This window comes from Phocoena phocoena, chromosome 18 (assembly GCF_963924675.1).
Source record: "Phocoena phocoena chromosome 18, mPhoPho1.1, whole genome shotgun sequence".
NCBI classification, from domain to species: domain Eukaryota; kingdom Metazoa; phylum Chordata; class Mammalia; order Artiodactyla; family Phocoenidae; genus Phocoena; species Phocoena phocoena.
The window spans coordinates 1592686-1664774 of record NC_089236.1 but is presented as its reverse complement, the minus strand read 5'-3'; the positions used below and the strand labels follow the sequence as shown (position 1 = coordinate 1664774).

Genomic DNA, 72089 nt, shown 5'->3' with positions numbered 1-72089 from the left:
ACAGAAGTGGGGCGGGGGATGGAGAAGGGGACTCAGCTCTGTGCCTACAGATGGTAAATAAGAGATCAGCCAAAGAGGAAACCGAGGTGGGGGAAGGAGGGGCCAGCCGGGGTCCCTCCCTCCTTCCAGGACACGGCTGTGTCAGGCCTCACAGCTCCACGCCTGGTTCCCCATTTATAAAGTAGAGGTGCTAACGTCTGCCCAAGGACTGTTAGGACCAAGGGGCGTGGTTCCCGGAGCATCCCAACAACCAGGCACAGAGCAAGCCCTGCTCAGCCACTGCCGTCTCGTCCTTGGACGTTCTCGATATCTTCACAGGAGAAGCAGGAGAGAGGTAACGTGGACTCATCAGAGTCCTGCTTCCTCTCCTCTGAAAATCCCAAGCATGTGTTCCCACGACTGGACTGGATTTCCAGAAGGTCCTAACCGAGAGCTCCCTGACTATCTCAGTCATGGGAATCTTCTGGGAAACCCCTTCCGGCACAGAGTCAGACTCACTGAAGAAGAGTGCCCTGGCAAGCCCAGGTCGAGCCTGTATCAGACGCTCCGGAAGCCCTCTGCCACCCAGGCTGGGGAGCCCCGCCCACCTGTGGACCCCCAGGTGCGTGCCCCCCCACTCAGGTGTTTGGAATCTGGAGATCCCGGATGGGGCTAATCCCATCATTGAGAGGGTTTTTTAATCTTAGAATCGGGAGAGCTTTATTGCAATAAACAACGTGTGCCTCCTTACAAAGTAATGTAAACCAAAAACAGGCTCCAATAATGCCATTTTTTAAAAGGCTTTAAATAACTTTCTCAATGCAAAACGACCCACTCAAGCAGCCTGAAGTCATTTTATGGGCCAGCTGAACCATCGGCGCTCCAAGAGCCGCGCTGAGCCCCGAATCGGAGCAGTTTCATCCGCCACCAGTCGGTGCCCAGCGCTGCGGGTCAGAGGCACGGGCTCCACGTGGCACCCATCGAGGGATGCTGTCTGTCGGGTCCCTTACTGCCTCCCTTCGGCTGGCACTGTCCTCCTAGACGTCCCTTCACTCTTAACCGCGTCTCTATTATGAACCCAAAAAAAGGTCTCCTTCTCAGCCTCCCCTTCCTGCTGAACCAGGAGATGCATTCAGCGGCCGTGTTTTCCCTGATAAATTAACCTTCCTAAGGTCCTCACCACGGTGACCTCCAATCCACACTGCGATCAACAGGGGTTCAGCCAACGCGGCCAGCCTGATAGCCCACTCGATGCCTTTTAATTAAAATTCCAAGTTGGTGTTTTTGTTTTCAGAGGAAGGATGGCACGCATGAAGGTCACTCGGTGCCGGCTGCTGGGAAGAACGCCTGGCCACACGCTTACCCTCGGCGGCTCCGGGGAGGGCCGGCCTGCTGCAGCAGGAAGGGTTTCTGACAACTTTCAGCATGTTCTCCGGATATAAATAGCCTCTACGACATGATCTATTCGAGCGAGGAAGAGACTGGAACAAAAGTAGGTTATGGACTGGTAGATGCCTGCCTTCCACTGGGCACCGGCGCATCAGAGGTTGGGCGCTTTCCAGCTAAATTCAGCATTGCGTTAATGTGCTGGCGAACAGTGCCCTTTAGAAAAGCCATATAAATCAGAGGAGGAAAGATGACTAAAATTTATGAAGCAATCCGTGTGAGAAACCCCTGGGCACAATCGCTGTGATAAATACCTTGTTAAGCCCCCTGCCCGTCCCCACCTTATGTTTCTTGTTAACACGAGGGGTCCATTACTGAGGTTGCCACTTCCCCAAGGAGAAGCCATCTGCATTTAGGATTGTACAGCAAGCTGGGCCCAGTCCAGCCTGACAAAACCCTTCCTAGAATTACAGAGACGGAAAAGCTCTCTGAGCAGGCAGGCTCCCCAGATTTTCCAGGACGATCTCAATTTTTTTTTTCATTTTGCTCTTTTTAATCACCAAGTCATTAAACACGGAAGCAAGTAGATTTTCATTTTCACTCTTGGCAAAATTTTCCATATAAGTAATGGCACAAGTCAGAGAACAATCATTTGTCAGACCAGGCAGCCTGGTTCTGGGGTCAGAAATTAGGATCCATCGTTGGTTTGAAGTCCCCCACTTTGCAAATGGAGGTGAAGGGACATCTTCCCGCGGAGAAAGAGCCAGCGCAGGTGAGAAGCGGATCTCTCCAGGGTGCCGTCCTGCCTTGGAGGGAAGACTGGTTGATAATCATACTAGTCGATTCTGCCCCGTGGTCCCTCCTGGGCCAGCTGATCCTGTGTGGGCACACAGTGACACAGGGAAGAGTCCATCTAATTCCAGCTCAACAGCTGACGGTGTGGCCTTGGGCAGAATCCTCCAGGCCTCTCAGCCTCTCTGTTTCTTCATCGGTAAAGTGTAAATAATAAGCATGCCTACCGGGAGGAGTTGTTGTGAAAATAAAACAAGGAAATGTCGGTCAAGGCACTTACTGTGGTATCTGGCGTGTAGTAAGTGCTCAAGAAATAGTAGGTCTTATTATGCTAGATGTTGATGACTCCCCAAAGGGAAAAAAGGTAAGGGAAATGGGAGGATTTTGAGAATGTTGACTCTGAACTCTGTCTTCATCTCCCTCCCCAAAGCCAGAAGATGCAGGGTAGATGGACAAGTGCAGAGCTGTGATTTTCCACGAGAGCACCTTCGTTCATTCAAATGTGTTTGGAGGGCCTCATGTCTTATGAGGAGGTATTGTGACTCTGTCCCCCGCTCATGAAATGGGTTTTGGTCAGTGCTCTGACCTGTACTGGAAGATGATAACGAACGAAGTCCAGAGCACTGATCGGCTGATCGCGGAACACAGACCATTTTCGTTTTTCATGGTGATGATGTGGATGTTACTCGTGACACACAATTTTCAGAAATAAACTGAGCCCTAGGAGAGGTTAGTGTAATTGGGACAAAGCAGAGGCCTTTCATGTACTGAGCAATGTGACAAGATTCAAAACAAGTTATTTTCTCTTTGAAACTTAATGTTGCGCTTCCCTGGTGGCGCAGTGGTTGAGAATCTGCCCGCTAATGCAGGGGACACGGGTTCGTGCCCCGGTCCGGGAAGATCCCACATGCCGCGGAGCAACTAGTCCTGTGAGCCACGACTACTGAGCCTGCACGTCTGGAGCCTATGCTCCGCAACAAGAGAGGCCGCGACAGTGAGAGGGCCACGCACCGCAATGAAGAGTGGACCCCACTTGCCACAACTAGAGAAAGCCCTCGCACAGAAATGAAGACCCAACACAGCCAAAATAAATAAATTAATTAATAAACGCCTGCCCTCAACGTCTAAAAACAAAAAAAAACTTAATGTCCTTTAGCCATTTCAGAGCAAGACGTGACTGCTGGCCAGAACAGTGCGGAGAAGCAGTGAGAAAGGTCTCCCACCCACTGGAGGGGTGACCCAGGCAGGGATTAAGTGCCCGAGAACCACCCCAGGTGGGGTAAGTGGCTGGTGTGTGAGAAGAACGGAGATGAGAGAGACCACGTTCAAATCCTCACTCTAAGCTCTGTCACTCTTTCAGTCACTTGAGCACATCTCAAACCTCTGTAAGCTTTAGTTTCTTCATCTGTAGAAACGCAAATAACAAGGCCCACCGCCAAGGTTGTCGTGAGGATTAAATGGGCACCCGGCCCTGAGTAGGTGTGGAACTCAAGACACCCCCTCCTCCCTGGAGGACAGCCTGCTCGCCTCCTGCCTAGCCCTGACCCGGGCTCTCACCAGGCGGGGGAGAAATTTAGAGCAAGGCCAGTCCCAGGTGTGCCCGCCGTTCTCCGCACCACAGTGTCTTTGTGCAGGTGAACTCAAATTATTACAAGCATCAAGCAGCACTTGCACGTGACTCGGGCCCTCCCGCGGCACTGAAACCGCAGACCTTCGAATCCCTAGGCTCCGTCACGGGCCCCTTGTCCTCCTGATTCACACACGTGGGCTCCCCCCACCCCCCGCTGCTTCACCCTCGACTCTCTCCCCCTCGTAAGTCTCACTCATGTCCACGCCTCGACTCATCTCTCTCAAATCACAGCTCCCAAATCTGCATCTGTGGCCCTGACATCTTCTCCAAACCCCAAAATAGGGGCTGAACACCCCAGTACCTACAGGGGCCAGGTGGGTGGTATAAATAACTCTTACAGGCTGGACGGGGGGGCGGTAGGGAGCCGTGGCGACTGCAGCAAAGTGGGAGCACACACTCACTCCCAACGGCAGCTGACTGTTGTCTTGGGAGGATGAGCGCTTGGTGCTCCAAATCTTAAGATTTTTCAAAAGAAGTCAGAAGTGCAGATTTTTATAAGCAATTAATGAACAACTAATGCATTTTTTAATGGTGCGGGTGAAACCCATACAGGGCAAACAAGCCACACCTGGAAGCAGACGTGACCTGTGAGCAACTGTTTACGCAAAATTCCAGACCCACAAGTCCACCTGCTCATTTTAAGCCTCATTCGAAAGCCTCTCTGGACCCTCAAAAGTAACGTATTCGGACCCACCATAACCTCCCCCAAACCAGCTCCTCTCAGTGGTCTGTAATTCAGACATCACCAACCCCACTCTCCCGAGCACCCAGGTGTGAAGCCTCCACATCCGCGTCAACGTTTTCGTCCCTTTTCTCTCAGCTGGCCAGCTCTGCTCTGTTACCTTTGCAGCGGGTCTTGAACCTAAATCCTCCTTTTATCCCCTTGTCACCATGAATTCTCTGCTGTGACACCGCTGTAGACTCACTGGCCTCCCAGCTTCACTTCATCTCCATCTTAATCCATCTATGCGCTACGGGCTGGTTAATCTTCCTAAAAATGCTCCTTTTCAGGTAACTCCCCTCCTCCAAGCTTCACAGCCTCCGATAGTCTCTGAAGTTCCATATGCGCTTCTCAGCCCAGCATTTGAGGTCCCCAGTGACCTGGGGCGGGTACAGCCAGTTGTCCTTTAACAGCTGTTCTCGCCTCCTCCTGTGGCAGCAGGACCCCCGGTAGTTTGCCAGGAACATGGGCCCCTAAACCAGAGTATATTTCCCAGCATCCCTTGCAGCTAGGTATGGGCACATGGCAAGTTCTCAACAACGGAATGAGCGTGAAGTCCTGGTAGTCGTCTCTGGGAACCTCCTCTAAGAGATGAACACATGCCCCTCACCCCTTCCTCTTTGTCCCTTTCTGCATCCCGACTCTAGGACATGACGCTGCAATCTGGGACCATCAGCTAAGGGCCCACGCTGTGGACTAACATGACGAGTATGGGTCTGGGACACAATGTGGCACTGTGCCAGCCCTGGGACCACGTGTGTTTATCTTGTCTAAGCCATCACTCCCCTTGGTTTTCTGTCTCTCTCAGCCAAACCTCATCCTTGCTAACACCAATCCCACCTAACATACCTCTTCCCACTCCCCAAACCATATCCCAGCCATCACCCAAACTAAGCTACATGCTGTTCCCCGAAATGCATCTGCTTTCCTACCTCTGCCCTTCCTCGTGCTTCATCTGTATGGCTTTTCTCTTGATGAAATTCCATCCCTCTCCCAAGACCCTCTCAAATCTCATATTTCACTCCCATCAAATCATTCTTCATCCCCCAAATAGCACATGATTTCTCCCTCTAAATCCCATCAGCTTCTCACTTATTCCTCTCTCACCTCCTCTTGCATCACACTTTACCCTAATACAGTACACACACGCACGCGTGCACACACAGCCAGCTGTGCGCCCAAACGTCGCTGCCCGATACCTGTGGAACAGCGGGTCTGTGACACAATGCGTTTCATTGGCTTGAGGAGGAAAGTCACCAGCAAGAGAACAATAAACGGGCTAAAGGTGTGGGCGGAGGGAGTCCCCTCGCAGGCCAGGGATGCTGGGGACAACGGCGGGGTCGTGGGGAGGCTCTGTCTGCGCGTGAGCTTGACATGCTGCTTGAGGCGCCAGCACGCCATCTCCACGTCACCCCTCAGAGCCACGTCACCCCCAAGTCTAGGGACCGGGGACTTGCATCGAGACCCCCCTTTACCCCTTGTCACCACCAGAGACCTTTGATAAAGGAGGACGTTTGACCACAAACAGGAAAGAAGGGAGCTGGGAAAGGAGACAGAAATGCCCTCTCTCCCCAACTCCCGGCTTCTGAGACTGCGCCCACCAGGGACCAGAGGTTCCCTTCCAATGAGCCCATGTTCACCTCTCTCCTGGGCGACATACGTTCCGTGAGGAAGTGCGTGGCCCTTCGGCTGATCTGCACCACCTCTGAAAAGAGAGGCTTCTTGGCCCGGCCTCTGTCCTCCCCACTGTACGTCCTGGGTTTCCTAAGCACACAGGTTAGCACCCAGGGGACCACAGACAGAAAGGCAGGAGAGTGTCCGTGTCACAGGCCGAGTGCCAGCGATTCCTGCCCGCTGGGACAGGGCTGAGCGGGGAGGAAGGGCTAGGGATGGGGGGATGGAGAGGGCTCGGTCTCCCTAAGTTACGAAACAAGTTCCCCGCCGGGCCCCGAAGGCCAGCCTGCCCGTGGCACTCTCACCCCTCAAGGCCTCTGGTCCCGGTGACTGCGCTCTCACTACAGACACGGAGCATTTTCCAGGCACTTTCAGAGGGACTCATTCAGACAAAGACCTTGGCTTGGACCTTGGGTCTGTTGTTTTTTAACCAGTCCTTTGTTTTTACTGCTTTTTTTTTTTCTTTCTTTTTATGTGTTACTTTTAACTTCGTCTTTATTTTTATTAACATTTGTTTCATCTTTTACTTCCTTTTTTTTTTTAGTGGGAACAAGAAGTGACTGCTTAAAGAGCCTGCACCTGTGCCTCTGAGATGTCTCAGGCCTGGGGTCAGCAGACTTTCTCTGCCAAGGGCCAGAGAGTAAATGTGCTCGGTCTTTGCAGGCCACGTGGTCTCTGTCACAGCGACTTGCTGCCGTTGTTGGAGTGTGGAAGCGGCAGTGGACAACACACAAACAAATGAGCATATCTGTCCCCCCAATAAAACTTTATTTACAAAAACAATCAGCAAGCAGATTTGACCTGTGGCCTCAGATCCAGAGCTGATCCAGAGAGAGAACCCAAGAAAAGAGCCCAGGGAGGGAACCAATCTTATCAGCCCTTCAGCCAGGCACACGTTCCGTGTCCCAGCCTCCCAACACCCGTGGGACCTCCTGGCTCTCACCTGAATCTCTCAGGAACCATAGCTCTTGGTCTTCAATAATCTCCCAGAGCCCTACTGGGAGACCACAGATGGGACATTTCCTTCTCGCCTGTTACCAGCACTGACTCTCACATGCCCTAGTTTTATCTCCTCCCAACGCCAGACCACACTCTTATTCCTGGACAAAGTGCTAACAGGAGTCTACGAGGACACAGCAACAAAAATTATTGGTGGTGTCACAAAAGAGGTCACAAAGATGACATATGAGCTAGGTCTTTGCCAGGCAAAGAAGGAAAAAAAGCACGTTCCAGGTAGAGGAGAGAAACTGCTAAACAGAAAACTGGCATGAGATTTTCATCTTAGAAAGACAAACAGCTTCAACAGGGAAGGACGGAAGAGGGTGGGACAAGAGGCAGAGACACAAGGCTGGCCTAAGTGGCCAGGCAGACCAGGATGAGGTCCCTGGGAAGCCAGGGAAGCAGCTGGCATCATGGACTGTGTTTTTGTGTCCTCCCCAAACTCATGTGCTGAAATCTCAACCCCCCGTGTGATGGGGTCAGGAGGTGGGTCCAAGGAGGTGATGAGGTCATGAGAGTGGGGCCCTCGTGAGGGGATTGGTGCCCTGAGAAGAAGAGATGGCAGACAGCTTGCTTCCCCTCTGCTCTCTCTGCCACGTGAGGACAGTGAGAATCAGAGGTCAGCCATCTGCTCCCCAGACGCCAATCTGCCGGCACCTTGATCTTGGACTCTCAGCCTTCAAAACTGTGAGAAATAAATGCTTGTTGTTTAGACCATCCAGTCTGTGGCACTTTGTTAATGGCAGCCCAAAATAAGGCAACTAGGAAGTCATCTCAAACATGAATCGTTTCTACTATGATATTAAAAGACTTGAGTAATCAGCTGAGTGGACAAGAGGAAGAGGATAAGCTTGGGTTAAGATCAGGTTAGCTGTGGGGTTAGGTAGCATTCAGGTTAGGATTAAGGTTAGGGTGTGGCCTAGAATTAAGCCTCCCACTGGTTTGCTTCCCATTTGAACACATGACTCAAGAGGTTCTCGTGACCCATCGTAACTCACCGAGTCTCAGACGCATTCTTTTCACATTTTACACATCTATTTTTCACGCATTAACGTTTCACCTCTCTAAATCTAGGAAGTATCTTACGAAGGTTCTTGCATTTTTTTGTAATATGCTGAATGTGTTCAAAATACAATGGAAAATCAAATGGTTCATGTTACTTCAGAGGAAACACAAGCAACGTGGTGTGTCGTCTGCTAGTCTCGTTTCTAAATCTCGTCTACTAAGGAAGCCTTTAGACTCAGAAGGATTTTCTTGAATAAAAGCTAATCGAGCTCTCTTATGCGCTGGGTGCAGCGTGTTTCCTGGAGGGACCACAGGGGAGCAGGTCATAAGAAGGCATAAAAATGAAGGAATAAAAATCGAGGTGGCCTCTAGAAACTGAGAGAGGAGTTCTTAAAAAGTCTGAAAACAGAAAATATAGGAGAGAAAATGTGAGAGCAAGAGGTATGGAGGTTTGGCTCAGGAATCTAGCAAGCAGGTGGATTCAGTAAACAAAGTAGCTATTTTTAAAACAACTTGTGACTCATTACCAACCTACTCTACGATTTGCGTTCATTTAGGTCTTTTGCTGTTGTTCAAACCGGACTGTGTGAGTTATCTTATAAACAGAGTGTCATGTGAACATGTTAATTGCCTGAGTCTGCGAAAGGGCTAGAAATCCCAAAAGGTGCCTAAGAAAATAGAATCTCCCTGGAGAGGAGTCTCGGTTTTCCTGTCTCTGGCCACACTTCCGGAAGAGGGTAAGCACCTCCTGACGGGAAACCCCGACTCTGGTCCTTCTTCAGCACCGTTTCCCACACCCCAGATGGCGCCCTAGGGCCTCCAAACTTGTCCAAATATTTCTGCTCCGCTCACAAGGCCCCTGAGCGGGCGGCCGTGGCTGGTCCTCTCCTGTGTCCTCTGCTTCCGGAAGTTCACTTCAGTCCGCCCTCCGTGCCTCTCCTAAAGGTCTGGCCCACGGGTCCCACCCCTCCATGGAGGCTTCCTCGGCTGCAGTCAACAGGCCAGGGAAGGGGATGGCCGCGCCAGAGCTCCTGCGACAGGCACCTGTGTGACCCAGTCCTGGTGACACAGCCCTGCTGGGGGGCTCCTGCTGCCCCCTAGGTGACCAGCTTCTGTATGACGAAGACTCTCTGGCCAAAGCTGATCGGATGAGAGTGGGCTCCTGACCTAGGCTGACGGTCGTGGGCTGGCCGGCGGCTGCTGAGTGTGGCGGGGCAGGCGCAGAAGCTCTGCTTAGAGAAGGAGGAAGAGCGTGCAGAGCCACGAGAGCCCCGCGCTTCGAAATCCGGGCGGGAGAGAGCGCGCGCCTGTAGGAGCGGGGCTGCACACATCTGCAAGTGGGCAAGTTTCCTTAACAGCAGAGCCTTACCGAAGGAGCCCGAAGTCCCGCAGCTGCCAGGCCACGAGGCAGCCCTGTCAGCAGAGCAGACCTGGGTCCAGGGCAGCTTCCCGAGCCCACTTGCTACGGGGCCAGGTCTAACTCAATCTCTGCTTTCCCTAAGAACCAGCGTGCTGAGCGCTTCCTGGATTCTTATGAAGTCTGATCACAGACATTCCTGTTTCCCTGTATCCCTACAGTACTTAAGGGAATCTGAATAGGTGTTAATCCCATAAAACAAAAGAACCATCCACACACAGTGAGCCTCACCAGCCGCTGTTCCCTGAGCACCTGCAGCGTTTCCAGCCTGAACCGTGCGATGCGGCACTTACCGCACAATGTCTCTGAAGGTCACTACTTTTGCATATGCTTTAATTTTGCTTCCCACTCATCCTACACTTCCTCGGGGCAGGGCTCGTGCCTCATGTGTCTCTTTTATCTCTCATGTCCTGTACGACCTTGAATAAGTTATTTAACCTCTCAAAGCATCAGTATTCTTGTTTTTAAATCTGGAGTAACCGTAGTACCTACTTTAAGGGTAGTTCTGAAGAATAAACGAGAGCACGTCGGCAAAGTGCTTATAGTGCGTGGCACACTGCGAGCGCTTGGTAAGCACTGCTGGAGGCGGTGATGGCGCTGCTGGTGACGCTGGCGGTGATGGTGGTGGTGGTGGCGCTGATGGTGGTGCTGTTGATGGTGCTGTGATGATGGCGGTGATGATGGTGGTGTTGATGGTGCTGTGATGATGGCGGTGATGATGGTGGCAGTGATGGTGGCAGTGGCATGGTGATAGCGGCTTGACGGTGATGATGGTGGGGGGGAGGATAGTATACACCGTGCCGTTCTGAACACACAGTAGATAACTTAGAAGTATTCACTGTCATGTGGGTCACCTGGCAAACCAGGGGTTCTCAAGGGGAACAAGAGGTAGAGACGAGAAGAAGCGAAAGCCAACACCTGTGGAGCAGCTGCGGGACACCAAGCCCACAAAGCACGACTATTATATCATTCATACCTTGCAACAACTGACTGGTAGAAATCCTAACTTAAAGAGGAGACAAATTAGGCTCAAATAAATTAAATGACTTGCCTGATTTTATAAAACTAAGTAATGACAGTGCCTGGGGCCCAGATCTGCATAAGCCCAACTGCCAGGCCTTTTCCACAACACGAGGCTGCTCGGCAAATGAGGCTTCGAGGACTAACGGGTAGAGGGAGGGGCAGCCCAGCGACACTCTTCCAACGCAGCCATGGTTTCAGAGCATGGACTCTTGCCTTTTCTCAAAAAATGCCATACTGGGCTTCCCTGGTGGCGCAGTGGTTGAGAGTCCGCCTGCCGATGCAGGGGACGCGGGTTCGTGCCCCGGTCCGGGAAGATCCCACATGCCGCGGAGCAGCTGGGCCCGTGAGCCATGGCCGCTGAGCCTGCGCGTCCGGAGCCTGTGCTCCACAGCGGGAGAGGCCACAACAGTGAGAGGCCCGCGTACCACAAAAAAAAAAAAAAAAAAAAAAAAAAAACCACACCATTCTTCTGCACACTAAATATGCCGTTTGCACCCGCATTTCCCCGTCAAACTGCATGTTTCATTGACCCCTGATCAAGGTTTACATAAGCATCGGGAGAAATAAAGTCGAATTACTCCATTTGAACTTTGACCTAGAAAGGAGGAGGAAACGAAAGTGTGGTGTCAAGAAGCAGTACGGCTGCTGAGGCCGGCGATGGGCCTTTAAGACGTTGCAGGTCAAGTTCCTTTTAGAAACGTCCTCAGCAGTTGGCTGGTTCTGAAAGGTCTGCTCTGTGGGGTCCACCTGGCTGCGCTTTGTGTCCTGACTCTGGCCCAGAAGCTGCTTTCCAGGTGATGGAGTGGAGGTGGGGGGAGGTGATGCTTTCTGAGTGTCCACTACGGCCAGGAACTTAACCTCCACTCACTTGCTAGAAGATCTGTGGTCCTCTCTCCTCCACGCTTGAGGACGATGTGGAAGGGGCCCGGGCAGGGACTCCTCGGTGAGTAACGCAGAGACGGGACTTGGGTCCAGCACCCGGCCCTGGTGCCTCGGGCTCCGGGTGGCACCATCACCCCACCTGCCCCGCGTCCCCTCGTGAGAGGCGCCGGTTCCCCAGAGCAAAGGCTTTACAGTGCAGCTGCCCCGACTCAAACCCAGCTGTGCTGGGTGACTTCCCGCTACTTACCCAGCGTTTCTGGGCCTGTTCCTCAGCCTCCTTGCCAGAATGACGTGAGCGAGAATGTGTGGCGTGAGCAGAATGTGTCTCGAATGCGAGACACACAAGTCCTGCAGCCCCAGCACGCACCCTACCCCCCTCCCCGTGGCCGGTGCTGTCGCTGTCACTCATCACACTACAACACCTGCTCTCTGGGGCTCTGTTCTCCCTCTCTCCTCCTCCGATTTTTGGTGCTGATGCCTGACTAAAAGCCAGGAGTTAGTAAGAGCATCACAAGAACACCAAAGCCCATTCTGTCCAGTCAGCAGCTGCCGCGGCAGGGTGATGGCGAAAAGAAAATGAGATATGAGTTAGTAAAGCTGATACGGCAGCTAAACGGCTAATGCAGTTTTGGGCTTTGTTCCCAATGGTTTCATCAGCAGAGAACAGAGGTGAGAGTCCCTCTTTAATAGCCTTTCCCAAACCCCACCTGGAAAATCACATTAAATTCCGGGCACTTCAATACCGTAAAGATGCAGAAAAGCTGAAGGGAGTTCAGAGCCGAGTAATAAAAATGATGGGGAGGTAGGGAGAATTGATTTACTGGGAAAGATTAAAATAACTAACTATGTACAGCACGTCTGGGTGGTGACTGGAGAGCCCAGGGAAAACATAGCAGCCTATAAATAATGGAGGCATGCAAACAGCCGCAGAAACCCTCTTTAGCTGGTACCAGGAGGCACAGCCAGAAAGGAGGGTAGCACGGAGGAAAGGACAGTTTATGAAGAACGTACAGAAAGCTGTGTGGGCATTTTCTTAAAAAGGCAGAGAGATGGAGACAGAGAAATTAAAGATACTATGAAATAATGTTCCAATCCGGCAGGAGGAAGTCCTACTTCTCTAAGTCCTACTGGTTTCCACTTCACCCTGCGTGACTCCTACCCCAACTGCTATAGCCCTAAGCTGTCACCCTCTGTCCCAACAGACGGCAAGCTTAGCAGAGTGGAAACGCACCAGGTTGGCTCACTGGTGGCTGCCAGCACCTGAGGCAGTGCCCATCTCATAGCCATCGTCCCATAAGTATCAGCAGAATGAAAGCGGGGTGAACGACCAGTGTGCAAAGAAATAAATGAAAGAAAGCATTTATTACCAAAAATGACATGTAGTAACAATAATGTTAAGGCACCAAAGGCCTAGCAGGATCACTGCTATGGATTGTAAGATATAGAATTTTAAGATTAAAAGGGCCATTAGAAATCTTATATTTCCTATAGGTTGGATAAACAACAAGGTCCTACTGTATAGCACAGGGAACGATATTCATATCCTGTGATAAACCATAATAGAAAAGAATATGAAAAAGAATGTATATATGAATAACTGAGTCACTTTGCTGTACAGCAGAAATTAACACAACACTGTAAACCAATTATACGTCAATAAAATTTCCTTTAAAAAATCTTACATTTCAGGGCTCCCCTGGTGGCGCAGTGGTTGACAGTCCGCCTGCTGATGCAGGGGACACGGGTTCATGCCCCGGTCCGGGAAGATCCCACATGCCACGGAGCGGCTGGGCCCGTGAGCCGTGGCCGCTGAGCCTGCGCGTCCGGAGCCTGTGCTCCGCAGCGGGAGAGGCCACAGCAGTGAGAGGCCCGCGTACCGCAAAAAAAAAAAAAAAAAAATCTTACATTTCAATGATTCTCAATTTTTTCCCCAAACCAGCTCCCGTGTGCGCCTGTGTTTTTGCACAATTTCCGGCACACTACTGTATGTCCATCCCTGTCTCTCCACCGTGAAAATGCCTATCAGAAAGCAGCTGCGTGAGAAGGACATTCTCACACGGAAAACCTCGAAGCCACTCTGATCCACTATAACAAAAAAGTGAATAACCCTCGACTGTCCTGAGAGGCCCTTCCCGAGACCCACGCGGGGCCCAGCACAGTCCCACATGCACACGAACGCTTTCTGGGTTTTTAAATTTTGAATCCAAAAGTACCTGCTCCACTGCTCACACCTGGCTGTAACCTGTGTGTAACTCAGCACCTTGTTTGCTGATTACGTAGAGTGACCTGCCCTGGGTCACCCAGTTCATGGTTCAGCCAAAACTGCTCAGGGGTTTACTGAGCTTCCCAGGGGCCGTTTTGTTATTTACAAAGGCAGAGACTGAGGCTTTAACTTAAATATCTCAAGACAGAAACCACACAGGCCACCTGCCGAGCATCCACCCCTCTGGGCCGCCTCCTGGGGGTACCCAGCCACGCCCCAGATTTCTCTGCAGCAGCTCATCCGACAAAGCTACAGGCACCGGTCTGCCAAGATTTGTGGTGAGGGCAGGATTTTCTCTGTCAGTTTAGCCAAGGTTGATGAGCTGTAGTTATGAAATTTGGAGGCAAAGTCCAGACAGCCCTTGATGCATAAATTTGTTTCTGGAAAAGTCAACTTCAAAGCCCAAAGTCCATCTGTGGAATCCCAATTCCCCCATTAACACCCAAAATAAAACAGTAAATGCACTTCAGGGAGAAAGCAAGCAGAGGGAACCCATTTCGCGATTGACTCCACAGAGCTGTTGCTGCCCCCGGGCTCCAGGCACACGGGGGCCGCAAGGGGAGGCACTGTGGATAGAGCCCAGCACCACTCAGGAGCCCGGGGCTCACGCAACAGACCAGTGCCTGGGGGGATACCCTGAAGGAGGAGGTCCGAAGTGGGTCTGAGCACAGGCACAGCTTGGGGGGACCCCAGGCAGGAGGAACGGGAAACAGCTGGGTGCATGCGGGCGTTGGTGGGGGGAGGAAGGTAGGTGCTCCCCACGGAGCTGGGAAATTCTACTCGAATCTGTCCCAAGGGCCACGGGGGCCCTAACAGTTCCCAAAGTGGAGAGAGCAAGACAGAGAAACATAGCGGAGCGCTCACACCTGGAACCCAAGACGTTCGGCGCACAAGTTTAACACTTCGGGTGACAAAGTCTAAACTTCAGGCCACAGAGCCTGACCTCCATGGGTCTGAAGCTCTGTACAGACTTTAACCACTTCATGTGATCAATTTTTCTGAGCAGAAATACTAATGTTTTGGAACTTGAGGTGCTACGTCAGACCCTGCTGGGGTGTCACCTAATACAGGGTACGTGTACCGTATCCCCTTCCCAAGCTCCAGAACATTCCAGAACACAGCAGGCCCAGGGCCATGGAGCTGCAGGGAGCAGAGCAGGATTCGGGCTAAAGTAATAGGTTCCCCGTGAACCTATGTGCTGAGTTGGAAGTCGCAATGAGCCATCAGACAGAGGCATCCAGCAGGGAGTTGGGAACATGAGCTACCAGCCCCGGGGAGACGTTTGGTATCGCATGGTGGTAAATTAAAATCTCAGAGAGGGAGCCGGAGCAGAGGCCATTCAGATTATCTTCCGCCCAGCAAGGAGGGAAGGGCAGGGAACGTCTGGCCATGCTCTCCAGAAACCCCCTAAATAAGGTCGGTCGCACAGTTGAGGCAGGTGCAGGAAAGCACAGAAAAGGCTCCCGAGTTGCCCTGGTGTCCGTTCCTCCTGCTTCCCTGAGCTGACTTGGCCCCCGAAGCTGCGGCTCCCCTTGGGCCCGGTCTCCTTACACAGCCTCCCCTACGGTCCAGTGGTTGTCTCCATCCACGTCCTCTTTCGCTAACTCCAGACAGACCAGTTATTAGGGGAACCTTGCGGTCGCAGTTCAAGCACCACCATACGGCAATGAAACAGAGGCCCGCGGTTGAGTTATAGAGGTGGGAGGGCGTGGTTTGTGCATCTCCTGAAATTGGTGTCTTAAGGAGCTACAGAGCCCCCGGAGCTGAGTTGTTATTATGTTTGGCAGATGTAATACTAAGACAATCCCATATACCTCCACCACCACACTTTTCCTAGTGCTAGATTCCTTATACGTATTTTTCGTCTTCTCTGGGTAATCTCTGAAATGGTTTCAAAAGTCATTTCTAAAATGCAGGTGTGGCCTCTGGCGATAAACCACCAAATTCCCAAGCAGGGAGAAAGCCTAGCAATGTAGCCAACAGCCACTAACAAGGTGGCTTTGCTCAAACGGGTAGTTCGGGAGTGGAAAATACACGGGGGAATTACGAAAGATTGCAAAGCCATTTTCCACGAGACAAATTCGTCTCACTCCATGAACGTAGATGGTAGCGCAACTTATGGACTGTTTTCTGGTTTTGTCTTTAGGATTTGTTACTTACTTAAAATACCCAGCAGAAAGCTGCTGAAGGTGGACAACTAAGGTCCTGCCCTGATGGGGGATGTAGAGGTGAGGCAAAGAGGCCAAACGACAGAGGGTCACTGATGCACTTGCTTCCTCTGAACAGCCCAGAGGAGGATGTTTAAGGAGCTGTCCCACCAGCCCCTCAGACATTGGGCTTGTCTACATGGTCAGAGTTGAGTCTCAAGGTCATGTGGGAAGGAGAGAGATGGGGTGGGGGGTGAGGTGTGACGTTTGAGGCCAGGTCTAAAAATGCCATAAATCTCTTCTGCACTTGTTCCATGGCTAGAAATCAATCGGGTGGTCCAGCCCAGCTACAAGGGATGTTGAGGTAGCTGGCAGGAGGGAAACCTGCTACTGAACGTGTTGACCAGGAATCACAGCCCATGGTCTTCCCCCATCGAGCCCAGTGACAGGGGCAGCCCAGACAGGTACATGTCGGGGCTCCTGGACCACTACCTGCCAGGTCTCCTCTGCATGAAGACAAAATAAACCGAAAGAGAAGCCATGTTTTGGGGTAAATAAAGTGAAAATTAGATCACTGGTCTTCTAAGGTAGACTGTCCCTCACTCACAGTGGAAACTGAACCAAATCACGTCACTTCATTTCTCTAGCTCCCATTTGTTTCCAATTCCAAAGAAGAAGGAGGAGAAGATGTAGAAGCAGAAGTAGCAGAAGCAGCAGCAGCTAGCTCTGGGCCGTGGCTTCTCCTCCCTGGAATGTGGCAAAAGTAGGTGAGATCACACTCGCCCTCTGCTTTGCTGTCCGGGATGCCTTGCCGCTTGAAAGGACCATAGATTTCGTGTTTGGGCTGCCCAAGCAGAGTCAGGAGGTGCACACGGAAATCCACCGCGATTGAAGGAAAATGCTAGGTGGGCGTTTCCAAAAAGTAGAACTCCTGGTGGGCAGCACCGCTCCCGTGCTGTGATACAGTATGAGGAGGAAAGCTGGGGCCAAGGTCAGAGAGCCTAGGTTCACTCACAGGACTAGCGTGAACTAGCTAGTTTGTTTTCTGTGAAACAGAGATAATTAGTTCCTCCTCGTGTTATTTTAAGGATTCAAATGTAAGGTGTGGAAGGACAGCCAAATCCGGCTGCATGCTTACTGTGTGCCCGGCACTATTCAAAATTCTTTACAAACTCATTTCATCCTGACAACAGCCCTTACAGAGGCAGAGCTAGAGGACCAAGCAAAAGCACAACGAGGAACGTGGTCGTGTCCCCGGATTCAAATTCAGGCCACCAGACTGCAAAGCATATGCTTGTAAACCTCTGCTAAACGGCTTGGTGGAGAATGGGTATTTAACAAATGCAGACAAATGACACTCATGTAACTTCCACTCTTTTGAAAATGTCCATCAGCCTCATTGATCTTCCATCCCATGTGAAGACGCAAATGAATATTTATAAGCTGGCATCTCCCAAATGTGAATTAACAGCAGTATAAACAATTACTATTTCCATGGGTTCAACCCCTCTTTACACAGTCAAGCAGCATGGTGGGAATGTGTAATTTTTAAGTCCAGTAGATTCCCCTTCAATGTAGGCACAAACCGGCCTAATTTCTGTTGAGACAAACCATAGCTGGCTTCTTTGCTGCCCTCCAAAAGCAAAGTTCTCACTGTAGTTGTAGAAACAAAGCTTTGATTGGCCCTCCTCTCCTTTATATAGAACTGGTCTTCAGACCATTAATCTGAAATCCTGCGGTCTTGACCTTTGTATCTATCTTCAATATAAAGCCCTACGGTCCCAAGCATGGGTGATTCAGTTACTGGATTCCACGTTGTACTAATTCTTCCCTCTAATCTCTCGTGAACTTCACAGCCCTCCCAGAGAGCAGTAGCTGATCGAAGGGGTTTGTACATACGTTTGTCACACGGCCCTTAAAAGAGTTCCCTGAGTGTGCTCAGAGCCATCAGGTGTGGTTCCCAATTTAGCCTCACGACAAGTTGTCACCAGATAAAAAGAGCTAAACAGGAATTTTGAAACTTAACTCCTTTAGTTCTGAGCTAATCATTACAAAGCAAGCCCAAAAAGGTATTCTATCTGACACTACATACATGTCTCGATTGTCTTGCTGTTGTTTTTTCGTTCTGCTCGCACGCCTCCTCCGTTATATGTTGTAAGTCAAGCCACTCTCTCCTGCCGACGGTGTGCTGTCCCCACACGGAGGTTTAGTTTGGAATTGGGGGGGAGGGCTCTCTGGGCCATCACCCATCGAGAGCTGCTCTCCCCTGCCCCAGATTCATCTGCCTCTCTCTGGAAGATCACCCCAGTCCAGAAACTGAGTTTTAGAAAATGGTGATCAGGGACAAATACCCTCACCCTGTTTCCCTTCCTCTGGGTGCTCCTTTGCCTGCTGTGTAGCAGACGTGAGGAGCTCTTCCCTGACGGAAAGGCATCCGGCTGTGGCTGTAAACGAGGGGGAGCAGACTGATATGCCAGGATCACACCGCCCCCATCATCTCATTTCAGCTACAGGATGGCTCTTTATATAAATAGATTTTATATATAATATATAGATTATATTATATTATAATATATATTATATTTTATATAATGCTTCTAACTTTTTTCACTGTGGTATAATTGCCATGCCATAAACTGCATAGAAACGTAGAATGGGGTAAGTTTGACATATCTGCACGCTCAGTAAATCAAGATCATTAACAAATCCATCACCCGAAGGTCTCCTCGTGGCCCCTGCTCGTCCCTCTCCCACCCCTGCCTGTCCTGCACATCTCCGGGAAACCTCTGATCTACTTCCTGCAGCTGTGTGTTAGGTCTACCTTTCTAGCATCTTACTCAGCTGGAAACACCCAGTACGTAGTCTTGTCTAGCTTCTTTTGTTCAGCACAATTATTCTGAGATTCATGCATGCTGCAGAGTGTTTCAGTAACTCACCCACCTTGACAGTAGAGCAGTATTCCATTGTCCGGGTACATCAGAGCTCGTTCATTCGCCTGGAGGGCACACTGGGGTTTCTCCCAGTGTTTGGCTCTTATTTTTAAATCCATGTTCATGATGGATATTGATTGATCATTTTCTCTTCTTGTGAAGTCTTTCTCTGGTTGAATTTATAAGATAAATTTTAAAATATTTCCTTCTCTTCAATTTTCTGAGGTTATCTTAAAATGATATTTCTTTCTCCTTAAACACTTGGTAGAATTTACCAGTGATGCTTCTGAGTCGAGTTTTTATTTGTGGGAAGGTTTTTTGTTTTTGTTTTTGTTTTGCGGTACGCGGGCCACTGTTGTGGCCTCTCCCGTTGCGGAGCACAGGCTCCGGACGCGCAGGCTCAGCGGCCACGGCTCACGGGCCCCGCCGCTCCACGGCATGTGGGATCTTCCCGGACCGGAGCACGAACCCATGTCCCCTGCATCGGCAGGTGGACTCTCAACCACTGCGCCACCAGGGAAGCCCTGTGGGAAGGTTTTTAACTGCAAATTCATTTATTAATTTTGTAATTAATATCTCATTATATTAATGTTAATATTTAACATTTAAATATTAATAGCAATAATATTAACCCTATGAGCAGAAATAAGGCTATTCATGTTATTATCTACTTCTTTTTGAGTAAGCTTTGGTGTTTGGCAGTTCATGTTTTTCAAGTAATTTGTCCATTTAGTATAAACGTTTTATTCAATATTAAACCGTAGCATCAATTGTCCCTAGTATCCCCTTATTTTAACATCTGTAGAATGTGTAGTACTGTAACCTCTCCGTTTTTATATCTGTAACTTGTGTCTTCTTACTTTATTCCTGATCAGTTTGCCTAAAGGTTTATCGATTTCATTGATCTTGTCAAAAAAACAGGGTTTTTTTGTTGTTTCATTAATTTTTTCCTATTGTTTTTATATTTTCTATTTCATTAATTTCTACTATGATCTTTATATGTCTTTTGCTCTTCTCACTTTAGGCTAAATTTTCTCTTCTTTTTCTAGTTTCTTAAAATAGAAGGTCAGATCATTGATTTGAGAACTTTCTTCTTTTCTAATAAAGGAATTTAGTAAGTATCAATTTCTCCCTAAGTATTAACTTAGCAGTGTTCCACAAGTGTTTGATCTGTTGTATTTTAATTTTTATTTAGTTCAAACTACTTTATAATTTCACTTGACTTCTTCTTTGAACCGTGGGTTCAAAGTTAGAACATTTAGAAGTATGTTGTTTAGTTTTCAGTATTTGTGGATTATCCTGAGAACTTTCTGCTAGTTGGTTTCTATTTTGGTTAGAAAACATACTTTGTATGACTTGAATCCTTTTAACTCTATTGAGATTAATTGTATGACTCAGAATATCTTGGTAAATGTTCCTTGTGCACTTGAAGGTGGAGTGTTCTAAAAATGTCAGTTAGGGGGACTTCCCAGGGGGCCCAGCAGTGGGACATCACATTCCAATGTGGGGCGTGTGGGTTCGATCCCTGGTCGGAGAGCTAGGATCCCACATGCCTCACAGCCGAGAAACCAAGGCGTGAAATGGAAGCAATATTGTAACAAATTCAATGGAGATTTTGAAAATGGTCCACATCAAAAAAAAAATCTTAAAAAAACTTAAATTAAATTAAAAAATAATAATAAAATTAAAATGTCGATTAAGTCAAACTGGTTGGAAGTATTGTTTAAGCATTCTATATTCTTAATGATTTTCTGTCTCCTTGTTTTATCCATTATTGAAGGAAGGTTCTTGAAATCTGAAGTTATGAATGGGAATTTGACTATTTCTCCTCTTGCAGTTTTATCGCATTTCACGTCGTGTACATTGAAGCTCTGTTCGTTACACACACAGTTTGGATTTTTCTGTTCTTTTAATGAATTGACCCCTTTATCATTAAGAAATGACCTTCTTTATCCCTGGTAACATTTTTTGCTATGAAATTAAGTTTGCCTGATATTAATATAGCCACTCCAGCTTTTTTTTTTGTAGATATTATCAAAGTATATATTTTCTCATCCTTTTACTTTTAACCTATTTGTGTTTTTATGTTTAAAGTGTGTTTCTTGTAGAGAGTATACAGTTGAATCGTGCTGTTATAATCCAATCTAGCTCTGTCTTGTGGTGTTTAGACCATTTGCTTTTTTTTTTTTTTTTTTGGCCGCACTGCACAGCATGTGGGATCTTAGTTCCCCGACCAGGGATTGAACCTGGGCCCCAACAATGAAAGCACTGAGTCCTAACCACTGGACCACCAGGGAATTCCCTAGACCATTTACTTTTAATGTGACATTTAGTATAGACAGGTTTAAATCTATCATCTTGTCATAACTCTTCATTTTATTATCTTAGTGATTGGTTTAGAGTTTATACCACACATCTTCAACTTATTATGGTGTTATTCCACTCCACCTATAGTATAAGAACCTTACAACAATGTACTTCCATTTCTCCACTTCCAAGTTTGTGTTATTATTGTCATATGTTTTACTATTACAAATGTGATAAATCTCACAGTGCATTGTTATTGTTTTTGTTTAACATCCATCATCTTTTAAAGAGATTTAAGTAAGAAAAAATCTTACATTTACTCATGTAGTTATCATTTCTGGTACTCTTCATTCTTTTGTATGCATTCCTATTTCCATGTGGTATCTTCCTCCTTCTGCCCGAAGGATTTTAAGGTTTTAACATTAGCAATTAATACTTATCATCTTAACATTTCCTATAGTATGAGCCAGCTGATGATGAATTCTTACAGCCTGTGTACGCCAGAAAAAAGTCTTCATTTCACCCCTGTTTTTTTTTTTTAATACTTTTTTTTTTTTTTTTTTTTTTTTGCTGTACGCGGGCCTCTCACCGTTGTGGCCTCTCCCGCTGCGGAGCACAGGCTCCAGACGCGCAGGCCCAGCGGCCATGGCTCACGGGCCCAGCAGCTCCGCGGCACGTGGGATCCTCCCGGACCGGGGCACGAACCCGTGTCCCCTGCATCGGCAGACGGACCCTCAACCACTGCGCCACCAGGGAAGCCCCCTCACCCCTGTTTTTAAAATATATTATTGGGGCTTCCCTGGTGGCACAGTGGTTAAGAATCCGCCTGCCAATGCAAGGGACACAGGTTCAAGCCCTGGCCCGGGAAGATCCCACATGCCACAGAGCAACTAAGCCCATGCGCCACAGCTACTGAGCCTGTGCTCTAGAGCCCGCAAGCCACAACTACTGAGCCCACGTGCCACAACTGCTGAAGCCCGCGTGCCTAGAACTCGTGCTCCGCAAAAAGAGAAGCCACCACGATGAGAAGCCCGTGCACCACAACAAAGAGTAGCCTCCACTCTCAGCAACTAGAGAAAACGCACAAGCAGCAGTGAAGACCCAATGCAGCCAAAAATTAAATAAATGAATAAATAAATAAATTTTTAAAATAAATAAATAAAATATATCATTGGTGGGTATATAATTCCAGTTTGACAGATTTGTTTTTTCAGTACTTTAAAGGTATTATTTCATTGTCTTCTTGTTCACATCATTTCTGACAAGAAATCTTCTGTCATTCTTAACTTTGTTCCTCTGTATGTAATATATGCTTGTTTTTTTTTAACTGGCTGCTTTTAAGATTTTCTCTTACCACTGTTTGTCAGCAATTTGATTACGATGTGCCTTGGTATAGGTTATTTTTTTCATGTTTCTTATGTTTTAGGTGCAGTGAGCATCTTGGGTCTTTGTATTTATAGTTTTTATCAAGTTTAGAAACTTTCTAGTCATTATTTATTTAATTTTTTTTGTCTCCTCTCTCTTCTTTTTTGGGGACTCCAGTTACATGTATATTAAGCTTCTTGAAGTTTTCCCACAACTCACTAACACTCTGTTCAATTTTTCTTAATTCCATTTTCTCTCTGTCTTCCATTTTAGATTGTTTCTATTACTGTAATTTTGAGTGTATGCATCTTTTCTTCTGCAATGTCTAAACTGCCATTAAATCTATCCAATGTATTTTTCATCTCACACATTGTACTTTTCATCTCTAGAAGTCAAATTTGAATTTTTTTCTTTTCTTGTCTCACACTATTTTAAATTACAGAATGTAGTTATAGTAACTGTTTCAATGTATTTTTCTGCTCATTCTAACATCTTGGTCAATTCTGGGTCAGCTTGAATTGAAAGCTTTTTTATCCTCGTTTTGGGTTGTAGTTTCCTGCCTCTTTGCATGTCTGGTGTTTTTTTTCGTTTGTTTGTTTGTTTGTTGCGGTACGCGGGCCTCTCACTGTTGTGGCCTCTCCTGTTGTGGAGCACAGGCTCCGGACGCACAGGCTCAGCGGCCATGGCTCACGGGCCCAGCCGCTCCGCGGCATGTGGGATCTTCCCGGACCGGGGCACGAACCCGTGTCCCCTGCATCGGCAGGCGGACTCTCAACCACTGCGCCACCAGGGAAGCCCATGTCTGGTGATTTTTGATTGGATGCCAAACATTGTGCATTTTATCTTGCTGGTTGCTTGGTATTCTTTATTCCCATAAATATTATGGAGTTTTGTTCTGGGATAAAGCTAAGTTCACTTGAAAATAGTTTGATCCTTTCTTTTAAAATACGTTAGGTAGAATTGGAACAGTGTTTAGTCTAAGGCGAATTATTCTCCACAATTGAGGTAAGACCCTTCTGTGTTCTCTACCTAATGCTCTATGAATCTTGAGGTTTTCTAGTCTGTCTGGTAGGAAGAGGCACTGTTCCTCACCCTTTGGGAGCGCCCAGTACTGTTACCTCTCATCCTTTAGGGTGGTTCTTTCCTGTCCTCACCTAATCTCCTTATATTCATGTACTAATCACTACATAGCCCCTTTCTAGAGAGCAATTACTAATCGAATGTATTTACAAATTGTTCATACACTTGTCAAATGCTCCTTAATATGGTTCCTTGAGCGTGCTCAGAGCCATGAGGTGTGGTCCCCAAATAAGATAGCCTCATGACAAGCCATCACATGTTTCTGAGATAAAAACAGTCACACAGGAGTTTGGAAACTTAATTACTGTTCTGAGCTACAAATAGAGACTAATCATTATAAAACATGACCAAAAAGTATGCTAAATTACATCATATTGACTTTATGCACGTTTTATTTTTCAGAGACATTTTTCAGTTCAAAGTCAAACCAAGAGGGAATTCCTTTGAGAACAATTGTAAGCATCCAGTTGAATGGGGAACCAAAAGAAGATCTCCAAATGGCACAAGTCCATTACAGTATAAAGTACCTGCTTTAAGGAGATGACACTCTGCTTTAAGCCACATCCCAGTCGTCTTCTCCAGGGAGAAGTGATATTTTATATAAAGGAGACAAGAAGAAAATTATGACGATAAAATCATGACACTTTCACAAGAGGTAGGCACAAGCTAAGTGAGTCAATACATATTCACATTGCATATGAAAACAAATTTTAACAATTCTGTTTTACTTTATAATCCCCAGAATATGGTATATATCCCCATTTCCTTGCTTAATAAATTAATGAGCTTCAGGGAAAAGTTCCCTTCACTTAAATTTTGATCAGGTTCTAAATAATCCACTGGGTATTATATAGACGTGTTGAAAAATCATGGGTTTCTCTAAGAATAAAACTCAATAGTTGACTAATTTTAAACGGTTTTAAAAATTTAAAGAATCAAATGTGACCCATGACTACAAAAAAATAACTTTTATTTATCCCAACTACAATAATAATATTTATTCTTTCTATTTTATTTTTAGTTTTCCTATAATTTGAGCTCCTACTATTTGAAAAAAAACATGACCCAAGTGTCTATAGCAACCAGCTAATTAGGAAACAGAACAGCTCGTCTGAGAGAAGTCTGGCCATCTCAAGGAACTGATGCATTTGGGAACACGTTTAGGACCATGTGGAATGCAGAATGGGGCAATGGCTCATGGAAAAGGACTTGACGTGACTAGACTGTATTTTCAGGCAAGTTAATTCATGTACTTCAGCAGGAAGCATTGTTAATAATCTACATTTTAAAAGAACTAACACTTTGCATCTGGAACCAAATGAAAGCTCTGAGATGAGACTAGTAGAATCCAGCCTCCTTGAATAGGAAATATGCCAGAGGAAGAAGCAGAAAGCCTGGGTATAGGCACATTAGAGTCACCACAAAATTTTCATCAGAAGAAATAGTTTGATTTCAAACTTTGCAGCCATCTACCAAAGTAGCATTCATAACTCAAACCGATCTCTCGATGGCACGACATTGGGTGAATGGCAGCGTCAGGGAAACGTTCTGCCCTTAGGTTTCTCCACCCAGGGACAGTCACAGCATAGCTCCTGAAGGACAGAGAGTGTCTTTTCTTGCCAATGTGTCCTGCTTTGAATGCTGCTCTAATTCAATCAGCCCTCGTTCCCTAAACCAAACTCAACATCATAAAACTCTTCTGGAGAAATTCTAAAGACCACCCATCACATCCCACCTGTTCTACTTATTCTGTAACAGGCACCGAAGCATCTCTACTCTTCAAATGTAGGACAGAGAGGGGAAGACCCAAGAGAGTGGGAAGCCAGGACACCCCTACAACTAGAAGAGGAAACCAAAGCCACAGGGAAGCCGGAAGCTGATTAACTATAGATTTTTAATTCTGGTGAAGACAAAATGAAAAGTTTTATCCCTCTAACCGAGATGTATAATTTCATCTCTATGGTATAAAAGCTACTGTCACACGCCCATTTATATTTCAGTGAGGTGGGTTGTAAGGGAGATGAGGTATTTTCCAAAGCTTCATTGGTTCTTGTAGCTTCAGAGTCCTGGTATCCTTAAAAGACAGCCAAATGTGTAATTGATAAACTTTCGGAATTCCGGTTCCTTTTCCTTTGGATTTTCCCAAGGAAGGAAAAATGGGATGGCCTCTATTTCAAAAGGAACTCACTTACTGCCAAGGAGGAGATCATCTACTGAAAGAATCTGTATCATCAAATTTGAGGACACATTTTTAAAACGCTGTCCCGGGGGTGGGGGAGGGATGGAGTGGGAGGTTGGGGTTAGCAGATGCAAACTATTATATACAGGATGGATAAACAACAAGGTCCTACTGTAGAGCACAGGGAACTCTATCCAGTATCCTGTGATAAACCGTAATGGAAAAGAATATTTTAAAAAGTAAACAAACTAGAAAACGCTGTCCTACTTAAAACAATAGGACTTGAACGGGTCTGCATCTAACTGGGTTCTTATATATTCATGTAAATTGAATACATAGCTGAAGACAGGTGAAGTCCATGGAAAATTGTCAACATTATCCTAATTGCCTTATAACGTGGGCATCCCAGTCCTACAGTATCTTAACCTGCATGTTGATATAACAATTGACATAGAACCCAGCCTGGTATTAAGTAGCAAGATCAAAATATTGTCTTTTTTTCCTCTACGATATCCTTAGCACTGTTCCATGTCATATAGCAGCTGCTCAGTACATATCTATTGAAGGAATGAAGTGGGTATTTTAAAGATTATATTTTCACCTCTTTTGTTACCCTATATTTTCACTGCTAGTCTGTTGTGAATTTTGCCTGTGACACGAGGTAAATGTGGAAGGGGAAAATTAAAGTGAGTAATATTAACAAAAACCAATACAGTCACCTTCCTCTGAATAGCAATCGAAAGTAGCCAAAGAGCATTCTGAGCGTGGCCCCGGTAGGCACAGGGCAGCAGAGATGGTCTGACTAAAGACTGGTCCTCTTCATCTCCAGGAACCAAAGCCACGACCGATGCTGGCCAATCAGCCAGCACTTTTCATATCCTCAGGGTCCGTCACAGGCACCCGGGAAACGTCAGTAAAAGATCCAATGAGCCCAGATCCTCCAAGAACAAAGCACTTAATCTTGACACGGTTAGAAAGCCAGTGACTACAAGCTCTCTCTCGTACCTCCTGCTCTTTCGCATCTCAGCTCAGACATGACGACCTCAGGCCCTCAAAAGTCCATATGGGATGCACGGACGTCCCGCGGGCCCCGGTACCCTCCCGTCCCAGGGTCCCTCACACCACCTCAGGAGGCCCGTGGTTTAAGTTCCGTGTACCATCAGAGACCATGCCCGTCCTTTTATTGCTGGTGCCAGCTCCACAACACGACAAAGGAAGGAGGGAAGGAGTGAGGAAAAGGAAAACGGGGAGGGAGGGAGGGGGCAGGATTTGGTCAGCCATGGAGTGAAGAGATGTTCGGAGTACCGCTTCCTTCTGAAAGAGCAGCTATCATGCTAACGTCTTCGTGGACTAGGAAAAGCCCTCTTTTTATGAATCAGAAACAGAAATCTCCCAAAGCTGTCATGGACCAACCCTGTACACCCGCAGACACTAGAAGCGAGAGGCAACAGCCAGGTGGAGTTTACAGAATGCTTTGCCACATCCCACGAAATGCTTAGGAAAAAGCCTGCGTGAGTGTGTTTCCGATGAGTTTCTCCAAGCCGGGCCGTGAACGTTGTCAGTAACGCTCGCGCTTCCACTGTGTGCGGAGGGCAGACTCAGATGCTCAGCTCTGAATGTCCCCTTTACACGTTGTCTTTTAACTCTTTCGTTCCCGGGATCAAATGTTCCCAGCTAAGTCCACTAATGACAACAGGAATCATCACCAAAAACGCAAACAGAAGGATCTTCAGAAGGGCATGGGAAAAAACAAGAGCCAGTTACCAGCACATCTGGCCAAGAGGTACTGAGATATCAGGGATGCCTACAACTTGTTTTCATTAAAGTTGTTTTAAAAATGTTTTCCAAGATATATGCCGGAATAGAGTTGGAGAGAAATGAGAAACCTAAGTATGAATTTTCTCTTTGACGACCAACCAAAGTAGCAAAGAGGCCTCTCCTTGGTGTTTTCTTTGCCTCACTGGTGGCCCTCACAACACCGTCCGACCTTACAGCCAGCGTCCACGAACCTGCCGAGTACGAGCTGGTGCAGCGCCGAGACGTAGAACACACACACACGTGAAGAACACCCGTCATCATTTCTTTCCAGAGAAAATTATAGAAGAGGCCGTTTCTCATTTCTGCATGCTCCCCCCGGTGAAGAAGACGTCACAAGAAAACTTCTTCTGAAGACCTAAGGGAGGCGGCTGCCAAGGAGCGGGGCGGGTAGAGCGGGGAGCCACGTGGGGCGCGGCTCTCGCCCGCAGTCAGGCCCGCCCTCCACACCCAAAGCCCAGAACGCAGGGCTACTTACTGACCGACACGTAATTCCTCCCACCCCACCTGCAACAATAAAGTATCAATTTTCAAATGTGAAATGTCTATGGATGCCCGTGGGTATTACGTCGCGTGTATCACACACACACACACACACACACGCACACGCAGACACAGGGGCTTGGCGAACGCATCTTTTGAATCCATCTGGCATATTCCCCGACCCCCGCCGCTTCATTGCTCTTTCATGCAAGTGACCACAAACAGTGGATCTAAATCCGGCACATTTCGAGGTCAAACGATGCAGCAAACAGAATTTGACCTCGGACGATATGCCTCTGTCCACTCACCATCCACGTCAACGTGCGCACACACTGCATTCTGCTTGATGCGAGTTCATCAATCTTTATCCCAGAAGCTTCCGCGCTCCCTCATCTAACGCTTACAGAAAAGAAAGGACATCCGGATGCGTCTCTTCCCCCCCATCATCGCCACACACCCCCTCGTCCCTCAACACACACGCAACAGCTGTAAGAGCAAGGAGATCGTGTTTTTAAAATTCCATCGGTTCATGTAGGCACAGAATCGGAAGCAGCTCCAACATGGACATCAAGTAAAAAATACCAGTTTTCCAAAGTCGGTAATTATGTATTTACACAAATTACATAATCCTTTATGTATTTACATACAATTACAGATTATCAAGTAAATAACACAATGTTGTGTTAATGAGATGAAATCGAATGAAAACCATAAACGGAAGCCGTCCACTTATCCACAGAACAGGACCTGGCAGGGACAGGTGCCCCAAGGTGACCTGGCACGTCGGCACCGCCTGGGGACATTCTCATGACAGATGGGGGGGTGGGTCAGTCCGTGCCTGTTAAGTCTGTGACCAAGGTGCAGTGTTGGCACAAACGACATAGCGGTTTGGCTGGCCGGGCTTGTGTTTGTGAAAACTGGACCCATCATTCCACAGAGGTTTGAGCAGCCAGCCACAGCCTTGGGTCCCTCATGACAAGAACCAGTGGCAAAGCCAGGAGCTGGGGCGACTCGCTCTGCAGCCCAGCAGGAGAGCGCCCGCACCAAAACCCTGAGCCATCTACTCTCCCAGAACACTTATGTACAGAAATTGCATAAGTCAGTATTTATTTATTTACAGACCATTACAGTTTATCATATCAATTGCCAAAAGCATATAACATTTTGTTTCTCTTTTTTTTTAAAAAAAAAAGCAACCAAAACAAAATAACTCCAAAAGTCGACATTAAAGTAGCATTTTCTAGGAATGCTTGGAGAGTTTAGTCTTTTTCACAAATCGTTTTCTTTCTTTTAGGCTGATTAATTGAGCATCTCGTGCTACTTTAAGATTACTTTTGGCTATTTCCTAAAATCAATTTCTTCGGTGCTAAATATTGTACCTACGACATCCTAGAAACTTGATTCTCCCCTGTGATCAGATGTTTAGTGTTTTTCAGCCAACAAGATTAAATGCCTTTTGGAAAGACTAAAGCCTGAATATGTGCACATTTTAGCAGCAGCAAAGGGTTAAATAATAAATAAGAATACTACCTCTTGGAATTAAATGCAGTTTCTGTTAAGAAAGTTTTAAAAAAAAAGAAACAAGAAAATAAATGAAGAGGACATTCTGACTTTTACCACAAATCAGCTATTTTACATTGCTTCTGTCCCCTCCCCCCCGCCCAGCATATTTAATTCCAAATGTTGGACTTAGTTTTTCCTTAATGCACATCAACAGGAGGCCCTGTCCATTCCGCCCTTTGGACCAGAGATGGGCCCCCGCGCCCATGACAATCAGCCACGTGCTTCTACTTCGAAACAGCTTTGACCCACCAGTGGCACACTTTTATTTTTCATAGAGAATATGCATCAGAGCAAAACAAAGTTGGAATATTAAATTTTAAAATTAGTTACATAAACCCCAACACATTTTTTAACTGTCACTTTCAAGTTCCCACACAAATGGCTAGAAAGTGTTATATGTGGTATGAGAATTTGTTATAAATTTCTTTTTCTTAAATATTGCTTTAAGAATTTGGCTCTTTTCTCCTTAGTATATAGTAAGAAATAGTCTCCCTTGCCCAAGGGCAAGTTTCAAAATTATTGCTACTAAACAAATATGTATTCTTATGCTTTTCAGCATAAAATGTTATAAAAGCCTTGTAAAAGATAACCTATAGAGTAACCTCCCCTCTAAAAAAATTGAGTGCTTGTGAAGACCATTTTAAAAAGCAAAACACAGTCAACAAATATATACTTTCCCCCTCATTGTCATGACTGATGGAGATTTATTAGTTTCATTTTGTAAGTTTTACTTGAAGGGTGCTTTTACCAGGTATTATGACAGGTCACACCGAAAGCAATTTTCTATAAAAGATGTTACAGTAACCCCTATGGTACTTGTGTAATTTCATATTTGAGAGCCAAGTGCACAAGTAAAAAGTTTATAAGAATTACCCTGTTGTTCTGACTCTGATTCTTGTCCCCTAAAAAAAAAGAAAAACCTGTGCCAAGTAAGCTTTTTTTTTTTTTTTTTCCTTTTTGAGAATTCTAAACCAGTACAATGTTTGATATGAGTCCCGTTGTTCTGGAGATCGACTGAAATAAAAGCACAGTTATTGTTTAGCTTTGGTATATTCTGCGATACATTTAGACAAGTAGAATATATACCAACCCTTATGTTTTCCAACCGTGAAGTTACAATGAGGGAGGAAGTAACTTATGAGAGAGAAAATATTACAGACACAGAATAAAAGTTTGAGACCCAGTTTATCTTTAATCCTCTGGGATAAGCTATGGAACAAGCAGTCTGAAGAGTGGACACTCAGTGTCATGAACGGTATGCATCAGTTTACAATAACACGGGCACAAAAGCGATTGTCGCCTTTAGGACACTAGGGCCATCTGAGTGTCTCACATCCATGCACGCCACGTTCATTGCATGAATATACCACAGGTCTGTAGCGGACGTTGCCATTTAATGCCTACAGAGCCTAAAGCTTCCAAAGTGCCTATCTGGCCTGTACATATTTCATTAAAAATAAACTCTATAGAATAAATAAATATATAAAATAAATAAAATGTTGCCTTTGGAATTTCTATAAATAAATTTAACTTTTTTTTCTTTTTTTTTCTTTTTCTTTTTTAACTAAGAGGTCTTTGCTTTCAATTCACTGGGATGACACCCGTGACAACGAACCGAGAAAGTCTCGTCGGTCAGACCGCACCCTCCTGCCTGTGAAAATGCAGCGGGGGCCCCCCTCGGGCCGCCAGCCAGATCCCGACGCGTCCAGGTGTGGCAGCTCTGCTGACGAGGATGAAGGACAAGAGATCGGACGGGAAAGCGCATCTATCCCCACATGCATCGGCTGGTCCTCTCTGCTCCCTCCTCTCTGCAGCCCCACTCACCCCCTCACCCTGCGGCCTCCTGCCCTCTGCTCACCACCCACCCGGCAGCAGTGGGCAGGGGGTCCCGAGAGAGGACGAGCCTGGAGAACAAAATCAGTATGTCCCCTCCACGCCTCCGTCAGACTATGCATGCGACAAAGTTTGGCAACAGTGGAGCTGATGTGATGACACAGCAAATCAATAAGAACCCACCGCGTGAAACCTTTATAGTGGTTACTTTTTTAAGGGCTCAAGTGAAGAAACGGTCTTTGTCAACTTTGGCTTAGTATACCCTTATAGAGTTCGGGTACTTTGTCGGGGTCCACTGGTCTGGGTAAAAAATGTGTGAATTTCTGGTGCCGTTTAGTCCTCGTTCCTTCTCTGGGGGTCCCGTCCTTATTTAACGCGACATAGAACCGCCTTCCAGTGTCCACGTGTTTATACAGATTCGAGGAGTACGTGTTATACCAGTTTTCTTCAAACTGTTCTCTGAATACACACTCTTGGGTTAGTTTTTCCTGTTAAAAAACAAAAGCAAATATTTTGCAAAAATTAGCTACTTTCCGTACTGAAAGCAATTGCTACATAACATAACTGGTGACAGAATACCAATCTTAACCCACTTTAAGTGCACTTTGCAAAAACTGCTTACCTCTATAAATTTAACTACCTCCTAATTCTTTTTCATAATGATTAAAGCACAAAAGAGTCTAATTTTTTCTAGTTAAACTTTTCCACATGCCAATTATCTGAGTGAGTCAGTAGGCAAAGGCAGCTAACGCCATGAGCTGTTCCCATTTTCACCACAGCAATCAGGATGGTGACCATCCTGGGGGGAGGGCCTTCTCGAAGAAAGAGTCTCAGACCGCCGTTTCATCTTCAGCGTACTTTTCATAAAGTCCTCGCCACACAGACCAACATCAGCAGTGACGTCAGAGATCTGCTGCCCTCTGAAGCAGTGGAGGTTATTCATTACACTAGAAGAGTGGTTTTCAAACTTCAGTGTGTAGAAGAATCACTTTGGGATGCTTTTTTTAAGTGTAAATTTCCAATCCCCAACCTTTTAAAATTCTGATCCAGAAAGTCTGGAAATACGCATTTCGAACAGGCCTTGTGTAATTCCGATGCAGCCGGAGTCCACATTTTGAGATACGATGCTTTCTATCAGGTCTGGGTCTTCCTGAGTACAAAGAAGTAAAGACAAACAGCCCAGCCCTCCTGTTTCCTTGAACTTAGAAGAACCACCCCACACACTCCCCCCAGTTTAAAAGCAGAAAGGTTCCACATTTCATAAATGTACTACACTTCACCCTCCGCCAGAGCTTTATGAGAGCCTGGGTTCCCTGGAACCCCATAACCTAGGGCCCCTGCAGCCGCGTGTCTCGAGGGCAGTAAGGACCAGAAGCGATGCACACGTCACACCCCGAACCGTGAACGCATTCCAGGCACAAACACGTGCTTCTAGCTGCGCCTGGAGAAGTGAGGCAGTGGGGTGGATCAGCTCCTTGTTCTTCTTCTCACCACGTTGAAACTTTAAGATCAGCACCTTCCCAGATGGCAGTGTTAAAAAATAAACACTAAAACGGCTTCTGAAAACATTCCCCTTGCTCTTGCCCACCTGGCCCCTTATGTAAATAAGAAAACCTACAAACACATGTCCACGCAGTTACACACTTGAGGACACAACCTAGTGCACTGATTCACAGCCAGCCCGGCAGAAGGCATCATCTCCAGCTGCCGTGGTCGCGTCGGGAGAGCGAGGGTGGGGACCGGGGGGCGTGTCAAGCTGACGATGCTGAAACCCGGTGGCCAGCGTGAGCTGGTTTCCCCACGTCACTCCTCCGTTCACGGAAGGCTTGAACCACCCAGAAACACAGGGGACCTGCACCTCCTGGGAGCTGCTCTTCTAGGTCAGGGGTCCCCAACCCCCGGCCACCGACCGATACCGGTACTGGTCCGCGGCCTGTCAGGAACCAGGCTGCACAGCAGGAGGCGAGCGCTGGGCGGCGAGCGAAGCTTCATCTGCCGCTGCCCATCCCGCCCCCCGCCCCACCGACACCCTGTCGCTCGCATCACCTCCCGAACCATCGCCCCGCCCAATCCGTGGAAAAACTGTCTTCCACGAAACTGGTCCCTGGTGCCAAAAGGGTTGGGGACCGCTGCTCTAGGTGATCAAAATGTACTGAGCAGGTTGGTAACAAAATCTTATCTCCTTGGACCAGTCTCTGCTAAGTGAGATGGAACAAGGGAAAGCAACAAAAGCAACCAAAAGCATCGAGCAGGACAGGATGTTGGGGAAACTCTGGGCAGCTGATGCTGGGTTTATAGGGACAAGGTGCGTTGCAGGGGGCGAGTGGCACCTGCAGCTCCCCTCACCTGGGCGCTAGCAGAGAAGCCCCTCACCTGCCTCCAAAAGCAAACCTAGAGGAAACCCCCTATGCTGGGGAGACCAGACTTTACTTCCATCTGTACAATAAGTATTCTCCCCACAGACGAGATTATTCCTGGCTTAAAATGTCTGGTTTGAGTTTGCAGTGATTAAGTAAATTTTCTAAACAAGCGATGATCATTTATTTTCTACTTAATAAAGGTGGACCGAAGGAGGGAATTGTAGAGCCTTCAGTTCTACCAAGGAGATGAAAAAAGAATTCAAATTAAGCTTTCTTTTTCTCAGCAGGAAATCACTTTACCTGACAGATACTTGGTTTAAAAAATAAGGCTCGAGCTTCCCTGGTGGTGCAGTGGTTGAGAGTCCGCCTGCCGATGCAGGGGACGCGGGTTCGTGCCCCGGTCCGGGAAGATCCCACATGCCGCAGAGCGGCTGGGCCCGTGAGCCATGGCTGCTGAGCCTGCGCGTCCGGAGCCTGTGCTCCGCAACGGGAGAGGCCACAACGGTGAGAGGCCCGCGTACCGCAAAAATAATAATAATAATAAGGCTCTCCCTCCTCCTTCTGGATCCCAAGGTCTGCCCCAGCTTCTATCTGCTTTGTATACAAGTCGCACCTGCAGGGTCTGCACACCATGAGGGGCCTGGCTTTGGAGCCACAGCCCCTGCTCCGGCAGCCTCACCTGGAGCAGATCAGTGTCACACCTGAGGCGAGGCCATCACAGGTGCATGGCCGGGGATCGGCACCCAGAGCCCAGGACACGCCCCCAGTCACCGTGGGGGCATGTCAGAACCATGAGTTCAGAACCTCTCAGAACTGGAGCCAACCTCAGCCAAAAGGTATTGCAACTTTCCCCGGAAAATGCCCGAGACAGGGGGGCCTGGAAGGGAGGTCACCTGCCCCAGACCCCGCACCTTCCACTTCTCACTAATGGAGGGTTCCTCCAGACACCCCGTCCGTCCAGGGACTTCCGAGGCCCCTTCCAAAGGGCCGGGAGGGGGGCTCCACGGACCACGTTCCGCAACTCGGTGCAGCCCCTCTGATTCTGACAATCACACGTGCTGCCTTTCTTCTTTACCTCAAAATGCAATTTTTTAAAAACACTATTCATTTTGCAGGAGGAACGCGTGGAGGTGGGGAGAAAACAGAGCGTAGGCACAGAATTCTGCAGTGGGAAGGACACTGCACGCTAAGACTGAAACGCTAATGAGTCCAGTATTGAAGGCGAGCCTCAATTCACATGTTCTGCGGGTATTGTCAGTTTGCGGGGGAAAAAAGAAAAACCTTTTTAAAAAAGTTGAACGAGGTAAGAAACTGAACTAACCTTTTCACTGCTCAGCAAACACGGCTCTGTTCCCCTTATGAGGCTGCGGTAACATCGTTTACACACACAATATAATGCTCTAGGCGATGCGGAAAATGAGGTGAACTGTTCCACGTAGGACACTGTCATCTACAGACAGCAGCTTTTGTGATGGTTAAGAGTTCAGTCCTCTCCTTCACGGGAGGGTTGGATAACCTCAGTTAACTAGTTAAATGAGGCCGTGCAGACATTACCCTGCAAAACCCCTGATCCAGTTCAGTCCTGTAATTATTACACAAGGGGTATAACGCCACTCAGAAAAAATGCAGACCTTAAAAAAAAATTTTAATTTAAATGATCATAAAAATTAAAGACCCTGATACCTTTCTATACCATGTATATGCTTTCAAATAATTTCTTCTTGCTATTTGTGATCTTTGTTTCAGACAAAGGTAGACAAAGCAGCAAGATTTACAGAATTAATCTCTTTATGATTAGACTTTAGTACTTAGCGATAAAATATTTAGTTGAGGTGAATATATTTATGTTACATATTTGTACTCCAAAGTGATTTCTCTAAATTAAAAATAAAAAAGTGAATGCAAACTGGGACAGCAAAAAATATACATTAAGCTGTATTCTTATATATACACAGAGGAGAAAAAACAGTTTCTGCCTTCAAATAAACTATACACTTTAGAATTATAAAACTCAGATGTTTTAAAACTCACCACATGTTTCCAATGCAGACAGTTTATAGAGTATTCCACTATAAAGTGATCAATTCTTCTTTTATTGTATTTCCATGTTTTAATATTTTGGGGGGATTATTTAACTATAGCTGTTTATGGCATACCTATCTTTGAACTGCTGGATTATGTCACTCAGCTTGGGTGGAGAATGTGGATTTAATTCAAAAGTCTCCTAAAGCCCATGCTTTGGAACAAAATCTGGTGAATGTGAGCAGCTATGGAAACCCCTTTTCATTTTATATCATCAAATTCTGAGCAGTGGGAAGAACTGAAATTAAAACTTCAAAACTTTTACCAAAATCCTATTAAAACCAAAGTATGAGATAATAATGTGAAAATTATAGTACACCCCAGAGAATGTTTAGGGATGTTATACGACATCAACTCATGTGGACACTAATCTTAACTATCTAATTGGAAAATGTGTAATCCACATGGGCGTTACCACGCCTGATTCCTATCTGTACCCATTTAAAAACTGAAATCAGAAGTTTTCAAGATTTGAGATTCAAGAGTCCTCATTGAAAATGTACAGACTTATTCTGCTATACATATAAACATATGGTATAGCTTTAACCATACCATCCAAATGGTTGCTTGTGTTCGACTCAACGGGTGGTTTGACCTCCCTGCATGAACTCACAACACATAAATCCCAAGGTCAGAAACTGCCTTGATAGAGCTCCCGAACCTTTTGTAAGTTACTGATTTGATGGAATCGCTTGTTCTCTGCCCACCGTTTACCAGTCATGGTATTTAAACCTCCCTTAACTACAATTACCCGTAGAGATGTACCTTTTCCTCATTAATAATCTAGCAGTAAAGTCTTCATGGGAATTGTTGCAAGCATCGCGGTGATTAAATATAATGACGAAAGGATCATTAATAAGAAGCTAGGTATTTTAACGCTTCTCTCCTGGGAGAAGTCCCCAAACGGAAAGCCACAAACACACAGAACAGGCAGGAAGGCACTATTTCTCATTTTACTAGAAGCTCCATTCGGATCCAGCCCCCTTAAGCCCTCAACGCGCCTCACTCAAGGCCCGTTTTTCAAAACCTCTTTAAAATCCCTACCATTCCCACGGGCCTGCTTTTATACCCATGATCCTGGCCATCAAAACTGCCACTGGAATTGTGGGAACGGTTGAATCAGTTGTGTCTGGTCAACGTACACAAACGAAGCAAGTGGGCGGGCAACGTCTGTCTCATCTAATACACAAAAAGGTAAGAATTCCTACGTTCTCTCCACTCCTCCCCCACCAAACCAGACAAAACAAGACAGAATTCAGCTTCGCTCCAGAAGCTGCGTACTTAGGTGTACCCGTGGACTCGAAGGTAGGGCCCAGTCTGAATCCGATCCGGCCTTGGACATCTCCTATGGTGTGGGCTCACCAGCCACATGGTACCCACCACACAGCCAGGGACAGAGCCCGCCGCATGTACCACAGAGCAGACCAGACAACTTAGATGCTGTCCTTAGCAGCCACCCTAGAAACGGACATTTGTTTAGCAAATCAAGTGAGCTCATAAACTTGCAATATATGTTCAGAGGTGGAGCCCCACAGGGGAAAGAAAATCCTGCCCAAGGTTGAACAGAATTCAAGCAGAGAAGTTTAATATTCACTTTATGAAATATTTTTGCTTCTGCCAATGGGTAGACTATGCCCATTTGCTGCTTCTGCCGAGAGCCCTACAGGAAAAGTCTGTGAAGGTTCTCTTAGGGTCCTAGAGCACAGGTAACATTTCTTATCATAAATGATCATCTGATAAGAGAAGCAAGTCATTCAGTGACCACTTAAAACGCACATCAGAGATTTGCAAAAGCTGAAGACACTTCAAGCTAAACATTACTCTTTGTAAAAACTGAAAGTCGAAGGACAGACCATGGAGGAGAAGTGGACAGCTTCGAGGCTGGGAGGTGGAATGAAGGAAATAATTCCTATTATTAAGGACACCAGGCAAAGACATTGGAACCCAACCACCGCGTCTGAGGAAACTCAGCCGGCGCGCCGCAGGAGGGAGAATCGAAACAGAAACACGTACCAGAGATCTTCTACGGTAGACAAAGCAGGCTGAATTCAGGCCTTGAGTGCAGAAATAAAATTAGACCAACTGAAAGAGTAACAAAGATGACGGCAAAGTAAGCGCAAAGGCAATTTCTGAAGAACTAAGAGAGTCACGGAATTTCTATGGTAAAGGAATGTCAACCTCCTACAGACACACACAATGGGGTTGATTAGCCACCCTGGGCCTCGAGCTCCTTCTCTGTGAAGAGAGGAGACTGGACTCAGGGATGTCCACGGTCTCTCTGAGTCTAAGGCCGAGTGACCCGGCCTTGGAGCATCCAGTGTGGAGCCCTAGCCACCCACAATGACTCGGGAAGGACGCACTGACCAGGAAATGGAAAAGAAGCTGCAGTGTCGCTGGAAGATAGGGGAAGAAACACGCCCAAAGGTTCAGCCTCCGTTACCTCTGCAGAGACGGACAGCTAAGTAATGCTTCCAGAAGCAGCCAAGCGGGGAGGCTGCTGTCTCGGGGAAGAAAGGACGGGGAAGAAGACACAGCTTCGGCACAAGGGGCCCCTCCTTCCCTCCCTGGGAGACCGATAGGATGTCCCCCGGTGTTGGCCTCACAAAACACGGCTCACAAATAAACGTCTGTCTGACCAACAAACCCTATGTCATCAGCTGCCCGAAGAGGACTCACTGGGAAGAAAAACCAAATCCTGGAGGAAAACAAGAAGCTATCGAAGTCACAGGGTGCCCAGAGCTGGAGGCAAAGCTGGACGTGTGCACGAGACAGATAAAAGGCACTGTTGGAGAGAAGCGACACCAGGGCTCCAGAATTTCTCAGACACCCAACCACACCCCCTCCGAGGTGCACAGAGGAACCCCGAGTGGGCTCACGAGCACATGCGTGTCTCTGGCGCCTCTCGACTCCCCGGGGCCCCCACTACTGCCCACCACCAGCTCCAGCTGGACTCGCGTCAGCCCAGATTTCTCTGGAACCAGACTCTTCCTCCCAGCCCCCGCCTAGCGCTAGAGAAATGGCCCCACGCTCGTGGAAAGTGACCGGTGCTGCTGTCCCTTCCTCACACGTGGGTGGCTGTCCCATTCTCTCGGGGCCCCTCTGCTAACGGCCCCCTTCCAGGACAAATCCGAGCTCACACCATCGGCCGGCCGGCCTGCTTCCCCGAGGCACCGGAGCCATACACCAACGTGGGCCGCTTCCAAAACAGCACCTTCACCCCGAAACGCCGAGTCCGGGGGAGGCCAGTGCAGTGCTGCCGCAGCCTGGTGGCTGCACCGACAGGCGGGCACCACGATGGGAACTAAGCCCCTAACACGCGGTCCAACTTTTCCACTTAATTAAGTGCGTAAAATAGTAACGTGCTGCGTTTGGGAAGAAGGTGGATGAAATTAACCCTAACAGATGAGGCTTTATGGTTAACATTTGCAAGTATAATGCGAGGGGCGCCGCAGTTCGATCTGAAGGGAAATGTTTATTTACTTTCACAGACCGTGTCCTAAACCTTAACTTCTGAATTCAGACTTGCAAGAAGCACAATTTCCGTGCGCCTCCGTGCAGGCGTCTCCTTCTGGGGCCACACTTATCCCTGAAGGAGGCGAAGGAGCTGCTGTACAGCCCCGGGGGCCAGGACAGCGCCGGCCGCATCCTGGGCCCCGTCTCCACTGTCCTCGTTACCCTGGTTCCTAGTCCCAGCCCAGCCAGCCTGAGGAGGTCGCCCAAGGCTGCACAGCCCACGAGCCACGGAGCTAGCGGCCCAGGCCCTGCGCTGCCCTTACTCGTCACTGCATCTCCACGTTCAAACCCTTCAGGATGCAAGTACAGGCTTGAACCTTCCATCGAAACACAGCAAACTGAAAACCTACTCAAAAGACAGGGAGAGAAAGAAAAGGAATACAAGCCACCCCAGAGGGTCCAGAGAAAACGACCTGCCACACAGCGATTCACAAGGAAAATGGAAGAGAGGGAGGGAGGGCAGAGAGGAGCCTCGGGCTGGGAGTGGACAGCAAGCGTGCACACGTGCAGGGCAGTGTGGCAGCCACACGGACAGAGCCACTCCCGGCCACAGCAGAGCCAGCCCAGCACGCACCGGGGGAGGGTGCCCTTGGCATGACCTTGGCAAGTCCGAGCTCAGAACACTGCACTGAGCCGTGGGCGGTTCCCCACAAAGGAAAAGCAGACTGCAGCAGAGAGCTCTCTGAAAAGTCACAACAAAAGACTGAGGAAGGAGGGGATGCATTTATGTCAGGATTGAAAGCATTCATGGAGCCCTTTGTGGGGCTCCACTCCAAGCCAGAACCTCTCCGTCCTTGGGGAGCCTCGGCGGCGGGGTGTTGGGAAGGCAGACACTCTTCTCAGCAGCCTGCAAGGATGCTGCGGGACACCCAGGTCGATGGACACGCAGCGGACAAGCCAGTCCGTGCAGGGGGCGGGAGGGGGGCGGCCCTGGGGCGAGTGGGTGGGGCTTTCTCTGGGAGGGGGTGTCTCCCGGGCCAGGACACGGGAGCAGCCAGGCTGCAGCACCCCCGGATGGCAATGATGATGACAGTGGAGGACCCTCCAAATGTCAGTGTCGTGGCCTCTGGCAGCAGCTGAGAGAAACAGAAGCAGAGCCAGGACCACTGGGGCTGGAGGGGGAGTAAAGATGGCAGAATCAGGCTCCTCCCGGCAGCCACGGCTCCAAAGCCTGCGGCCCCGAAGCTGCTTTCACGCCAGCCTTTCCCTCCCCGAGACCACCTGCCTACTTTTCTCCATCTCCTCTATGAGTAATCCTGACGTCTCCTCCCAGGCCAGGGATGAAGCTCCCTCCCCCATGCTCCCCAAGGCCTTTCGGTATACAGTTATGTCTCAACACCAATCGCACCAAATTATAAGCCTTGGTGTGCACGTCTGACTGCCCCCCAAAGCTGCAAGGTCACCCCAGGAGAAAACAGCACTTACCTGCGCGGGGTCTTGTGTGTGGATCGGGGCCCTGAACCGCGGCTCCCGGGGAAACACAGGGTTAGGGTCCTGTGAGCCTCTGCTCATGACATTTTTGTCAACAAATCAATGCATAACCTTGTTTTACGCCTGTTTCTGTTTCAAGTTAATAGTGCTGGCTCATTAGCCGTGGACGCAGGCAGTGACTCAGGCCGACGGAGGCTCCTCTGAGGTCCGCGTATCCTCCGTGAGGCTCGCCCAGCCTCCAGCACTTGGGACACCAAACAGCATCTCAGCACTAGGCCCCGGGGGGCATTCTAACCAGCAAAACCACCACCAAAAGCACAAAAGACGTGAGACCCGTGGCAGAAGGGGCGCTTGCCCAGTGGGAGCTGCCCCCTCGAGACGCGGCTTCTGCCCCTCTGTGCAGGCCGGCGAGCGACACGGCTGCAGGGTCACGCGGCAACCGCAGCCAGCAGACAAACGTGCGCGCACGCAACCGTCACGAGGGCCACCTGTACTCCTGGCACCTACGGAAGGGCCGGCCCGTGTGAGCAACGACACGGTCACGTCCCCTGGCTTTGCGAAAGCAAACGAGCGTGCGAGCCAGGGTAGCCGAGTGTGGCGGGGAGCGTGCGGGGGGGTGGCAAGCAGAAGCGGAAGCCCCGCGTCCCCAGCATCCAAGCAGCGGCCTGGCTCTGCGTGCCCGACAGACGACCCTCTGCAAAGAGGCGCGACGTGCGCGGGGTGCAGGGAGGGGCGGACCGGAGACCCCGGACCCTAAAGAAAGACCCTCCCTGCGCACTGAGCACAGCTCCGGGGCCTGGAACCATCCCCCGCCCGCCTCTCCTGCCACACGGGTCTACTGGGCCCCACCCGTGAGCTTCGACCATTAAACCGGGTCCTTCCCGAAGCCCACGAAGACCTGTGCTGGGTGACTCCAGCCACCACTAACTCGCGAGGTTTTCCACGCACCTCAGACCGTCAGGGGAGGCAGCTCCCATGCTTAACAACGTAAACGTAAGTAAACTCAAATAAGTAGGTATGATTTTAAAAGATGATTTTCCACTAATTAACGGCCAGGAGTATAGATGCTAAGGAAACAAATGAACCACTAAATATAAACTAGTACAAGAAACAATTGTTTCAAAGCCCTATCGGTGAAGCGGAGACTACAATCCTGCTCTAATACGGGGTTATTTCTGGCAAAAAAAAAAAAAAAATATATATATATATATATATATATACACATATATCTTTTATTCACAAAAACGGCTGGCCACTCAGGCATATGTATCAGGCAAGATTTACTAATTCACCTATGTTCAAATAGTAAGTCCTTACATACTCTGTGTTACCTTGACTCAGTCGCTAAGCCACTAAACTCTCATTCCCGTCACCTCTAGAACAAGGACACTATGAACGAAATCAGCTCACACAGCAGACGCTCTTCTGAGGCGCTGCCCTCCTGCCTTCAAAGTCACCACCCGATCCTCTGAACGCTGGCAACATACACCAGCAATTGAAGGCCTTGCTCTATCACCCGAAGTATCTATTTAAAACCGCCCACTTCCAGAGCACGCCCGCCATCAAGGAGATAACTGCACAAATGACCCTTTACAGGAATGACATTCCTTGGAGACTCGACCTACAGGACACGCCTCACCGTCCACCATCAAAGTCATCTGAACTGACACAGCAAAACGACAAACTGCTAAGTCCAGTGTGGACAGGCCATCGGGTACGGTGTCCTGTTCCGTGACACACACGTTCACTCTGCTTGTTCCAAAGCCCCTCACAAGGGCACCGCAGCACCTAATGCAAACAACAGGGACCCTCCCTGCCAGGGCCTCCCTGCCCCAGGCGTTTTCACAACTGGCACCTACGGATCCTAGGAGGATAAAGGACCAAATCTGGGGGCAACAAGCTTCCTGGAAGAGCGTTTTCTCTGACCCTTCATTTCATGAAAAAGTAAAGGGGTCATTTTAAGGCCACTCTAGACCTTCCAGATGACCGCGCATAACCACACACTGCCACCCAAGAATGCGCGTGTGTCTAAGGTTGCCTTCAGCACTAAGCAGTACAACTCTAACCATCAGGGCTACCGGGAAGAGAAACGACATCCTTGGAACGTCGGTGAAGGTCAGGTGACACCTGGCTTCCAGTAATTCGCACCGGAAGACACGGGGGGGGGGGGGGGGGGACCTCCTCCCCAGAAGCCCTGGGGGACAGGTATGCCAAGCTCAAAGCCCGGACACTGAGGCAGCCTCTCAGCCATCACATCAGACCCACCCTACTGCTTCAGGGTCTATTGGTCTTATAGTCCAGTGTGAATTTTAATATAAATATGTTTTGAATTGCAGTTGCCAAAGTGGCGTAAGGGGTTCGTGTTTGTACATATTCAAATAAGATGATAAAAATAATCTAAGGCAAACGGGGTTCTGAGGATCTGAGATACTTCACCGTTTTCCTCTTACAGAGGTAGACGTACTCCTTCATCCTGGGCCCCCTGCTGCTGCGCCCACTGTGGAAACACCGCACACGTGGAAACACCGCACAAGGGACTGCTGTGGCTCACACACGTCCACCCAGTCAACAACTGCCCCAATGCTTTGGGCTTTCTTAAGTTCCTGTGCATTGGAAACACAGTCCAAATCCATCACACCTTGGTTACTGATTCCACGGACTCACAGAAACCGAATCAGGCCCAGCTGTGTCTCTGGAAACGGAACAACAAACAAACAGCAGCACCTCTGTCAGCGCGGTGGCCAGGCCCCCTAGAGCTGGTCTGAGTCCTCGCTCTGGCCCACCGGCCCCCGAGCTCCAGCCCCGGAGCAAGTCACCCCACCCCCTACCCTTCAGCCGTGACAGTTAAGCAGGGTCCCGCCTGTGGAAGTCCAGGACGGTCAGGTGGGCAGCGACATCCTGGGCAGCACTGTGCACGAGGGCATGACCGGCTGGATAGCTGGGGTGACAAACCCTATGTGCCAACTGCCGCCTTCAGGAAACATACAGACTGTAAAGACAGAGTCTGTCTCCTAAGAACTTAATCCAGCGGGAAAGACCAACGGGGAATGAAAACTCTGGACAGAATACAGGAAGTGCTAACAGGGATACAAACCAGAAATCCATGTCATCCTTTTCACCATGTTTACAGATCCCATGCTTGCTCTCCTGTATCATTACAATTTTAGTGATTGCGCTACCTTTTTTTAATGAAAAGGTCAATATCTCTCATTAAATGCAGGCTCCTTGAAACAGATTAACTTTTTTTCAAGGCATTCTTTTTTAAAGAGATATTTATTACAGTCAATTATTCCTGACACACTGAAGTATCTTGATGATACTCGGATAATTAAGATTAAGACCCTAAAAGTAACTGAGCCTTACTTCTAGTCTCTTTGATAAGAACGAAAGTGACAAATGTAAACTAATGCTCTAATACTTTAATCCTCTGCCCAGGTGTGCACCAAATGAGTGTGTATGTGAGAGATCTAATACCCTCCCTAAATTTCACCCAGGCAGGATATTCTAATCTTTACATTTGAAACATTATGTGCCCTTCCTTGTCTGCCCTCCCTTTTCTGAGACTCCTATTCATCCCTCAAGACCCAATTAAGTGCTACCATCCAATTTCCCCAAGGAGTTATTTAAAGACTCTTCTGGACTCCCAAGATACTTGTGATTCCTCTAATACAGTGCATTTCACATTGCACTGGATTATTTGTATCTCTCCTACCAGATTTTGAGATATCTGTTGCACTGGGATGCACTTAGCACAACGCTGGGCACATATAGGTGTAAATGTTTGTGAACAGATGAGCAAATGAATGGAGGCATGGATGAATGAACACATGAATACAATAATCATCCCAGAAGCAGAACGACTCAGGTTTTCCTTAAATCATATAATGATACACATCAGCAATAGAGCTTTTCCTATTTCCACAATCTAATAGGATGTCACAATCCCGCATATTTTTCTGAAGAAGTATTACCCCATTCACCTCTGGCCTTTTAGATCTAATCCTAATGTAAACTTGGAAACAAAAGATCTACATAGATGAAAAGAGAAAAATAATCCCAAAATACATTTTGGATTAACTTTTGCTACATTTACACATTCACTTACTTTATAAAAGTGATGGCTGTTTCCCCAAATCTATTTACCTTCTTTCCCAATGAGATCAGTCTTTTCAAGTTTTCCCCAACGTTTAGAAACACACCTTTCCCACTTTACAGAGCTTCACACAGCTTCATACAAGCAAACTCCTCGGGCTAGTTTCCAGCGTACTTAGTAACAGTATCGTTGCCTGTTTCTCTCTTTCCTTCTCTCCATCTCATCAGGATGAAAAGGGGACATGTGGGTGTTCCCCCCCCCATTCTCACTGCCACGCCAGGATGACAAGCACAAACGCAGTGGAAAGTGACTCCTGGCCCCCGAGGAGATGGTCTCCCCCATGCCTCCGCACACCTGCATGAGGTACGGACCACGGGCAAACCAGGCCGGCTGCTGGGAACAGATGGCCCCGCTGCATAACATCACGCGCGTAGAGCACCCTGTCGGCCAGGCAGGCGAGACTCGGGAGCAAAGCCTGCAGAGTCCTGAGATCCAGAGCAGGAGCCATTCGGGCCACCTAAGTCCAGCCCTCGGTTTCGCGGATGGGAGGAACAGGCAGGGCACCCACTGATGTCCTGACGCCCGTCCCCGTTCTCCCCCAGACACCACCTTCTCCAGACTCGGCCACGCCCCCTGGGGCTGGACATTCGGACGACGCGTTACAGCCCAGCTCAGCACGAGGGTGGCAGGGAGGGACTCCTCCCTCCAGCAGGGCCCTAGGGACACAATGACCTCGAGGGCTGCACCTCCAGGGCCAGTGAAGCCACGAATGAACCACGACTTCAATCGCCTTCAACCCAACACGTGCGGGGCTCGGGCTGTGGCGGGGCGGGGGGGCGATATTCAAAAGAAAGCTGCAGCCCAGGCCCTCGACACGCTGGGGACACGACCACACCGCAAGTGTACACTCCTCGCGTGAGGACGGAAACACAAACAAAGCATCCCCGGGGCCCAGAGGACAACACGAGAAATGCTGACCAGAAACTAGGGTCCGAGTTAGGGGTGTAGGGAAGGTTTTGCAGAAAAGGCAGCATCTTCACGCAATCTGAAAGAAAGAAGGCTGCCTCCGCGGGCACAGGGGGGAGGGGACGGCAGGGCGGGGGGGCGGGGGGGGGGGGGGACCTGACCGCGCGGCCCAGCAGCCCTCGAGTGTCCGCAGAGGCGCAACGAGGCGGACGCGGCCTACACAGGGACAGGGACAGAGACAGCAAAGCGGACCAGCAGCGTGGTTCGGGGAGAGGACACAGCAAGACGGGGGGATCGGCCTGCAGAGGCTTGAGGGATCCGAGCGGGAAGTGGCCCGTGTCTGGGTCTGAAGGGACCCTCCCATCGGGGTGGGGAAGGGGACGAGCGTGGACGCGGGAGAGGCTGGAGCAGCGGAGCCGCCTGAGACGCTTTCCCACGGCGCGGAAGCGGTCCGGTCACGCCGGCCTCCCAGCAGGGCCCTCGGGTGAGAAGGGACGGAGAGGGAGAGGGGCCTGTCCCAGCTCTGCTGGGTGCAGGCGGGGCTTGAAAGGCCTAAATCAGGCAGCAGGGCCTCCAGTCCGGCTTCCCTGCCTCCCAGGAGACGGCCTCCCGGCCTGGCTGCCACCCCGTTGTCTGCGGGTCTCGTCCCAGCGGGGCTCAGATGGGGCCACAGGGAGGAGGGCGGCAGCAGGGAGGGGGCAGGCGGCCCCGGGAAGCGCCCCTGCGCCAGGCCGAGGCCTCACGGACGCAAGGCCATCGGCTGTCCGCGTGGCCCGAGGGCTGAGGACAAGCAGCATGGCCTCTGTCTGCTCACTCATCGCCACCTTCCAAACACTTTGCCTTAAGGCGTGTTTTATAAAATAACAACATATACGAACTACGCCTTCCATATGCAATTTTCAAATAATTTAAGATGCAGTGTTGAAATCCACACTCAAAACATCTGGAGACCACGGTGATAAACTACAGTCCCTTCCACCCCCCCACCCACAGGTGGTCAGACTGCGACCCAACACAGAACGCCTTCTACTGAGGCCACCTATGACTGACTGAATTAAATCCACATTATGGACCTAAAAGTGAAGGAAAAAGTGAGGGGTGACAAAAGGAGAACATCACTGCATGTTTTAAAAATCTAAAAGCTTCCTTACATCTTGAATCTTTGCACTTAAAAGCGTTGACGAAGATAATTCAGGAAGTAAATAACTTCATCTAGACCAAGAACTGTGTTTAAAAAACTAAACTCAATCCTATGCTTAAAAACCTATTTTAAAATAATCCATTCTCTCGAGGAAGCACTTTTTTAAAAAGACAAATGTCTAAAAAATCAATCAATCTTACATCCAAATTTTACCAAAGCAGAAAAACCATCCTTGTGTCATGAAAAATGGTGGGTGTTATATTCAAACTATACCATTTATTGTCTCCCGGAGTTTCTGAGTAAAAGTTGGATACTACTCCCAACCCTTGTGTGTGTGTGTGTGTGTGTGTGTTTACTAGCATACGGATAAAAAAAAAGGATAGCTAGAAAAAATTTCTCCTGATTCTACATAAAAATGCCCTTCATTTCTGCCAACAGAGGACTCCAGAACTTCTCCCATTCTGAGCGTCTTTTAATTTTCAACTTTTTGTAGATTCTAGCCAAAGTTCTCATGTTGCAGGTAATATGGATTAAATCCCCATTTGACCACCAATAATGGCAACAAGAAACTAAAGGCTGACTTCACTACAAATCTTTTGTTGAAAACTCCAGTTATATACAGTAACTGATAACCTAGTATTCACACTCATACCTTTAGCAGAAATGTATCAAGTTTCTACTGGGCAGTAAAGAGATACAAAGTCTGCCCCTCCTCTCAAAGCAGAAGCGGGGGACTCGTTCATTCCTGCCCTCCCAACCCTGGCACCTAGAACCGTGCCTGGCGGGCTACAGTGAGCGCTCTTCTTTGCCTCACCCAAGGAGCTTACGACCCAGTGGAGATGGGAAGTAAGACAGGGGAAGGAAGAAACTCGTAACACTTGCAAATAATTATTATATTTTTATATTCGTATTCACGTACAAGAATATCTGACAATAATTTCCATCTCCCTTCTCTCTCTACATAATGAAAATTTTATGCAGCTCAGAGAAAGGGTTTATACTCACTGCATGGTCTATTTCTAGTTTTAATTACAATGCTTGGCAAAGCTTGGAAGATCATTTCAATTCGTTTCAAAAATAACTCCCATTCAATACAAGAAGATGGGATTTTTCACAGTTGTGAATTTTTTATTTCCTTGACAATGAAAATGGCTTGGCATATAAATAAAGCATTTGCTTAGAAACTTTGGTCTCGTGAAGATCCAGGGCTGATATCTATTAATAAAAATGAAGTGGTTTTCTTCAAAAAGTGAAAACCTACACTCCCCTTCCCACCACTGTTTCATTTCTATTTATAAGCTAGAGAAAGAGCAGTTTCCGGCAAACGTGAGTCAGGAAGGCTGGCAAGGTCTCTCACGGTACTTACTGATCCGTACAGCTCCCCTTTCTCATTCATGCCGAGGTAGAGTCCGCTGTCCACGCCTCGAATGCTGACCAGGCCCACCGCTATACTGATAAACTCCAGGATGCCTGTGAGACCAACAGCAGAGGGAGACAGGTCAGACAGAGCACAGAGCATCTCCCCTGGAGCGTCCACATCCCTGGGAGCATCTAAGAGGAAGGCCGCACCTTCACTCGAGAAGTGTCTTCTCTTAAAACCACTGCCCCAAAGAATTGATTTTTCAACTCAATTTTATCTTACAGTAACAAGACAAAAATACTTATCAACACGACACGTAACAAAAATATTTTTTAAGTCAAAAAGCTAGCATTTACATAGATATGGTGAGAAGTGACATGTCAGTAAACCAATGCACGTGTTCTAATTAACTTAAAAGAGTATAATGTATGAGAAAACTTACTTCCACCTTAAAAATGTGAAATTAAGTATCTGTGTATGGCCATGGATTGGAAAAACAAAATTCTATTCAGAGAAGGGTCTATGCCCCTCCTAATAAGAACAGGAGATGACAACCAAAGACTTGTCTGGTTTACACCGAAAGTTATCCAGCTCTCTATTGTATAACTGCATTGAGCTCCATCTGGAAAACTAAAAAGCCCACACATATCCCAAATATTTCTGCTTAAACAAAGTGTTGATTTTCACTGTGCTTATCTAAGCCCCAAAGAGAGAGTTGAGCAATGAAGATAACACAATATTCTGGGGGGAAATGCTGGTTCCAAAACTGCTCTTGATTTAAAATAGGCATGGAATACTATATCCCCAAATCAATAGGCATGGAATACTATATCCCCAAATCAAATCGACATAACGATCTTCTTTCATTTCCTTCTTTCACCTTGCTTACCTCACTAAGAATAACAATACCTAAGCTGGGCATAAACCCAGAATTTTGTGGTCATACAACGGCAGTTCCAGGTTCTATAACCATATTGCTGTTTTAACATGATTACCCAATGGTACATCGGGACGATGCTAATATCACTCGTGCTCAGCCATTTTTTCCATCCTGTCTTAAAGTGCTACACTTTGTTTAAACCTTGTATTAATACACACCAAATACTGAGTTGTTTAAAATATCTCCAAATATTAAAAAATTTACTTCCATTTAAGAGTTTAGAAAGAAACTAAGGGTAACCCTGGGCTAGAGTCAGTCTCACGTGACTCATAGAAAAGCACTTACATGTAGTTTTAAACAATTAATTTTGCAACTCTCATAAAACAGACTGTGTTGCAATCACAAGAAGATGTGAACTACATAAATCTAATAAAGCAAAGGTTCCAAGGTGATGGACAAAGGGAAAGAGATTTCTTATAAAGAGGTATTCCTAACTCTGTTATAAGCACAAAATGCAACAAATATTTTGAGCTTACAGCTTACAGAATGTCTATCTGGACGTGCAAAACCATGTATTTTAACAGAATGTGAAATAGTGTGTGAATAAATACAAAGAGAAGTTACAAATTGAGTTCTGGATCTGATAACCTGTGACTCTCTAGTGAAAAATACATGTGAAATAAGTTCATTACCAGCCATCCCTACCTCACAAACCAAATGCAAAGACAAATAAGGCAGTAGTTCCGTGAGAGTCATTTCTTGTGAGATGCACACCCTTATTGATGAATCATTTTATTTCATTATACTACGTCTAACTCTTATGATTAAAAATAACTTACGTTGTAGCATTTTATTACTATAGGACTCACACACATGTGAATCTCTTCTTAGCTACCTGAAAACACACAATATAAGTCATTGTTATCCTGAAATAGTATAAGGAATTCATTAATGTCCAACTTTCATTGTCAAATGAAAGCATTTGGCCCCTTTGCATCTGACCGATTTAATACACCATGTCAATAAAACTGAAAGTCATAAAACTAAAATAAACAATACTTGCACCTTCTAAGAGGGTATCTGATGATCTTTCTCTTTTCCCTAAGCAGGAGGCAGCTCTGAGACTATTAACTGACATTGCCCATCAGACCTAAGAAAAAACAAGTGCATGTGATCTCGCAAAACCATGTAACTGGCTGGTCAGCAGAACATCAGAAGTAATAATATCAGCAGGGACAATCCTAACAACTGGACTCCTCGAGCATCTAGTCTGTGCCCAGTGAGAGGCCTGATGTCATTCAGCCCTCAGAACTGCCCTAGGCATTACCAAACGCTAATCTCCAGATGACACGTGGGGACACTAGGTTCAAGGATAACTTGCCCCCAAGCGATCAGACTCCAAAGCCTAGGTCCTTACTGACTAGGTACACCTTCCCATCACTTTTACCTTTTCTCACGGATCCGTGATTTCTGTACCACTTTTATATAGTTATTCCCTCACTAGTGACTGGGAGATGTGACCCAGGTGAGACTCTGCGGGCCCAGTGCACAGGACTAGAAGCAGAGGAAGTGAGGGGCACGTGAGCTCCTGGGACCGTGCTCTCATCACACAGGACTTGGGAAGGTGGGCACCTGTGTGTGCAAACTATTCGCACGTTGTTCTTTGTGCACATAGGTTTTTTTTTTTAAAGGACTTAAGGTCCGAAATGATTATTATACATTTTGGAAATGAAGGTAGTAAGATATCTATCTTGTTATCTCTTCCTGGCATCAGCAAGATATGCACTCACTCATTCAGTCAGCAAACTAAGGAGTGACTGTATTGTAAGCCAAGCACCATGCCCTTTGCTGAGGGTATGAAGACGAACAAGGTCTAGCCTACACCTTCAAAGAGCTTCCTGTCTAGTGGGAGGAAGGACAAATAACCAGATAAATGTAATAACAATGTGGGAAATGCGGTGAGAGGCAGGTGTTCAGGGTACGCTCTGGGCGGCTCACTCAGGCTGGACCAGGAGAGTCAGAGGGGCTTCCTAAAAGGAATCAGGCCAAGACAAGCCTCCCAGGCGTGCTCCACATGAGAAGGGGCTACATCTAGGGACCGCAGGTGGAAAAGGTTTCATCATCTCAAACCAGCACCCCTATCTCTGCAGCTCCTTGAGAAGCAGAGACTTCGAAAGAGCAGCCCAGCTTTTTATGAGGCCACCTCACGATCCGAGGGCAAGCAGAATTCAGAAGGTCTGAGTCACAGCCGTTCCCTCACGTGCAGAGGGGGCTGAAGCTGCAAGGCCAGAAAGCCCTGGCCACCTGGTAACCAGCTCCCGCCCCCCGCGGACTGCAATCCTTATCATTCCTGCTACCATCGTGTCCACCATGAACTCTAGAACCTCAACCAGGTCAGCTAACCTCTCCCTGGGCCTGAGCCACTGCCGAGCAAGTGATCCCAACTGCACGGATCTGAGCGGGACCGCTCCCCCAGTGTCTGTTCACGTGGGCGTGAGGCTCGGGAAAAGCCCAGGAGAAGGCTTCTGTGTAGAAACGGTGACATGCTTCACCATCCACAGGAGAGGAACGGAATGAAGGAAAGAGCTAGGAAGAGAAGAAGGAGGAAAGGGAGGGAGGGAATGGTGGGGCTGTGCCTGAGATTAAAGTGTGGCCCTCACATGTGTCCCAGGGTGGCCCATCTCTCTTCGGCAGTTCAGAAGGGCCACAGCAATGGGCAGTGATGGAGTGGCCTGGGAAGTATGAGGTCAGTGACGAGTGGCATCTGGCGATTCCCTTTCACGGCAGGCAACAGTTCCAGTGAGGATGCACTCACTGGGCCCAGGAAGCCTGACGGGGTCTGGTGGGGTCCACGGTCATCTGTGGTCCGCAAGAGGCCAGGTCAGTTCCTGGGACCACTGCAGGAAAATGACCTCAGCAGAGAATCAGCCTCGCCCGGGACTCACTAGGTAGCAGTGCTCAGCCCCCAAGCTCTGTTCGCGTGGACCATGACCCCAAAGTTGGCCCAGCTCCCAAGAGCCCCTCTGCATGGGCCTCACCTCCACGCTGGCCATGGGAAGTGGGAGGGCCAGCCCAAGCAGCTCCACTCTGGCCCGTGTTAAACAACCCTCCAGCCTAAAAGCCCCCAACACTTAACAGAGCTGCATTCTTCAGAGGACAAGAATGTGTGCAGGCTGTGGAGAGAGGCCTGACACGAGGCTTTTGAAAATAGATTAACCGGCCCGCCCCCCCCCCCCCACACACACACAGAGCTCCCTGCTGGCCGGGAGAATCCCGCACCAGGGTTGCCAAATCAATCAGCTCAGAACCCCAATCCCAGCAAGCCCGAGTCTGCAGCAACTTGAGCAAATCCCAGAGTTCATGTGGGAAATGACTAGCTGAATGAGAGCCATAACCCCACCGATTTTTCAAGAATCTGAACCTATCCCGAAAGCAGCTCCTTAAATAGGCAGCCTTTCCCTTACTGAGATATTGAAGAGCCAGATACCCAGAACGGCATTGTTTCAAGTGCGAAACCCTGGAAGTAAGATTTTTTTGAACCTCTTTCTTTTTAAGCGTACTGTTATCATGTTTCTCCGCTCTGGTACAACTTCACCTGACCCCTGGACCCGGCAGCCCCAGCCGGGAGCCCTGGTCCTGATGCAGGCGGCCTGGCGGAGCTGCACTAGGGCCGGAAGACGCCCGGCAGGGACGCAGGCATCTCCGCACCAGGCCGGGGTCACCCCGCTCAGGCTCCTCGTGCCAAGTCAAATAACGGATCAGGCCCGACGCTCACTTTTTTATTATTCCACATTACCATTTCCTCAATTGATTTTCTGCTCACTTTTTCCGTCTAGCAAGTGCTCTAAAGAGGGAAAAAAAAAAAAGGAAACGAACCGTCTGGCTCCCCTGGCCTATCACCCAGAGATACGAGTCCCGGTTCCCTTTCTCCAGGCTGGGCCTCAGCTCCACGCCAGCACCCCCGAAAGGAAAACAAAGAGCTCCCTCTAGGTCCCACCTAAGTTGTCACCGCGCGGCTCCTGCTGGGACAGCAGTAAGGTTCCCCCCCCACCACGACCCGCACCGCCGCCGCAGTGCCACCGCCACGCTTGCCAGCAGCTGCGGTCACCTGCGGCTGCGGTGGGTAGCACGTCATTTTCCCCGCACGCTTCCTCCTGCCTTTCCGTTTCAGGTAGAAAAGGCACCTTCTGTTTTCATCAGGGTGCAAACCCCCCTCGCCCCTACCCACAGCTACTCTTTCCTATGGACTCGGAAGAGAAACCGGGGGTGCATTCGAAGTCCCCAGAGCGCAGCGGGCGAGGAGGGGGGCGCACGCGGGGGAGGGGGAGGGCCCAAGGTGAGGCGGGGGGGCGGGGGCGGGAGCGCCAGGTGCGACGGCCGCAGCCCCGCCCCGGGTCCTAGCGCCCGCCCGCCGCCTGCGGCGCCCCGGGCGGGGCCGGGAGGCAGGGTGGGAGGCTCGGCCGCGCGGCGCTGCAGAGGTTGCTAATATTGGGACCTGCCGCAGTGGGAGACCGCGGCACTGCTGTCACCCCGGGGGCGCTCCTCCCTGCCACCGGATGGAAGCTGAAATAAGCCTCCCGCCTCGCCCTCCTTCCCCGCCCCCACTGCGCACACCACCCCCTCAGCCGCATCCAAACCCGGGTGAGGGCGCGGCGAGCGCCGGGCGCGCCCCTCCCCCGCAGCCAGCTCCCGGCCGACCCCCGAGCTCGGGCCGGGCCCCCACCCCACCCCACCCCACCCCCGGCCGGGCTTCCGCTGCCCGGCCTCCCACCCAGCACTGCGCCTACCAGCCCGCCGGCAGCGCCGGGCGGACAAGGAGTGGACGTGTCACCTCCGGGGTCGGAGGTGGGGTGCCGAGGCCGGGTTTTTGTTTTACGGTCTCTGTTCAGCCACCGTGCCAGCGTCCTTGCCAGCTGACCCCAGAGCGCGCCTCTCGGCTCCCCGCTTTCCGGTCCCCGGTCCCCTTCATCCACCCTGGTCCCTCTCTGTCCCCGTGGCGGAGTCACCGGATTCCTAATGACTCGGCTGCGTGTAGCGAACGTCCTACACGAAAGGTGACTGCGTTTAAAAAAAAAAAAAAAAACACCCACGGTGGGGGCGGGGTGGAGGAGCCCCAACCGGAGCCTCCCCGCCACTCTGCGCGGGTCCCGGGCGCTCCCGGCCCGGGCTCGACTGCACACCAGGCCGCCGGCCGCACTCGGGCGCCCACCGCGGGCTCCCCGGGCCGGGGCCCAGCCACGCAGGGCGCGGAGAGGGGCGCCGGGCCCCGCTCTGGAGCGGTAACAATGGCACGCGGCCCCCGCCGCCTGCGCCGCCCTTTGTCCCCCTCCCTTCCCCGCGGCTCCCGCCCTGCCGGCCGGCCCGACCCACCTCCGGCGCCGCGAGCCCACCGCTCCCGAGACCCGGCTGTGAGCGTCGAAGGAGGGAGAAGGGTCCGAGACGGGACGGGGCTCAGGGGCCTCGGCCCCGCCACCGAGTCCCCCGCCGCGCGCGCCTCCGGCAGCTCCCACCCCGCGCGCGGCCGCGCTGCCCGGGCGGCGGCTGGATCCGCTGGACCCGCACTCACACGCGGCGAGCGCGAAGGGACGCGGCTCAGGCAAAAGGAGCCCGACCCCTAAGCGCGGCCGCAGCGCGCCAGCCGGCCGGGCGCCCGGGACACAGCGGTCCCCGCAGCCGAGGGCGCGCGGGGCGGGGGCAAGCCGCCGAACCCGAGCGCGTCTAGGACCGCGCGGAGTTGGCCGGCGGCCGCCGAGTGGCACCTGCCGGCCGGCGCGCCGGGGACCCGTCTGGGCTCGGCGCCCCCGCCCACGGCCGCCCCGGGTCCTGCAGCAGCCCCGGGAGCGGCCGCAGAGAGCACTTTAGGAAAGTTTCGTCCCCACTCCGCAGCGGCCAGAGCTGCCTCCGCTTCTCTGGGCTACGTTTCCGTAATTGAAAGCTGCAAAGCAGAGAAGGGAGGCAGCCCGCCGTTCACGCCGGTAGGTTCAGTGCGGGGTGAGCCGAGGCAGAAAATCCCGGGGCTCGTGCATCCGGGACCAGCCCCGTCTCAGGCCCGAACCGTCCTCACCTCCTGCATCGTCTGCGGCCCACGAACCTACACAGATAGTTTAGATCGTGTTCAACATCTGGCGTTAAAGCTTGAGGAAGAGAAGCCACCACAGGACTTTGTTTTTACGACCTAGTTTAAGTGTTGTCAGGTGGGTTTACTCAATAAGTTAACTCCTTCCAACAGTCTGGTTGCCCAAACGCCCCCCTCCTTTTTTTTTTCTTTTCTTTTTTTTTTTTTTTTGGTAAGTAAGGAAAAATCCCGAGTCGCCCCTCCACCATCAGTTCCCCCCACCCCGGGACTGTGCTCGCCGAGTCGCTGCTGTCGGGCTCAGGGTGGCCCAGCAGACACGTGTGTGCACTCATTAAAGGGGGCAGTCACCAGCCCTCGGGTCTGCAGCTATCCATGCTGAGTCACAAATACCCTCCTCGGGAAATGAAATCCTCGGAATGCCCTTTAAAATTAGCTCGCAGCTTTTGCACGGGCGCGCACACTTACACCAGAGCCACACAGGGCTGCACGCCATGGAAATTACAAAGCACAGGGAATAACTCGTGGCTGGATGGACAAACGCCCCTGGTGAGCGCCCTGCCCCTTCCCGAGTCATTTTCCCCCAATGCCTCTGCAGCCCAGAGTCTAAAATACGACTTTAGTCCTCTTCCCAACAGAACAATCAGCAACCTTCGGCTAAAGGGTTCCAGACCCTCACGGTGGGAGTAAGCAATACGCTTAATTTAAAATTCAAGCAGGATACTTATTGGAGGAAAAAAGGGAAGGGGCAAAAACTTCATTTGACACGAGATGATAACTGCCTTCAGGAAAATGCATTTTAAGTTCTCAGTAGTTAATCATTAAAGCTTTAAACTCGTGGAATCAGTCCATTCAAAAGAAACTTCCTAAACCCGATCTTCCCGTGTATCTGATGCAAAAGAACTAGGGGCTTGTGTTATATTTAAAAATCACGCCCTCCTTTACAAAGAAAAAAAAAAGGCCTTTCAATGTAGACCCGCATCAGTGCCAGCGGCAGATCTGCAATTCCGGAGGCTTCCCTCCCCCCACCCCCCCTTGAGCTAGCAAGACAGAGACAGACCGAGACAGAGAGAGGGAGAGACCCCTTCCCGCATCCCCCGCCCAGCCACCTTCTCGGTAGTTACAATCCGAACATGCCAGCACGGACAGTAAAGGGTTAATGGTGTACCTACCAAATCGGCTGTGGTCTTTCCTGGTTCCCTGGATAGTACCATTGGGGAAGATTTCTAAGTGAAATCCAGTCCTGCAGTAGAGCTGCCTCCGCCTGAGAATCCCCTTTAAATGATCCAAGTCCGTGACTGCAGGTCCCCTGGGAAGCCCCCCTGCTTCGGACTGACCCAGGTGGTCACTTAACAAAACCGGGCTGTCCGCCGGCAACACGGGCACATTCCCAAACGGTGCCGCATCCTGCACACCGAAATAGTTCCCAACTTCACCTAGGGGAGCCATCAGAAGACTCGGCTTTCGGAGCACAGCGATAAACAATAATGATGGTGCCAACCCAGGAGCTATTAGGCGAGGTATATCCAACTCCCCTCCCTTACTGCAGTTGCAGAAAGAGAAAAAAGGTCCTTTTCTTCAATCCATTAAATGGATAAATAAAAGTCATCTGCTGCTTCACTGGCACAGGTTCAAGGTCAAACCACGGATAGTCTAAGAAGCCACCACTTCATACTCACACACTGACATATTGATAAACGTATCTATGTATCTCTACAGATAGATTCCCCGGCTCTCAGCAGGCAGGAAGGTCTTCATCCCATCCGACCGTAATAAGGAAAAAAGATCCGTAGTTTCTCCATTTGGTTTGAGATCAGAATGACCATAGCAACTTAAATGCCTAGGCGTTATTATAGGGGTTTTTAAGATGCACGGGCTACGTCAGAATTTACGGATCCAGGAAGGCATGCGCCGTTTTCACTCTAACCGACTCTGCAGATATCAGCAGGAATCCTTCAAGGGGAAAAAAAAAAATCTCACGTTGGTGGCGGCGACAAATCTGCCCCCGTCCTCCCTCCAAAAATGAGAATAATGGTAATAAAACAAAAAGAAGGAAAAACTTTAGGCGTCCAAAGCTGGTATCCAGAATTCTCCAGGGGCTCGGCAGGCGTCCATTGGCTTAGCGCGGGCGGCGGGCGGCGGCGGGAGCGAGGGGCGCCGCGGCGGGACCCGCGTGCCGCCGGCGGCCGCGAACAGGTGTCGCCGCGGGCGCGGGGCGAGGTGGCCGGCGAGCGCTCCTCCTGCGCAGCCCCGCGGCGCGCAGAGTGGCGCAGGCAGCGGCATTGGGCTGGGTTTAAGGTAGCGCCGCGCCGCCCGCGCTCCCCGCGGTCCTAGCGCCCGCCGCGCCCGCCGCGCTGCGGCAGGCCCCGCGCCGCGTGCCCGAGCGCGGGACCGGGGGCGCCCCGAGCCTGGGCCTCACAAAGGGAGCGCGAGGCCGGAGCCCCGGGCCTCCGGGGCGGCCGCTCTCCTGCGGAGTCGAAGCCGGGAACCGAACCCTCGGTCGATGCGGTGGCGGAGGTGCAGACTGAAATCGGGAGACTAGTTTTCACTTGGGCTCTGATGCTACTTTGCGTTATGAAATAAAACTTAGCTGAGAGTTGGAGGGAAGGGGGTTGGTCTAATGAGCTTGAACAGACACCGCAGTTCCTCTCTCCTTCCTCCTGCAGACACACAGGCGCAAGCTGTGCGGCAGGTGAGACGGGGGCGTGCGCCCAGCCCCCTCCCACGCGCACGCACAGGCCGCTGTGGCCGCGCTCCCGGTCTGGCTCGGGGCTTCCTGGGCATCTCGGGCCGGCGCTGCGTTTAGGTCCCGCCCCGCGGTGCGGCCGGCTGGGGGGCGCCAGAGCACCGCCTCTGTCCCCGAGCTCGCCTGGCGCGCGTCTGCGGAGAGTCCGGGTGCAGGAGCGCGCGCCGGGGGCTCCCTACACCGAACCGCGCTCCGAGGGCGAGCAGGGCCTGCCCTCGGGGACGCGAGAGGCGAGGTCCCCGAGTCCCCCACGGCCCGAAGCCGCCGCCGAACCGGGGAAGCCCGGCGCGGGTCGCGCCCGGGGTCGCGGCCGCTGCTTCCTGCTCTGCCCCCGCGGGGCGCATGTGGAAGCCTGAGCCCCGAGCCCGGCTCGCGGTTCTGCTCGCGGCCGGCGGCCTTCGCGCCCAGCCCGGGGCCGGGACAAAGAAACCCGCCGCCCGAGCCGCCCGGGAGCTGCGCGGCGCTCTCTGCGCCCGATCCCCGCGGGGCCGGCTGGAGCGCGGCGCCCCGACGCTCGCCCCCAGCCTGCCCGCGCGCCCCGCTCGCCCCTGCTCCTCTTTGTTCACATTGTCTTAGAAAGGGCCCGACTCCCGGGGCGAGCTGGTGAAAGTTGCCGAGACTGAGCACCGCTCCAGACCGCGGGACTTGTGAGTGAGAAGCAAAGTCGAAAGCAGCCTAGGACCCCTGCGCGGGGAAAGGGAACCGGAGCCTTTTTATGGGGAGAAGTCGGATCCGCCTCGGCGGTCAGCTCGAGGCTGGCGGCGAAGGACGGGGCTGGCCCTACTCAGGACGGAAGGCTTTCGCCGGAAGATGAAAGGGAGCAATGAATTTGCAGATTTCTCGGGCGCCGGAGGTGCCGGCGACCTGGAGCGACCTGCCCCTGCCCCCCGGGCGGGAAGGTGTGCTTGGCCCGCCGGGAGGAAGGAGGGGGCGCAGTGTCCTCTCTCTCCGTTCCCACACCCTTTGCCGCAGTCCCGGGTCATGGGGCGTCCGGGGCTGCCTCGTGCGTCTCGCTTACGCGTTTAGTGAGCTCCAGAGCCCTGCCCCGTGGTATGTACAGCAGTCACGTCGGCGGTGGGCTTTAACCTTAACTGCTCAGTGGCAGATACAAGAAGCTGGGGAGGAAGTGTCACTTCTCATAAAGCACCCGAGTAGCTCGCATTCATCACGCAGGCGTTACTGGACTGCTTGGGTACAAGGCGCGGGGTTGGTTACTTTTTTGTAAAGCCTAATGAAGAAAGACAGGCAGGCAGACGGAGGGCGCGATGGAGAGAGGGAGACGCTTGACAGGGCAAGACGAGCAGCACGTGGACATGTCCACTGAAGACAGGCCTGGGACAGTTTCCACCAGCTGTCTCCAAGCACATTCTTTCGGTCTGAATTTAGACCGTCAGCCAGTGAGCAGAGACCATTTCCGCTTCCGAAGCCTCGGCAGCCCGGTGACTGTCCCTTTAAAAGCGATGCAGCAGTGGGCGAGCGGGCTGGGAGCTGATGGAGCACTTTCCCGGCTGGAAGCTGCCTCCTCGGGCGCCTCTTGCCCACTGCAGTTGCTTAGCCCGCGTTTCCTCGCGGCTCCAACTCCAGCTGCAGGAAGCCTGAGCTGCTCCCTCGCCCCTTGAACTTGCCCATCAGGCTTCTCCCCCTGCTTCTCTCGGGTCGAGCTTTCCTCTTCCAGTAATAGGCACGGTATCCTTCCTTTCACCGATCACATCCCGTTTCTCCGGACCTCACCCACTGCCCGGGGCTGACTCCCTCAAGATCTTGCCCAGCCCCGCCGTGGTCGAGAGCTCCGCTCACAAATACTCTTCAGTTAGTACACAAACGCTAAGCTCCAAGAGGACTGAGGCCTTGCTTCCTAGAGACAGGTGGTGTAATTGGCTTAATAACACCGCCTTGGAAGACTGTTGTTGGCAATAAAAGAAAAAATGCCCATGAAACAGGCAGCACACAATAGACACTTAAAACACGGTAGCTATTAGTACACTACCCCTAATATAGCTCTGTGGATTTCTGCTGCCCATGGGGTATTTAGCAAATGGTATTATTGATTTGAACCCCAACGGTCCCTTAGGCTACCTCTTCCCAGCATATTAATCCCTCTTGTTTCTCCTTTTTCCAGTTTGTCACCTGTCTTTCCTACTGATAATTTGGGACTGAGACCCAAATAGGAGAAGTAACAAGGGAAGTGAAGAGAGATCCGGAGGGGAATGCGCACTTGGATAGGGGTCTGCACGTCTGGACCCGGCTTCCCCCATCCCATCCACTCCCTGTGATTTCCCGTTCCCCCCTCACGGAACTGCTGAGCGGACGCAAAGAAGGATCTAGGATGCCTGTGTGTAGAAACGGCCTGGTGATCCAAGGTGACCACTGGGGAAAAGTGCCCTGTCCACCTCCACTACTTCATTAGCATGTGTCTCCTCCTTTGATTTCCCTGGACCCCCCAAATGCAGACCACCACAGAACCCTTTCATTCCTTTCCTACAACAGTCAGGTGAGGGTCCTTCTGTGTCCACCTCCCCCATCCTCCCACCCCACAGCCTTTTGTCTACTGGCGGGCTTTGGTGTGGGAGCTCTGAGGAGTGGTGCGTGGGAGTACCGGTTGGGAGGTTCAAGTCTGTTCCCAGTCTGACCCCCATGTCTGACTAGGTTTGAGCTTCAGTGGTTAAGAGGACAGAACCACTGTAGCCAACATTAATCTATGGTTTACTGTGCTCCAGAGGTTCGACTAAGTGCTTTCCAGCTTTATCTTTTTAATCCTCAAAACTACCTTACAAGGTAGGTACTGCTATCGTCCCATTTTACACATGAGGAAACTGGCTTATAAAGGTTGAGTAAGAGGCGCAGTGCCCCGGGGCCAAGTGCATAGACCTCAGAGCCCCACGGTGCAGAACCCCAGCTGCCCTCTGTTATACTGCGTATATGCTTCTAAACATTTAGAAACAGTGTGTTTCCATAAAATACACATATAGGAATAAACAGCTTATACACATGTATAAACAACCAGTTAAAATGCATAATTAAGAAATAAAGACCACACTTACAATAGGAAAAGAAAGATAAGATTTCTAGGGAAAACAATGAACAAAAATGTGCAAGATTTATATGAATAAATGTGTTTAAAGCTCTCTAGGGACACAAAAGAAAACATGAACAAATGGAAAGCCACACAATGTTCTAAGATGGAAAAACTCAATTTCATAAATATGCAATTCCTAAATTACTCTAAAAACCACTTAACATCATAATAAAAACACCAATAAGTGTTTTTTTATTAGAAGAACCGATTGCTAAAGTTAATATACAAAATTAAATTTAAATTGAGAAAAAAGAATGTTTGAAATTAACAAGAAAAATAAAAGGGTAACTAGCCATACAATATTTTAAATATTTTAAACCTGTACTAATTAAAACAGAGTAGTATTATCCTATAACTTATTCATATTAGCATATGAATAAAGAGATAAAGCAATAACACAGAATAGGAATTATAGAAATAAACTCAAATACATATTGGAATTTAATACATGATAATCAATGGGGGGAAAATGAACTATTGAGTAAGTAGTTTTGAAACAACGGAATAGACAACTAGAAAAAAAGCAGTAGTACCTATTCTTCACACTCTACATGAAGGTAAAACCTAAATGGAACAAATATAAAAAATAAAGCCATAACAAGTACTAAAAGAAATAACGGAAGAATTCCTTTATAATCTGAGTTGTGAAAGCCTTAGTAATTGTATCACAGAATCAAAACATCTAAAAGGGAGTAATGATAAATTCAACCACACACAAAACATTTGTTTAACTGCACAGGGGAAAACACAAATTTAAGAGATAAATGACAAAATAGAAAAACATAGGCATCTCATATCAAGATAAAGGACTAATTTCCCTAATATATTAAGAGCTCCCACAAATCACTAAGAAAAATATGACTTCTGGTTTCCAGTCTGACATGCAGAACTTGGAGGTCCCCTCTGCTCACAAAAAGAAAAAAGTTGAACAGACTGAAAGTCAACAACACTTCTTAGATCCATCAAAGAATTGAGGTCACAGGACAAACTGCTGGTCTGGAAACTGGAGAGATAAGACAGACAGATACAGAGAATTCTTACTGAAGCAGAAGCCCACAGCTGGAACCAGTATCAGTAGGAACACTTTAAACTGTAACTGATGAATTGCTGGGAGCTCAGTGTGGACAAGCTGAAAAACCCAGAAAAGGCCCAGTCTTAGACAGGTCCTCACACTCTCCTGAGATTTACCTCCAGAAGCCCCATCAGGTTCTCACTGAGGAGATCTGAGAAAAATCCCCTCCTGCTTCCTTCAGTAAGAGGGAGGAAGTAATCATTTTGAAACATACCCAGAGTTCTCTGTTCTCCTTAGCAAAGCCTGCCTTCAAGGGGAGCTATTTCACCAGGACCCAACCCACCTGGGGGGAGGGGAATATCCAACTCCAGCCCACTCCAGCCTTTAATGTGGGGAAGGGAAACACCGGACCCAGGCTCACTGAAAGACGGAGACCTAGTCATAGGACCACAGAACATTTCCTTGTCCCCACCTCACCACCACATCCACAGGGCTTCCATGTAATAAGAGGGATTAGAGCTAAAACAACTGCAAGACGCAGACCCTATTTAAGGAGTCTCCAGGGAAACCCAAAGACAACAGGGGAGACAGAAACAAGAACACCAGAAGAAATTTTAGCCCTTGACACCATAGCTACTGCAAACAGTAAAAACAGCCTAGCTCCTAGCCAGATAAACATAAAACCTCACACTAAAGGACTATCTACCTCAGTAAGTTTTACCCAATACATCAAACCAGCTTTCAACAAAAAATTACAAGGCATGCTAAAAGCTTAAAAAAACAAATAAACCAGAGTATGAAGAGACAAGCAAGCACCAGAACCAGACTTAGACAGACTCATATATGACAGAGATTTTGGCATTATCACACCAGGAATTTGAAATAACCATGATCCATATGCTAAGGGCTCTACTGGAAAAAGTGGACAGCATGCAAGGATAGACAGGTAATGTAAGCAGAGAGATCAAGACTAAAGAAAAGACTCTAAAGGAAATACTAGACATCAAAAACACTCTAACAGAACGAAGAATGCCTTTGATGGACTCATCCGTAGACTGGACACAGCCAAGTAAAGAACCAGTGAGTTTGAACATATGTTAATAGAAATTTCTCAAGCTGAAATGCAAAGATTAAAAGAAAGAAAGGAACACTGGAACAGAATAGCCAATAACTGTGGGACAATTACAAAAGGTATAACATACACATAATGGGAAGATCAGAAGGAGAAGAAAGAGAGAAGAGAAAAGAATAAAAACAGAAGAAACATTTGAATTGATAACAGTTAAGACATCTCCAAAATTGATGACAGACTCTAAGCCACAGATCTAGGAAGCTCAGAGATACTAAGTAGGAAAAATACCCAAAAAATCTATGCTGTTGGCCTTCCCTGGTGGCGCAGTGGTTGAGAGTCCGCCTGCCGGTGCAGGGGACACAGGTTCACGCCCCGGTCCGGGAGGATCCCACATGCCGCGGAGCGGCTAGGCCCGTGAGCCATGGCCGCTGAGCCTGCGCTTCTGGCGCCTGTGCTCTGCAACAGGAGAGGCCACAACAGTGAGAGGCCCATGTACCAAAAAAAAAAAAAAAAAAAAAAAAAATCTATGCTGTATATCATATTCAACATATCATATTCCATGTCTACAATGTAGACAACCAAAGACAAAGAGAAAATCTTGAAAAGGGCCAGAGAGGGAAAAAAATATCCTATCTATAGAGGAACAAGGGTAGAATTACATCGGACTTGTCTTCAGAAACCATGCAAGCAGGAAAAGAGTGGAATGAAATATTTAAAGTGTTGAAAGAAAAAAGAAAAATACTAACAACAGGATAAAATAGTCAGTTTACAAGAAAAGAAATGCAAATGGTTCTTAAACATTAGTAAATATGCTCAACTCCATTCATAACAAAAAGGAACAAAAAATAAAACTGTGCTGATATACCATTTCTTACCTATAAATTTGACAAATATTAAAAATACTATGAACTGGTGTTAGAGTCTGGGGGATTCAGGCACTTTCAAACATTACTGTGGAGATGAAATTGAGACAGCATTTATGAAGGGCACTTCAGTAATATTTACTAAAATTACAAATACCCAGGTCCTTGGACTCGACAATCTCTCTTCTGGAAATTTATCTTAGATGTCTATGGGCACGTGTGCAGAATCGTGTGTGTAGAAGAGTCCTCACTGAAGCACTACTCGGGATAGCAAAAGATTGGAAACAGCGCATCAAGAATGTCCATCATGAATGACTGGTCATATGAATTATAATAAATCCATAAAGTAAAATCTTGAGAAGTTTGTTAAAGGAAAAGAAAAAGGGAGGGGTAGCTTTTTGTATATGCTATGAACTAATCTCCAAAGAATATTGTGAAGGAAAAAAGGACAGTACAGAACAGTGTATATGTCATGCCATCATTTGTGTCCTAAAAAGAAAGCTTTTCTATTTATACATGTAAGTAATATCTCTATAAATACATGCAAGCTCTTTGGTTGCCTCCAGGAAAAGAAATTGTATAGCTGAGGGATAAGAGGTAGGAGGGAGAATTCTCACTATATACACTTCTTACCTTTTTGAACCACGTGAATATAATATCAATTTACAAAGGCATAAGCCCAGTTTAATTTTTTTAATAATTATATTTCCCTCCTTCAAAGGAGCGCAAGCACAGTGCCTGATGCAAAGATCTTGGGAGCAACCGCAGAAGATGCTGTGATTAGGCACCACGTTCCCACACACAACCCCAGGAGCATGAACTGACACATCTCTGAAAACGTGACAACGTCAACCCCTCAGGCTCCAGGGCAGCTCTGTGGGTTGCTTCTCCTCCCTGTCTCTTCCACTGCAGTGCCTGTCTTTCCTTAGCCGTGCTCAGCTCTCTTCCTGCGCATCTTGCCTTCCTGCCTGTCCCTATTTCTCCTGTCACAAAACGTGGCTGACAAAGCCGGGGACTTTCTTCACTTACAATTGACCCAACATTACATCACTTTGTTGCCCACCTCCCACTCCGCGGGCATCCTCGTGGCCAGCAAGCTGCCAGCCTCCTCACGGGGTCTCCCCTTCTTGTTTGCCTGTTTAACTCCAATTTTCTTCACTTTCATTTTGGTCACTCCAGCGTAGCCCATTTTAACTTTTCTTGCCTATTTCCCTAACTTCTGGAATACAGATGGAGGTCAAACAGTAACAACAACAAAACAATAATATGTATCAAACATATTTATAGAAAGTTAATATTTATAGAGATATATATTTACAGAAAGAATTTCACATACATTATTTCATTTAAACTTCATTACAGTGTGACTCAGACATTATTATCTGTCTGTTAAGGTGGAGGAAACTGAGGCTTAGAGAGGTTAAGACACCTGACTGAAGTCACACAGCTAAGTGAGGGAGAGGATTCTAACGTAGACCTTCCAACACCAAATCTTGAGTTTTCTTCTCTTTTAATATCTCGTGAAATTTAACAATAACTTAAAACTGGGGCGGGGGTGGGGTCCTTTAAATAGCTAACTTAGGGATTCTTCCATTTGACCAATTAGGTGAAAAAAACCTTCCCTTTTTCTCTAAAGGCCTCTTCAATATTTGCTTCTTCCTTTATAGTTGATGGAACGTACCTAGTATTCTCCAAGGATGGTTAGAAACAAGTAGCAAATCACTACTCATTGGTCTCATTGGTGCCACCCAAATTCTCCTGAAATGAATGAGGTTCTCAGCCTTCTGCACTGACCCTGCTGGACCTGACAGAGCTAATGGCACTCGGCTTGCATACACTTGTCTCGCATCTTCCACGACTATGAACATCCTCGGTTTCCTCCTCCTCCAGCATCACTTTCTCAGTTTCTTGGTTTCCTTTGCCGCATCCCCCTCTGCTTCTCAGCATCCAACACTTGGAGCGTCCAGAGGCTCAGTCCCCGAGCCGTTCTCTATACTCCCTTCCTAGACGATTTCATCTCCTCCCAAATCTCTAAATACAGTCCAGGGACTGAGACGTCCCGAATTACCTCTCTGGACCCCCTTCTCCCCTAAATAATGTGTAACCAGCCCCCTCCCTGCCACCTCCACCTGACCGTCCAGGGGGCCTCCAACACCCTACACTACCACTCCCCCCGGAAATCTGGGCACCCAGGTATCTCCTGTCTCAGTCCGAGGCACCGGCGTTCACTCAGCTGCTCAGACCCCAAACGCGAGTCACTCGTCATCCAAACCCTAACAGTTCTACTTTCAAGACACATCCTATACCCAGCCACCTGTCACCGTCTTCACTGATGCCACTTTGGCTTCACACCAGCATCTCCCCACATGCTGCAATGCCTGCCCCTCTGGTTCCTCTGCTTCAGCGTGTCATCCAGGCCACATCAACACGTCAGATCCTGTCACTCCCCCGTCGCCCTTACACCCAATTACCTGCAACACCTGTGAGCGCCTGAGCCCCAACTTCTTCCCGACATCGTCTCCTACTTCCCACATGGTCCCTCTGCTTCCCCAAAGCTGGCTCCTTGAGTTTCCCTAAGATGCCGAGTACGTTCCCATCTTCTGGCTGACATTCTGCTCGGAACACTTTTCTCACACACCCCATGGCTTTGTGGAGGTCTCCATGGAATTGCCGTCCTCTTAGGGAGAAGTTCCTTGGTCACTCTACCTAAAACAGCGCTTCTGTCACCCACCATCATTAGTTTTTGTCACAATAATCATTACTGGCCAATACGTTTACAATAAACAAAATAGACAAGGCCCTTGCTGTCGTGAAGCTTACATTCCATGCAGAGAAGCAGACAACAAACAAGTAAAGAAGGTGATTCTAGAGAGTATCGTGTGCTATCAGAAAATAAGAGTTCTGCAGAGGTGCCCGGAAGCTCTTCTTTCTAAGAAAATGACAGAAAGGAGCTGACCTTGCTAAGACCTGAGAGAGGAGAATTCCAGCTGTACAGAGCCCACAGCAAGAATGAGAGTGAAATGACTGAGGAAGAGAGGCCGATGGCGGCAGCAGCATAAGTGCAGGCTGGAGTCGTGTCAGACGAAGGAGAGCTGGGCCGGATCCTACAGAACCTGGGGAACCTTGCTGAGGAGTTGGGCGTCATTCCAGGTGTGAGGAACAACCACTGTGACTGATAGCGATTCCCTCGAACGGGTCCACACAGTGCCGTTACTTCACGTTTCAAACATAACAAACGCTGAGCGGTGTCTAAAAACACAGTGAAAGTCCTCTGGAATTTTATTAGCTCTCGTTATAATCAGTCTTTATCTTTCCCACTACTTCCTGTAACTCCTTATTCTTTCCCAAGACTATATTTTCCCCCTGGTTTCTCCACTCCCACTTGTCCCCAGCTTAAGCTTAATTTGTAACCAGGAACCCACTGAGTCATCTGTCCATATCCTCTGCTCCATTTTTTCCACCTTGGTTCTCTGATAGGGTGCTGAGCTTAAGGGAACATCTATCTGCCTCACTGTCCTGGGCTTCTTCGTGATTCAACCGGTGATTACCAAGTTACCATTTTTATAACAAGTACCTAAAAACATAAGACATAGGAAGAATAGAAAAATTATAAAAGCATGGATTATACTAAGGAGAAAACAGTATTAGAGGTGTGACTTACATTTCTAGAAGCCATGTATCAAACGTGGTGAAGGATGGAGTGAAAAAGAAAAGAAGGGTAAAGAGAAAACTATTAACAAAGAAAGTAAGGGCATCTAACTTCCACCTTCTCTCTGCTAGCAAAAACTTCATACTTCATTAAAGAATTGCTTTTTCAATTAAATCAGAATTTTTTAGAGTAGGAGAAAATATCCAGAAAAATATTATTGAGTACATATTTTGTACAAGACATTGTACTAGAGTTTGTTCGGGACATGCGTACAAAAACGACAGGATTCTTCCTCTCTTTTATTTTTATACAGTCCACATTCATTTACATTTTTCTTTTCCTTTATTTTCTCCTGCACTTCCCTGCTTTTATCTGGGAACGTTTTCCTTCTGCCTAAATAACTCTCTGTGGTTTTTCTTTCAGTGAAGCCTATAGGCCACAGATTCCTTCAGTTTTTGTTTGTTGGAAAATGTGTTCATTGCACTGTCATCTTTTCAGATATTTTCATTGGGTATAGAACTCCTGATTCACAGTCCTTTTATTTTCTTGTCTTATAGCTTCTGTAACTTCAGTGGAGAAGTCGTCTGTAAGTCTTATTGTCGATACTTTGCAGGTAATGTGTCTTCTACCTCGAGATGTTGTTAATATCTTTCTTTTTGTCTTTGGCTTTTCAGAAGCATTAATACGTTGTACTTAGACACAATTTTTTTGTGTGTTTACTCTGTCAGGGATTTACTGAGCTTCTTAAATCTCTAATTGAGGACCTCCAGTTTTGGAAAACTCTTGGTCATGTTTCTGAATATTGCTTCTTCCCTGTTCTCTCTTTTCTGGGACTACAGGTATGTGTATGTTAGACATTTTTTGTTTTGTTTCCCATTCCTTTTCTCTTTGTACTTCAGTTTGAGTATTTTCTAATGGTCTCTCTTCCAATTCACTAATCCCATTTTCTACTGAGTCCATTCTGCTATTAAACCACTCACCAAGTGCTTAATTTCAGGTAATGGTTTTGTCATTTCTAAAATGTCCGTTTGAATTTTTTAAAATAGATTCCCATTCTTTGGTGAAATTACCATACTTTCATCTGTTATTTCCATCCCCCTATATACATGTGTGTGTATATATATATTCTTGAATATTATTTTAAAGTTCTTATCTATTAACTCCATTAGTTTTAGCAAGTGGTCTGCTTCCGCTGTCTGGTTTTTATCTCTTTATCATCATTTACATTTTCTTGCTTCTTTGCATGTCTAGATGTTGTTGATTGTAGGCCAGATGGTATATATAAAGAATGGGAGGATGCTGACGATGCTGAATTCCATGCTTTTGGAAAGACTGGGTGAGGGGCTGATCACCTGAATCCAACCAGGAATTGAGTTAGGTTGGTGCTGGGTTGCACTTTTAGGCAGACTCTGGACCTGTGGTTCATCGCTGCTCCTTGGTGTAGCCCCCTGACCCCATGCTTCTGAAGGGCAGGCTGGTGGGTATCAGTTTCCTCAACCCTGAAAGATTATGGGAAATCTCTCTCTACCCTTCAGAGGTATTAAAACCAACTCTCCAGCCTCCTGGCCCCAGAAAGTTTCTGAGTCTGAAGCCGCTCAAGTTTCCAGTTTGTCCCATGGGTGTTAAAGCTTTGCCAGTTTCTCTTTCCTTCACAAGGACCCTCTGCCCGAGCCAAGTCTGAGCCTCAACCTGTGTCCAAAATCGACGAGTACGCCGGGGCCAAAAACAGCTGTCAATCACCAGCTTAGGGCTTCCCTGGTGGTGCAGTGGTTAAGAATCTGCCTGCCAATGCAGGGGATACGGGTTCGAGCACTGGCCCGGGAAGATCCCACATGCTGCAGAGCAACTAAACCCGTGCACCACAACTACTGAGCCTGTGCTCTAGAGCCCGCGAGCCACAACTACTGAGCCCGTGCGCCACAACTACTGAGCCCACGCGCCTAGAGCCTGTGCTCCGCAACAAGAGAAGCCACGACAGTGAGAAGCCTGTGCACGTCAACAAAGAGTAGCCCCCACTCGCCACAACTAGAGAAAGCCCGCGCACAGCGATGAGGACCCAACACAGCCAAAAATGAATAAATAAATTTATAAAAAATACATATATATAAATATAAATATATATATGTATATATATAAATCACCAGCTTACCTTGGAACAATGTCCCTGCTCTGTAATTTTAGTTCCATCTAGTTTCTTCCACAACGTTCTGTGTCTTTAAAGATATCGTTTTTGTAATTTCTCCAGTTTTTCCTAGCTGCAGTAGGACGACTGTCCTGCCTCAACCAACCACCTGCTATCTAAAAATAGTGGTGAATTATTATGTCAAGGATTCTACCGTCTATTTCATAGTGTCTTCCACTTTTCAAAGATCTTACACATCCACTATCTCAACTGAACCTTTTCCCAAGTCTGGGACACGGATAAACCAGGGCACTTGCCTCAGAGGAGTCACTGAAGTCCTACCCCCTGGGCATGACTGTCCATGAGAAAAGCCGAGAGGGCTTGTCCAAGTTCTTCCAAGACCTAGCTTGTCTGCACTGATGCTAATTTAAGGACATAAAAATAAATGAGAGGTTATTCACCAGGCTAAAAGCATAGCCTTCAACAACTAACTTAGACTTGCCAGCCTTCGCTTATAAGACTGCACGAATGCAGACAGGTTCAAGGTGAAGGTTAAGGTCATCAGTGAATTACCTTCTTAGGTCTTCATAAAGGCGGCTTTACAACATTCATGAAACGATCACCTCAACCAGCATTTTCCACTGAGTTCCACTGAACAGAGAAAACACAAAATCAAAAATTACATTCCAAATTTGTCTAAGGATATATGTATGGCAGTAAAATTGTGCCCTGTGTGAACCTCCTGGCACGTTAATTTTATGAATTATGTTGGTATGTAAACTCACCTCTAGATAACTATGCTGGCTTCCCGGTATTATAAAACAGAGAGGATATTGTTTATCCTTACAATCTCTCTAGAGAACTTTACCAAGCTAACCTTGCAAGAAAGTGGAAAACACAGCATCTTTAAGCATCTTCTTGTAGATATCTTGGCCAATTCAACAAAGCCCTTTCCCTGGGGCACAGCGGCTGCTCCTGGACAGCCTCCAGCTGTCCTCTGAGCTGGTCCTCAGCATGGTGGTGTGCAGGATTTCTGAGGTAGCCTCTGAACGAAATCCAGAAAGTCTCTCTGCCCAAAACTTCTCCCCTCACACTACTGCAATTAAAACCAAACAACAACAACAAAATCAGAGGGGAAAAGAGAGGGAGTCTTATTCATGAACTAGCCAGACCCAGAAGACACCGTTAGTATCAAGTGGTGTGTGAGCATTTATCCAGAATAATTAAATAGCATGGGCTTAAAGAAAAGCAAGAAAATACAGAGACACCCAGAACACTACATCACGGTAGACAGTTAATGTCGGTGAGGCATTCTTATTTGCAATATACAGGAGCAACTTGAGGGCAAAGGAAGTGAAAGTGTTTTTTTTTCTTTCTGTAATCATTTTTTTAAATATATCTTTTTGGGGTATAATTGCTTTACAATGGTGTGTTAGTTTCTGCTGTATAACAAAGTGAATCAGCTATACGTATACATATATCCCAATAGCCCCACCCTCTTGAGCCTCCCTCCCACCCTCCCTATCCCACCCCTCTAAGTGGTCACAAAGCATCAAATTGATCTCCCTGTGCTATGAAGCAGCTTCCCACTAGCCATCCATTTTACATTTGGTAATGTATATATGTCCATGCCACTCTCTCACTTCGTCCCAGCTTTCCCTTCACACCCTGTGTCCTCAAGTCCATCCTCTACGTCTGCGACTTTATTCCTGCCCTGTCAGTAGGTTCATCGGTACCGTTTTTTTAGATTCCATATACGTGCGTTAGCATACGGTATTTGTTTTTTCTCTGAAAGCATGTTTTAAACACCAGCAGTGGTAATGTTCCCTTCTCCACAGTGCTGTAATTTGTTCATGTACGTATCTTAATCAACCGCCCACATTTGGGGTGTTTCCTTTAGTATGGCATCATTTACTTCATTAATACACACAGGGAAAGGACAATAAAAAGTTCTTAGTATTTCTAAGTATACCCTAATATGGAGAGAATGCTATATTTTGAATCAGTTCTCATGTGAAAAACTACAAGGAGATCCATCTGATGGTGCCCATTCTTAATCTTTGAACATTTCTTTAACGATAGCTGAATTTTACTTATTTATTTTACTTTCTATCTTTCCAGTTGGGTTGGATGCTCACGTAGCACTTTTTCTGTCGGTTTCAAGTGCAGATGTCATT

General features: G+C 48.4%; 1 protein-coding gene across 1 annotated transcript; it reads right to left on the bottom strand.

Moving 5' to 3' along the window:
* Positions 1-31671: 31671 nt before the first annotated feature.
* On the bottom strand, positions 31672-57026 carry FGF9 (fibroblast growth factor 9). The gene is made up of 3 exons (XM_065896052.1): positions 56545-57026; positions 48426-48529; positions 31672-31961 (listed from the first exon to the last, which is right to left on the bottom strand). Exons 1-3 carry the CDS (start codon positions 56819-56821, stop codon positions 31716-31718), a joined length of 627 nt encoding a protein of 208 aa, XP_065752124.1. The 5' UTR covers positions 56822-57026; the 3' UTR covers positions 31672-31715.
* Positions 57027-72089: the final 15063 nt, after the last annotated feature.

Coding starts and splice junctions, on each gene's coding strand:
- FGF9 (XM_065896052.1), bottom strand. CDS start 56,821: ATGGCTCCCCTAGGTGAAGTTGGGAACTATTTCGGTGTGCAGGATGCG. Junction 48,530..56,544: donor GAAAGACCACAGCCGATTTG/GTAGGTACACCA, acceptor TTGGTCTCACAG/GCATCCTGGAGTTTATCAGT. Junction 31,962..48,425: donor AAGGGGAGCTGTACGGATCA/GTAAGTACCGTG, acceptor GTTTTTTAACAG/GAAAAACTAACCCAAGAGTG.